Source organism: Equus caballus, chromosome 25 (genome assembly GCF_041296265.1).
Source record: "Equus caballus isolate H_3958 breed thoroughbred chromosome 25, TB-T2T, whole genome shotgun sequence".
Lineage (NCBI taxonomy): Eukaryota > Metazoa > Chordata > Mammalia > Perissodactyla > Equidae > Equus > Equus caballus.
This window is the reverse complement of record NC_091708.1, coordinates 19034778-19106866: the sequence shown is the minus strand read 5'-3', so window position 1 is coordinate 19106866 and position 72089 is coordinate 19034778. Positions and strand designations below refer to the sequence as shown.

General features: G+C 37.8%; 2 protein-coding genes across 3 annotated transcripts; one reads left to right on the top strand and one right to left on the bottom strand.

Annotated features, from left to right (window-relative positions):
- The first annotated feature begins 1025 nt into the window (after positions 1–1025).
- Positions 1026–1982, top strand: OR13C2H (olfactory receptor family 13 subfamily C member 2H). The gene is given in 1 exon segment (NM_001391125.1): positions 1026–1982. A coding segment is annotated over 1 exon segment (957 nt).
- A 30939-nt stretch (positions 1983–32921) lies between these two features.
- OR13C8 (olfactory receptor family 13 subfamily C member 8) lies at positions 32922–58355 on the bottom strand. 2 transcript variants are annotated; one of them, XM_023629806.2, is made up of 2 exons: positions 57966–58355; positions 32922–34612 (listed from the first exon to the last, which is right to left on the bottom strand). In XM_023629806.2, the coding sequence occupies exon 2, from the start codon at positions 34581–34583 to the stop codon at positions 33624–33626; it is 960 nt and encodes a 319-aa protein (XP_023485574.2). In that variant the 5' UTR covers positions 34584–34612; positions 57966–58355; the 3' UTR covers positions 32922–33623.
- Between the last annotated feature and the right edge of the window lie 13734 nt (positions 58356–72089).

The window sequence follows — 72089 nt, the reverse complement described above, 5'->3', positions numbered from 1 at the left end:
CCAAAGAAGCCAGACACCAATGGTTCATGTGATTCCGTTTATATAACATTCTGGAAAAGGTAAAACTATAGGGATAAAAATCATGTTATTCTTTGCCAGGATTTATGAGTGGGTGAAAGGGGTGGCTATAAAGGGATAGCATAAGGGAGTTTTTAGAGTGATAGAAGAGTTCTGTGTCCTGATTATGGTGATAGTTGCATGAATCTATACATGTTTTAAAATTCATAGAACTATGCACTAAAAGAGACAAAATCAATTTTACTGTATGTTTTACTGTATGATAACTTTTAAAATAACATTAAAATATTACTCTTATCTCCAACCAAAAAAAAATTTGCATTGTAACAAGAAGAGTTCAGATTATTGGGCTTTACATGAATTGCACCCAGTTTTGGGGCAATCAGGCATTCAATAAACACTTGTTGGGTTTATTGCTGACCATTTTCCCATCAGAGTGACACACTTCTTTAAGATGTTTTGATATGCAATGGGTTACTGCTGAGTCTTCCTGACCTGGGAGCTAGGCTGTCTTTATAATTTAACCAAATCTCTGATATAATGCATTCACTGTTGCTTTTATAGTTCATAAAAACATCTCAGATCATTATGGACCACAAGCAGGCTTGAGTTGGAACGTAGGCTTTGCTACATATTAATTGTATGACTTTAGGCTTGAACCCTCTTAGTTTAACTTAGATAAGTTTGCTATCTTTAAAATGATAATAATTGTGGGATTTAATTGAAGTAATATATGAAAAAACCTCACAAAGTTGCTGGCCCAAAAAGAGTGATCAATGCAAATCTTCTCCCTCATTCTTCTCTTCCTGTATTGTTTCCTTCTTCACTCCTTTACCTTTTCTTTTCTTCCCCTCCCCTATTTTCTTTTTCATTCTTCTTACTGGGTTCATGGCAAATTTTTATATGTGTGCATTCGTGAACTCAGACTTACCATGGTAAAGAAATTATTATTATTATTATTATTATTTAATTCTTTGAATTCTTACAGGTAGAAGACAGCAAGTAAAATGGAATGGGAAAACCAAACGATTCTGGTAGAATTCTTTTTAAAGGGGCTTGCTGATTACCCAAGGCTTGAGCTACTCTTTTTTGTGCTCGTCTTAATAATGTATGTGGTCATCCTTCTGGGCAATGGCACCCTTATTTTAATCAGCATCCTGGACCCCCACCTTCACACCCCTATGTACTTCTTCCTGGGGAACCTCTCGTTCTTGGACATCTGCTACACCACCACCTCCATTCCCTCCACACTGATGAGGTTCCTCTCCGAAAGAAAGACCATCTCCTTTACTGGCTGTGCAGTGCAAATGTTCTTCGGCTTGGCCATGGGGACAACAGAGTGTGTGCTCCTGAGCATGATGGCCTTTGACCGGTATGTGGCTATCTGCAAACCTCTGAGATATTCTGTCATCATGAGTAAGAATTCCTATGTGCCCATGGCAGCTGGCTCCTGGTTTGCAGGAGTTGTCAACTCTGCAGTACAAACTGCATTTGTGGTACAATTGACCTTCTGCAGGAATAATGTCATCAATAATTTTGCCTGTGAAATTCTGGCTGTCATGAAGATGGCCTGTGCTGACATCTCAGGCAATGAGTTCATCATGCTTGTGGCCACGACATTGTTCACATTGATGCCCCTGCTCTTGATTGTCATCTCTTACTCATTAATCATTTCCAGCATCCTCAAGATCCGTACTTCTGAGGGGAGAAGCAAAGCCTTCTCCACCTGCTCAGCCCACCTGACTGTGGTGATAATATTCTATGGAACCATTCTCTTCATGTACATGAAGCCCAAGTCTAAACAGACTCTTAATTCAGATGACATGGATGCCACTGACAAACTTATATCCATGTTCTATGGAGTGATGACTCCCATGATGAATCCTTTAATCTACAGTCTCAGAAACAAGGATGTGAAGGAGGCAGTAAAACATCTATTTAACAGAAGGTTCTTTACCAAGTGAATGGAAAAGGTATTGGATTGTGAACACATTACTGAAACTTGAGGATTACGCTGGAATCTTGATTATTTTTACCTTTTTACTTTCATATATTATTTAAAAATTTTTATAATGACATATAGCATTTCAAAATTATTGTATGTTCATTATGGAAAATTTACAAGATCTAGGAGAGTAGTATGAGGAAAAGAAAGAGATCACCTATTACTCTCATCCTAGGAGACTGTCACTTTGAACATTTTGAACAATATCTTTCATATTTTGTGTTTATTGCAGTATTGGAATTGGGTGTTATATGTCTTTTTATGTTCACGTTTTTTACATAAAATTATTTCATGGGAAACCCTTCATTAAATCTTTCAAAATTAATAAATCTGTCTGTTGTGAAAAAAGAAAAACAGAAAAACCCAAAAACACTGCACCCACATTTTCCAGTGGAAAACCTTGTGAGATAGTTTCACATTAATCTCTAAATCCTCCTAAGCCATTAAATACTGTTTTCTTGTTCAATATTTAGAAGATTTTTCCTGTGGAACTCTAAGAATACTAGGCATTTGGGACTGCTGAGAGAAAGTGTAAGTGAGGCTTAAGGGCAGGGCCTATGCAATCAATCAGGATATCTTTATTTTATCTCCTTCCTTTGTTTCAGCTTACTTGTTATCTTTAGCACAAAAAATTTTTTGCAAAATTAAAATTGAGTTCGAAAACCAGTCTACTGGTCTGAATAATAATGTGGACAAGTTTTGGGTTGGATGGGGGTCATATCATTGCTCATTTAGAAGCAGCCAGATTTCTTTGATATCCTGAGGCAATGCCAATACTTTTCCAAATCTCAGAAGAAGAATATCCAAGCTCTTGATCTGTAGTGAGTAGACTTGCATTCATGTTCTGTTTCTGTTACTATACTCCTTTGTGACCTTAGCCATCTGAGGAGCAGAGGATTGGGGGATGTTGGGCAGGCAGTGACATTATTTTGATTTTCCTTGGCTTTCTTTTCAAATTTTTACTCTATCTGAAGAACATTTATAGTTTACAGCCCAAGATGAATGAGGAAGTGTGTTCAGGAATGAGCCATATTGTAGGAAATCCATTTTGGTGGAGGAATTTTATACTGAGAGATCAGTGCATTCAGAGGATGTTGGGCATAAACATATTTTACATAGACAAATAAGAATTAAGTGTGGAATTTTGGGTACATTAATTTCATTTTCCAAGTTCACTTTTTGACCTATATTTAATTACCTCTAGCTTCCATCATAGTTATTCACAGATTAAGGCTGTAAGAACCTATGAGTTCCCATACACCAGCTCATAGGACTTTTCCTCCCTAAGAATTCCAGGTGGGTAGAACACCTCTGGAGTCAGGCTTAGTATGTTTGACCCACAGGCCATCTTGGATACTCAGACTCAAATTTTATATTTTTTTCACAGCTTAAGTCCAACTGTTTCCACAAACTCTCTGGGATGACTGATCTAGGTCCTAATCTTATATCAGATTTATAACATTTGAAAGAAAACTAATTAAAGCAAGTAGAAATTTTAATGTGCACATTTCTCACAGGAGAAGACCAGGAAGAGTTTTCCCCCTCGCAGGGCTGAAGAAAAGAATGACAAGTCACCTGGCTTGATGTCCCTGTGTGCTCAGAATTGCTGGGCAAATATGCTATTGTTATGATATATTATTTAATACTTGAGCCTCTACAAGTCTTTGCATTCAGAAAATATATTTTGAAGACTTTTTATGTTTCCCCAATTTCTCAGTTAATTTTTCTTAGGTTTTGTGATTTTGAAAATATAAACTTCCTGAGAACACTGGGAATTACTGCATGAAAACACTCCCACACTATCATTTAATAATAATAGTAAATGAAATAATTCCTTTCTGCTTAAACAATCCAGAATGTATTCTGTTATTCGTAACTCAGCCCTGATTGACACTTACAGCATCTGAGGCCCTCTTTGCTTTGGTCTGTTTAGTTTCATCTTCCACCAACCCCCACCTGCCTCTCTGTGTTCCTGTGATGCTGAGTTTATTTTGATTTTCCTGCCTTCATCATGATATTTCCTATAGTTCACCATTGGTGTTATTGTCTCCTCTTACTTAAATATCCTTTCCTATATGACTTGCCTCTCAAATTCTCATTCCCAAATTAAGAATCAGTTCAGGTATTACCTCTCCCAGAAATTATTTCTTGATTCTGAGTTACTTTGCCACTTATACTTCCATAGCACATTAAGCCATCATTTTTATTGCATCTTTACCATGTTTTATTGAAATCATCTGATTACATAGATATTTTTCTCACTACTTATGGGATTCGTGGAGGTAGAGACTGTGTCTTGGGCATTTTTATATTTACAGAGATTCTTACTGTGAGCTTCACTGAGTAGGTGTGCAATAAATTCCATGTAAACAGAAGAGATTAGAAAATATAAAACACCTAATAGAAATATGGTTAGAGGACATGAGTATAGAACACATTTAAATGGAAATATAGCTAAGACACAAAAAAGTTCAATATGCCTAGTAATTAAAAATGCCATTTAAAGCAAAAATGAGATATGGTTTTAAGCCCTTTAGATTAGAAAAATAATCTGAACTATTGACAATCCAATGAGACAAGAGCAAGAGAAAATCAGCAAAACCATCCTACTGGTGGGAGTATGTGAGTATTATCTTTTAGATTCATAAAAATCTTCATTCATTTTGACCTACCCATTTCACATCTAGAATTCTATCCCGACAAAATAATTTGAGCTTATTTTGTTAAAAATAAATTTAAAAAAATAAAGGAAAGTAAAAGAAAAAAACTTTCCAAAGTGTCTATCCTTAAGGTGCTTCAGTGGATACTCAGGAGAGAGAGGCAAATGATTTTAGCCCGAGTCTTTAGATTGTTTTACAATGAAGATCAGGCTCCTTTGACCTATGGTTTATCACTAGATTGATCAACTATAATTTATCTTCAGCTTTGTTCTTTATACCTCTGTATATTGCCTGAGGAAATGATTTCTTTCCTCGTCTTATTTTCTTTTCCCTTCTCTTTTCCTTTTCCTTCCTTCCTTTAAAAAGAAATTCTTTCCTCTTTTACGAGTATATTACTTTTAGAATATTTACAATATGTATTTATTCAAAAAGTCAAGATGTACTATAAGCTGAATCCATAAAGTGAACAGAAAATTTGTTTGTACAGTAAATAATCAATTATGCTTCAAAAATTGTGTGTGTGTGTAAGAGAGAGAGAGAAACATTGAGAGAATGAGAGATTGAGAGTGAATTCAGCTGGCGAAGTTTGATGACAATACACGAGCCCCCTTCTAATTTTGTGTACGAAATAGAGTAACAGGCCTGCTGTAATTGGGTCTTTAGGGCTTTATTTCTGAAGTCTCATTAGTTTTATACGTATTTCATCTCTGAAGCAATTTAAAGTTGTGCATAGAGGTTTATAGAGGTCCTTAAGAACATTTAAACTGTGTCCTAAAGCCTAATGCAGATTCTTTAGGTATTTATGCGTCTCTGCAGTGGAACAGTGTTTCAGCCTGGGCTTCAAGGAAAGTTGCCCTATTCCTAAAATTTATTGCTAAATATTAATTTTCTCCCTATGTTAAACTGGAAGAATATAGTGATACTTTGTCTGAACTAGAGGAATTTATCCTGGAAATCACACCCTTAACAATCCTATTTCTATAAATGTCAGCAAATCTATGAATTTCTATGACAAAATGATTACTCACCAGTAGCTTCCCCTTTGGAGGTTCAGCTCCTAGTCATGAAGATTGGCTGCAAGTAGAAAAGCAAGAGGAGAATATCTGTTTTTGCTGCAACCTAGAAAAACAGGCAACCTCTGGTTCAGAGATACATTACTGCAAAGACAAGAAACAAATTTTTATTGTCTATAAGCAAGAGTTGGACTGATGGGTTAAGGGTGTCAAGTGTGAAAATGGGATGTTTTTCTCACTGAGAAGAGATTGATGTTTGAAAATGGAATTTAAGGGTCTAATCACTGAGATATAGTAGGAACAACAAGAGCTATGAGACCAAAGGAGAAGTTCTGCATGCAAAGGCAATTGTGCAACAAACTGAAAGGCATTTGCCCTGCAGGTGTGAATTACTTTTTGTCAGTGTGTAACTTTTTAGTGCAGTACCAAGTATTTGGACGCTCTGTCATCTGCTTTAGCTAATTGAAGCTCATTACACAGTAGAGAGCTGCCTCTGTGTTCTGCAGTATAAAATTCATAACAAACAAGTCTTTCCTGGTCCCCAGCAACAACGCAGTTCCATTTGATTCGGTTGACTGAGAACCAGGTGAATTATGTGTCAGGTGCTGTGCTGCAGACTCTTTATGCAGAGGTAACACGTGAGTAGGATACTATGAGAAATTTGGTTTTGAAAAGAAAAGTGAACATAATCATTTCCTGAGATCTGAAAAGATAATTTACCAAAGCAATGAATAGCCAGAAAGAGACCTGGTTGACCATTATCCTAGTGTGCTTGCATGCAAAATTGGTGACTATTTTGAATATTTGCTTTTCTATTATTGGCTCATAATTATAAAAGTGAGTGGCTTTTCCTTTTCTTTTTTACTTTAAAAAGCTTGCTAAAAATGTTAAAATACCCTTGGTCAAAAAAATGCTAGCCATGTATTTTAAGACAAGGAAAATGCTGACACCTTTCTAAAACCCTATTTTATTTATGGAGTGAATTGAATTCTTTGGGTGATTTTTCCTTTTTGCCACCTAATTTGCTGGCATCCAAAGGTTTGGAGTGAGTGTGATAAAGTGTATTAGGATTTGTATGTAAGATGAAAATAATACCATTTATCAGAACACTGTGTGTGATCTGATTAAGCTTTTAAGCTACATATACCTGACCTCATGGATGACTGGTTCAGAGATGCCAAAAGACTCTTAACAGAAGGAGGAACCATAAAAGCGAGGCATAAAAGAAACAACTAACAATGGGAACTAATTGAATTACATGCACCATCTCCTTGAATCTTACCAACAAATATATGGTATAGGTACATCCTTATCTTCGTTCTATAGCTGGGGATGATTATGATCAGAAATATGGCCAGGCCACCTAGTTAATGAGGGGCAGAGACCATGTTTGAACTAAGCCTACCTACAAGGTCCGTGTTCTTGACAATATTATGGAATATGATTGATTAAATATCAGGTAGCATGGAGATAGCTCATGGAACAATGGTTTTTGCAGAGATGACCTTTACAGGTGTATGTATAATCTCTATTGTTCAATGACTGCCACATGTACCTAATGCCCTTTGGGATCTCAAGTGGTTTATATCCTTACCCAGAAAAACTGAATAATTCTAACTGCAAATTTTATATAAAGCTAGAAAATGGTAAGAGCTGGGGATAGGAAGAATTTTTGTTGTTGTTAGTGCCCTCCAGTCAATTCCAACTCCTAGCAACCCAGTGTACAGCAAAATGGAACCCTGCCTGGTCTTTTGTGCCATCCTCTTACCTTCTGGTGCTCCATCAGACAATGCTCACCTGCTATTCATAGGGTTTTCATGGTCAATGTTTTTGGAAGTGGGTGGCCCATTCCTTGTTTCTAGTCTGCCTTAGTCTGGAAGCTCTGCTGAAACCTGTCCACCATGGGTGACCCTGCTGGTATTTGAAATAGTGATGGCATAGTTTTCAGCATCACAGAAACACTTAGCCATCACAGTATGACAACTGAAAGATAGGTGGTGTCATTCCCTGACTGGGACGCAAACTCAAGCTGCAGGCTATGGAAGAGCCCAATCTTAACCACTGGACCACCCAGGAAGATTAGAATAGGGAAATTGTGATGGGTTTGGAGTGATCCTATTATGTCGCATAATTGAGAAGATGGTCCTGAGATTTAGAGCAAAGTACCTCATAAAGTTAGGTGGACAAGGGATTCTGAAGAGGGAAGGCTCTTGGGACTTGAGAATGGAACAAGAATAATAGCTAACATTTATTGAGCTGTAATTTTGTTCCAGGAATTTTACTAGCTCATAAAATCAGTAACATATTTACTGGAAAGGAAATGATATGGGTAGAAGCATAGACCCTTAACCAGGTCAAAGAATAGCTTAGAGCTTGATGGTGGGACAGAAGGTGGATATGGGCCTGGAAATCCTAAAGATAGCATGTAAAGTGTCTTGAGTATTGAGAATGTGACTATATTTAAAGTACCTTCTAGTCTTCAGCAATTTCCATTTAGTGTGTGATACTGAACAAGTGAGAACAATTTTCGAGCATATGTGGTTGTGTCCTATGGCAATGGATGGTCTCATGTGGTGTATCACTGGAAAAGTGAAAGGAGAAAGCTTGTGAATCTCACAGGCAACTATTTAGCTTAAATGTTATTTATTTTATGAATAGGTAATATATTTATAAGGTTCAAAATTTTAAAAAGGTGCTAAATGATATACTGTAAACAGCCTATCTTCCATTCCTGTTAATAAGTTATCCATTTCCTTCCCTAGAGATAACAAACTATTCTTGTTTATTTTTCTAGAGATATTCTGTGTGGATTCTGTGTGGGAGCAAAAAGGTATGTATATATATACATACACACATACATACATAATCTTTTTTACACAAATGTTAGTGTGCCGTATAATCTGTTCTGAACATTACTTTTCCACTTAATATTTCTTGAAGATCTTTCTATATCAATGCACAAAAAGCTCCTTATTCTTTTAATTGCAGAAGAGTATTCCATTATTTCTATGTCCCCTTCTTATGGAAATTTAAGTTGTTTTCACCTCTGCTATTACAAATAATACTTTAATGAACTGTGTGATAATTACCTAGAGGTAACCTGTGGTCAAAGGTTAACTGTATACATCTGTGATTTTGATAAATATTGCCAAATTGTCCCCCACAGAGGATGTACCAATTTGTGTGTCCACTGAGAATGTGCAGGAGTGCCTGTTTCCTCATCCTTAGGAGGCAAGGTCCTTAGAGATGAAACCATGCCTCGTCCCTATGAGCTATCAGTGCATAACCACCCAAAGAAGAGGTCACAGTGAGAGGGGTTAGGAAATTTCTCTGTTTGGAAATTCCCTGGGATTTTGGTCGCTGAGTTTTTCAAGCATCCTTTTCAGCTAATATGTGTACATGTATTTATGTTATGTAAACTTTAAAGGACCAAATGGAATAAATAATGTCAATTAATAACAATCATAATTCGTATATACATATGTATGTATAGAACTAATATATATTTTTGACTTTATAAGTTATGTATTATACATATATTTGTTATATATAATATGTAAATATACATTATATATTACTTATAATTATATATATTATTTCCCTACATATATTCTTAGATGTAGACTTGGTAGGTCAAAACTCATGCGCTTAAACAAATAAATAAAAAGGAAGATATTTGATGATCTATAAGAATTCAGGTAATATATTACTCACATTTTCATCTGAGGAAACTTCTGCAAATATACTCTAACCAAACCAAATATAAGTAAAATACAGTCCTCAAGAGAAGAAAAGAGAATGATAAGAGAGAGATACCAATGGTGATCAATGAGGTATGTATATTGATAAATAAATAAAGACTGAATGTCCAAGTTTGTATAATGTAAACGTTGAAGAAGAACTCTCAAAAAGACATATTATAAGGACATTATAAACACTTCTAAATAATCCCAGTAATGTGGGAATTTGGGGATGGGGATAACAATGGAGGCATAAAAGTTTCCTTGTAGTTCTATCTTCATTTAGTGTTTGAAGGATAATTTAGGAGATTAGATAGCACTCTAGTAGAAAACATAGTTAATTTTTGTGACCAAATGATTGAGTCCTGTAAGTCAAATTATGAGAGTAGAGAAAGAGAAGGTAACGACTTTTGGAATGGACAAAATGAGTAAAGCTAAATAAATGGTAGAGCCAAGACTTAAACCCAAGCCATATGTCTGCAGAGTAAAAGCTCTTAGTTGTTCATTTTGCAGAGAACATGGCTCACAGGCTACAATACCTTGTCATCTAATTGACAGTACTAACACAGCAATTTGAGAGCAGTTGGTTTTGATACTTTATATTTTGCTAGGATATTATTCATAGAATGACATAGAATGATAGCAAATGTGTTATCAAGGGGTTGCAGTTAATCTTTATAATTCTGTGGTCTCCCTTATATGAGAATTTCTATCTCTTTTTTCATTACTATTCTTAACCAATTTTTTTTCTTTATTAGTGTCACAAGGAGTTTTCCTATATTATAGGTCTTCTCCAAAAAGCAGCTTTTGGATAGCTTATCCTTTGCGCATTTTTTACAGTTTCTTTTAAGAGAGTATTCAGTCTGCTCACCTTAAAATATAATTATTAATGTACTTCCTTTTTTCTTCCATATACTTATGTTTATTACTTACTTGTTTTGTATTACTGCATTCTCTTTTTTCCCACTTCCTTATTTTTGCTGATTAAGTTCTCATTTACTCATTTTGTCCATTTCCTGAGATTGTGATGCACAACTTCTGAGGCAGGGAAGAACTATTTGCATCTTTAACAAGCGTCTGTTATTTCCAATTTAATTAACACAGAGACCCCACTTTGAATATCATTATTTTGGCAAGAGTGTGCTTAATCTCTTTTTAAAAATCTATTTGAAGTTATACCATACCAGTCGTTAAGAATACCATTGGTTCAGGGTTTTTTTTAATTTACAAATATATTCACACATATTATAATCTCTATAATTCTCTGAGGAAAATGAGTTTCATAGGTATAAAATATATATAAACACATTTATTGAGCGAGCTAATATTCAAATGTGCATTTTCTAACTTTAAATCCCTTTTTTTTAAACTATACCCTATAGCTCTCCCAAAATTATGGATGTTGCCTAAAGAATGGAAATCAGGCATCTTTTTAAAATTAATGCACTCCAGGCAATTCTAATGTGCAACTGAAGGAGAGAACCACCTATCTCATACAGTGCTTCCAAATTTTAGTATACAGATGAATCACATGGGGAAATCTTTGTTAAAGATTCTGAATCTGTGGGTCTGAAGTGGGTTATAAGATCTGCATTTGTTACCATGTATCCAGATGCTGCTGCTGCAGTTTGTCTGCAGAACACACGTAAGTAGCAAGGCCTTTTAGACCACCTCTCTCCAATACCACTGGAGTGCTTCAGTTGTGTGTGAGATTGTGATTGAATAGTAGACAATGCAAAACTAAACATTCTGGTGAGACTTGGAGGTGAGATTTCTGTCTAAATGTATTACAATCAGTTTTGTGTTCTTTAGATGTTTAGATATACAAGCAACCAAACTGCATACAAGAGTCTGCCTTTTATTATGTCCATACAAGAGTCATTCCTTTTCTAATTGTTGAATTTGCATTAGGATCCATATTTTATGAAAAGGAAATTTGAGGTCAACTCAGGCATCTGAGTTGTGCAGCAAAGAGCATGGAGGAAATGACTTTGTTTTGAAAAAAATTTAAAGAGTAAATATTAGTAGATGATCTTCTATATAATAACTAAATCAAAGAATATAATTTTGAAAGCACCTTTTCACCCGCAAGGCATTCTACATAGCTTTAAAAATATTCCTAGAGGAAAACATAACTGATACAACGAATGAGTTACTACTTAGTGTTTTTTTTTTTTGAGGAAGATTAGCCCTGAGCTAACTGCTGCCAAGCCTCCTCTTTTCACTGAGGAAGACAGGCCCTGAGCTAACATCCATGCCCATCTTCCTCTACTTTATATGTGGGATGCCTACCACAGCATGGCATGCCAAGTTGTGCCATGTCCACACCTGGGATCTGAACCGGTGAACCCTGGGCTGCCAAAGCGGAACATGTGCACTTAACTGCTGTACCACTGTGCCGGCCCCCTACTTAGTGTCTTCAAACAATGGCTGTGCTGTAGGTGTGACATCAGGATCAGGGCAGAGTGAGCTGTTGCCTTAGCCTCTCCCCACTAAGATACAACCAAAGGACATTCATCAGCCAACAGAGGACACCCACATAGCCCAATAGGATGTCTGAGAGATCTACACAGCCATATGTCTGAAGGTGGGGTGCTGGATCCCCAGGAAGCAGCAGAAGGAGGTGAGTGGATCTCTTTGCGCTCCACAGCAGCTCCAATCTGAGGCTCAGGACCTCATTCAGTGGCCAGTGCATGACTCTTGGAGGAGGCAGGGTAGCAGACAGTTCTCTGTGGGGATGATTTTGCTTTTGGAGTTACATCCCAGCCTGTGGGAATGCTCCACACCAGAGTAGCTTGGCCACCACATGGGCACTCCTATAAAGCCCAGCAGCCCAGGCAGGTCACCTGTGATTACTAAACAGGCTGAGAAAAAGCCCCTACCCTACCCTCCCACCTGGGGCACCAGTTCAGCCAGTCAGGCAGGGCAGCAGAACCACACCAGAGTGTCTGTGCCTGTGTATGGGACCTGCCAAGCAGTGGTGGCTAGCAAATGCAGATGAGCCCTATGGACACAACTTCCAGCAGACATGGTGGGTTCAGAAAGTACAGCTCTTGCCCCACCCCAGTGGTGGGAGGTAGAATCTGTGATCTGATACCACCACTATGCACTGGCAAAGGTCTACTTCATCAAACACTATGAAGAAATACGTTAACATTCCAGATCAAAAGGAAAATGACAAGATAAAAACCAATCCTGAAGATAAAAATTTCACAATCTAAATGACAGAGAATTCAAAATAGTTATCATAAAGAAACTCAGTAAGTCACAAGAAAACTCAGAAGGATTGTTCAATGATCTCAGAAGTAAAATTAGTGAGCAGAAAAAATATTTCACCAAAGAGATTGAAACTCTAAAGAAAAAGCCAAACAGAAATTCTGGAGGTGAAGAACACAATGAATGAGATATAAAACAATCTAGAAACCTTAAAAAACAGAGCTGATGTTATGGAGAACAGAATTAGTAGTTTAGAGGACAGAAATACAGAAATGGTTCAGGTGGAGGAGGAGAGAACTAAGACTAAAAAGAAATGAAGAAATTCTCTGAAAAATCTTTGACTCAATTAAGAAATGCAACAAAGAATTATAGGTAGTCCACAGGGACAGTGTGGCAAAAAGGAGCAGAGAGCTTGTTCAAAGAAATAATAGCTGAGAACTTCCCAAACCTGGGGAAAGAACTGGAATTACAAATAAAGGAAGTAAATAGAACCCCTAATTACATCAATGCAAAAAGACCTTCTCCAAGGCGTATATTAGCAAAACTGGCAAAAGTAAATGACAAAGAAAACATATTAAGGGCAGCAAGGCAGAAGAGAATAATCTACAAAGGAACCCCTATCAGGCTTTCAGCAGACTTCTCAGCAGAAACCGTACAGACCAGGAGAGAGTGGAATGATATATTCAAAATACTGAAAGACAAAATCTTTCATCCAAGAATACTCTATCCACTGAAACTATACTTCAGATACGATGGAGAAATTAAAAGTTTCTCGAATAGGCAACAATCTGATGGAGTTTGTTGCTCCAAAACCCTTCCACAAGAGATTATCAAGAATGGCCTCAATGGACTACTACTCAGCCATAAGAAATGATGAAATCAGGCCATTTGTGACAACATGGGTGGACCTTGAGGATATTATGCTGAGTGAAATAAGTCAGAGGGAGAAAGTCAAATACCATATGATCTCATTCATAAGTAGAAGATAAAAATGACAAAAAAAACCCCCACATAGCATTGGAGATTGGACTGGTGGTTACCTTTTGGGGAAGGGGGGAGGGGAGAGGGCAAAAGGGGTGATTAGGGTCACATGTGAGGTGATGGACTATAATTAGTGTTTGGGTGGTGAACATGATGTAATGTATACAGAATTCGAAATATGATGTACATCTGAAAAAAATAAAAATTAACAAACAAACAAACAGAAAAGAATGCCCTCATACCTGAAGCAAAAAGGAAAAGTTTTACAAAACCTGGAGCAAGGTAATAGACAAAATTAGAATTTTGCAGCTTTCTATCAGAATAGGTTAGCAAACAACAATAACATTAAAGATAAAGGGAAGAATAGCATCAAAAATAGTGATAAATGCTTCATTTTCTTGACAAAGCCTCAGCACAAAATGGAATAATTTGTGACGATAACTTAGGGAAGAGGAAAGAGATGGAAACTGATTAGGCTAATGGTGATAAGAGGCTATCAGAAAATGGACTATCTCATCTATATGAACTTTTATATGATACTCATGGTAACCACTAAACAAAGAATCAAAACAGAGACACAAATGATAAATAAAGAGAAAACTGAGAAAACCACCACAGAAAATCACCAAACTGAAATGTCAGTGAGAAATACATGAAAGAGAAACAAGGGAAATATAGCACAACCAGAAAACAAGAGATCAAATGGCAGTGTTAAGCCTTCATATATCAATAATCACTCTAAATGTAAATGGATTGAATTCTCCAATCAAAAGACACAGAATGGCAGGATGGATTAGAAAACAAGACCCAAAAGTATGCCTCCTTCAGGAAACACATCTCAGCTCTAAAGGCAAACACAGGCTCAGAGTAAAGGGATGGAAGACGATATTCCAAGTAAATGGCAGACAAGAGAAAGCAGGTGTCGCCGTACTTATATCAGACAAAGTAGACTTTAACATGAAAAAGAAAATGAGAGACAAAGAGGGGCATTATATAATGATAACAGGGACATTCCACCAAGAGGACATAACACTTATGAATATACATGCACCTAACACATGAGCACCGAAGTACATAAAGCAATATTAACAGACCTAAAGGGAGAAATTAACAGCAACACAATAATAGTAGGGGACTTCAACATCCCACTTACATCAATGGCTAGATCATCCAGATAGAAAGTAAAGAAGAAAATAATTGAATGAAATGAAAAACTAGACCAGATGGACTTAATAGATATATATAGAACATTCCATCCCCAAAAAACAGCAGAATACACATTCTTCTCAAGTGCACATGGAACATTCTCAAAGATAGACCATCTGTTGGGAAACAAGGCAAGCCTCAGTAAATTGAAGAAGACTGAAATCATATCAAGCATCTTTTCCGAACATAATGCTGTGAAACTAGAAATCAACTACAAGAAAAAACCTGGGAAAGACACAAATATATGGAGACTAAACAACATGCTGCTGAACAACCATCAAATCAATGAATAAATCAAAGGAGAAATCAAGAAATATCTGGAGACAAATGAAAATGAAAATGCATCATACCAACTCTTTTGGAATACGGGGAAAGTGGTTCCAAGAGGGAAATTCATAACAATACAGGCACACCTCAACAAAAAAGAAAAATCTCAAATAAGTAATCTTAAACTGCACGTAACGGAACTAGAAAAAGAAGAACAAATGAAGCCCAAGGTCAGCAGAAAGAGGAAAATAATAAAAATTAATGTGGAAATAAATGAAATTGAAACAAAAAGAACAGTAGAAATAATCAATGAAACTAAGAGCTGGTTCTTTGGGAAGATAAACAAAATTAACAAACCCATAGCCAGAGTGGCTAAGAAAAAAAGAGAGAAGTCTCAAATAAATAAGGTTAGAAATGAAAGAGGAGAAATTACAACAGATACCACAGAAATACAAAGGATAATAAGAGAATGCTATGAAAAACTATCTGCCAACAAATTGAATAACCTAGAAGAAATGGATAAATTCTTAAGCTCATACAACCTCCAAAAACTGAATCAAGAAGAAATAGAGAATCTGAATAGACAAATCACAAGTAAAGAGATTGAAACTGTAATCAAAAACCTCCCCGAAACAAAAGTCAAGGACCAGATGGCTTCTCTGGAGAATCCTACCAAACACTCAAAGATTTAATACCTATCCACAAACTATTATGAAAAATTGAAGAAGATGGAATGCTTCCTAACTTATTCTGTGAGGCTAGCATCACCCTGATCCAAAAACCAGACAAGGACAACACAAAGAAGGAAAATTACAGGCCAAGGTCACTGATGAACATATATGGCAATAAAAATATTGACAAACCAAATACAGCAATATATTAAAAGGATCGTACACCATGATAAAGTGGGATTTATACCAGGGATGCAGGGATGGTTCAATATCTGCAGATACACCACATTAATACATTGAGGAATAAAAATCACATGATCATCTCAATAGATGCAGAGAAAGCATTTGACAAGATCCACTATCCATTTATGATAAAAACTCTTAATCAAAAGGGTATAGAAGGAAAGTACCTAACGTAATAATGGCCTTACATGACAAACCCACAGTCAACATCATACTTAATGGAGAAAAACTGAGAGCCATCTCTCTGAGAACAGGAACAAGATGATGGTGCCCACTCTCACCACTCTTATTTAACGTAGGACTGGAGGTTTTGGCCAGAGCAATTAGACAAGAAAAAGAAAGAAAAGGTATCCAAATTGGAAAGGAAGAAGTGAAACTCTCACCATTTACAGATGACATGATTCTGTATGTAGAAAATCCTAAAGAATACATTGGAAAACTATTAGAAATAATCAACAACTACAGCAAAGTTGCAGGGTGCAAATTCAACTTACTAAAGTCAGCTGCATTTCTATACTCTAATAATGAACTAGCAGAAAGAGGACTCAAGAAAACAATCCCATTCAGAATTGCAACAAAAAGAATAAAATATCTAGGAATAAATTTAACCAAGGAGGTGAAAGACATATACACTGAAAACAATAAGATATTATTGAGATAAATAAAAAAATGATGTAAGCAAATGAAAAGATATTCCATGCATACGGATTGGAAGAATAAACATAGTTAAAATGCCCATATTACCTAAAGCAATCTACAGATTCAATGCAATCCCAATCAGAATCCCAATGACATCCTTCATGGAAATAGAACAAAGAATCCTAAAATTCATAGGGAACAGGAAGAGACCCGAAATAGCCAAAGGAATCCTGAGAAAAAAGAACAAAACTGGAGGCATCACAATCCCTGACTTCAAAATATAGTACATAGCTATAGTAAGCAGAGAAGCATGGTCCTGGCACAGAAACAGACATACAGATCAATCAAACATAAATGAAATCTCAGAAATAAAACCACACATCTACGGGCAGCTCATCTTCAACAAAGGAGCCAAGAACATACAATGGAGAAAGGACAGTCTCTTCAATGAATGATTTTGGGAAAACTGGACTGCCACATGCAAAAGAATGAAAGTAGACCATTATCTTACACCATACACAAAAATTAACTCAAAATGGATTAAAAACTTGAATGTAAGACTTGAAACCACACAACTCCTAGAAGAAAATATAGGGAGTACACTCATTAACATTGGTCTTACCAGCATCTTTTTGAATATCGTGTCTACTCAGGCATGGGAAACAAAAGAAAAAATAAACAAGTGGGGCTACATCAGACTAAAGAGCTTCTTCAAAGAAAACCATGAACAAAACCAAAAGACAACCCACCAACTGGGAGAAAATATTTGCAAATCATATATCTGACAAGAGGTTAATCTCCAGAATATATAAAGAACTCATACAACTCAACAACAAAAACACAAACAACCTGATACAAAAATTGGCAGAGGATATGAACAGACATTTTTCCAAAGACGACACACAGATGGTTGGGGCCAGCCTTGTGTCATATGGTTAAGGTCGCACATTTTGCCTCAGCAGGCCTGGGGTTCACATGTTCGGATCCTGGGCACAGACCTAGCAACATTCATCAAGCCACACTGAGGCAGCATCCCACATAAAATAGAGGAATATTGGCACAGGTGTTAGCTCAGCAACAATCTTCCTCAAGCAAAAAGAGGAAGATTGGCAACAGATGTTAGCCCAGGGCCAATCATCCTCACGCGCCGCGCACACACAGACACACACACACACAAGATTCACAGATGGCCAACGGGTATGTGAAAAGAAAAGATGTTCAATATCACTAATTATTAGGGAAATACAAATCAAAACTACAATGAGGTATCAACTTACACCTGTCAGAATGGCTATAATCACCAAGACAAAAAATAACAAATGTTGGAGAGGATGTGGAGAAAAGGGACCCCTCATACACTGCTAGTGGGAATGCAAACTGCTGCAGCCACTATGGAAAACAGTATGGAGGTTTCTCAAAAATTAAAAATAGAAACACCATATGCTCCAGTTATCTCACTACTGGGTGTTTATCCAAAGATCTTGAAATCAACAATTCAAAGAGACTTACTCACCCGTATGTTCATTGCAGCATTATTCACAATAACCAAGACATGGAAGCAACCCAAGTGCCCACTGATTGACTAATGGATAAAGAAGATGTGGTATATATATACAATGGAATACAACTCAGCCATAAAAAAACCCAAAATTGTCTCATTTGCAAACACACGGATGGACCTTGAAGTATTACATTAAGCAAAATAAGCCAGACAGAGAAAGTCAAACACTGCATGATTTCACTCATGTGTGGAAGATAAAGAAACACATGGACAAAGAGAAGAGATTAGTATTTACCAGAGAGAAGTGGGGGTGGATGCTGGGCAAAAGGAGTAAGGGGAAACATATGTATGGTAACGGACAAAAATTATATTATTGGTGGTGAGCACCATGCAGTCTATATAGAATACTGATTAATAATAATGTCACCTGAAATTTCACAATGTTATAAACCATCATGACCTCAATAAAAAAAATGGCTGTGTTTCTGGTATAGGATTTACCATTTCTGTCTGTGATATTCATTCGCCAACAGGTTATGCTGCTTTCTATGAAAACTCCAATTTACAATGGTGAGACAATTTAATCAGCATAATAGAATGCTTATATATATATTGGCTATGGAGAGGAGGATTCTCATCTATTTTAAGCTGCTTTGTAGCTTAAAATATGCTACAAATATAAGCTACTTTTTAGGCACACATTCCAAAGAGGGTAGGAAGGGTTGGGTAGGCCTGATATACTTCTGTTTGGTATTAAGATTGGAATTTGATTGACTGTAGGGGCACATATCACCCTACTCTGTCTGGGAATAAGATTCTGATAGAGGCTTTGAAGCAGCATCTAGGGTCCATACCAAAGTTTTTGCAGGGATGATGTGAACCATGCCTGTCTTTTCCTTTCTAGCAATCTCCTAAAAGTTGGTTCCCATTTGGAAATGCCTTGCAGAAAATAATTATGCTGTGCGTTTGGTACCCTAACAGCCCCTAGATAGTTGCTGCAAAAAAAATTTCACTTGTAAACATTTACAAGAGAAACCACCAATCCCCTTTAACACTTTCTACTGGGAGGAAAAAAGAATAAAGGACAGTATAGAGGAAATTATTTTCATTCCTCTTGCAATGCTAGTGTAACTTTTAAGAAGCAATCAACATACACTCTGTTAAACAGTGTTGAACTTGGAATTTTTTCTCCATTTGTTTACTTCCCTAAAATGGATTCTAAATATCTGGGAACAAGGGAATGAAGATTTTTGAGACTTATGATAGTTTCTAGTAAATCACTTTCCATCTGTGATTTGGATCTGTCTATTGGATAATCCCTTTTTTACTAGATCTTTGCCATTATTGGCTATTATATTTTAAAATAGTTTTTCATTCTTGGCTAATGCTAGGGAAATTGTTAAATAATCACAGCACACTCATTTGATGGGCCATTTTGCACCTATTAATATGGCATTTTTGAGAAGTGTATATTAACACAAAAGTGATGTTTAAAATTTGTTGAAATGATTAAGTGAAAACAGAAAGAAAACAACAGTTACAGCACTTTTTTTCAAAACCAAAACAAGAAAACCTAGACAGAATAGAAAGAATGGATAGAAATATTCAAAACATTAATGATTATCTTAGAGAACTTTTTTCGACTTTTCTGAATCACTCAAATTCCTAAAATAAAAATACGTAAATGAGAAATATAATAAAAAAGGAGAAAACCACTGAAGCAGGTGTCCAATTATGTTAGGAAGATTAACTCAGAGTAAAAAATGTGAAAACAATTTAAATAGTAGAGTGATTGTCTTAGGTGTCTAGAACTACACACTGAGGCTGAGTTGTACTGGTGTGCCCTGTCAGTTATCCATAGGAACCCACTACTGCTGGTGGACCTAGAACACTCATAATCCCTGTTCTCAAAATCTTCCAGGTCACAGTGTTTATGGAGGTAGATCAAGATAAAGAACTTGAGTTCTTGACTTAGTCATATGATCTCCAAAGAAGTCACAGACCATTGATGGCTAGAACAGAATTGTCACTAGAAGATGAAATTCTTTCTTTCTTTTTTTTTTTTGAGGAAGATCAGCCCTGAGCTAACTGCTGCCAATCCTCCTCTTTTTGCTGAGGAAGACTGGCCCTGAGCTAACACCTATGCCCATCTTCCTCTACTTTATACGTGGGATGCCTACCAAAGCATGGCTTTTGCCAAGCGGTGCCATGTCCGCACCCGGGATCCGGGCCTGCAAACCCTGGGCCGCTGAGAAGCAGAATGTGCGAACTTAACTGCTGCGCCACCGGGCTGGCCCCCAGAAGATGAAATTCTTATTTGTAAAGGCTCTGAACTGGCCTGGATCCTGGCCATCCTCTAATTACTGTCTTCCAACCCATGGTCTTTTGTAAGAAATAAGCACTCTGTGGTTCAATGCGCTGGGACTTCATCCGGGCATTGGGACTTCATCTGGGCATTGTTTTAATATTTCCTTAGGTCTGTACCTAAGGAAAGTTTGTGATTTTTTATCCATGCCATAAGTCAAGCTCTCTAACTTCCTATAAGCTTTTTGTTTTGTTTTGGTTTATTAACTTAGCTACTTGAAGATCTAATATTTAAAGCAACAAGATTTTTCAATGAAAAACACACACCATCATATTCTAAATTCTCACTAGAGAAAATAATCTTGTTATCCTCTACAGCTCTTCTAAAAGATCAATTAACACAACTGATATTGCACAAAGATTAATGGACTTGCCAACTCTCGACTTATTCATTTTATGAATTCTAATCTTCAATTAATATACCATAAGGAAAGATGTATTATTTTAGCTCACTCTAAGAAGAGTAATTGACAACGTGTGGTCCTAGTATCCTAGTATGTATTAGGAACGTCATATAATTTTTATCATTTAATCTTCAAAATAGCCTAAATATTATGAAAATTTTACCTATAAGGAAATTAATTTGAGATTTTGAAGGTTACATACAATTTTCAATATCTTATAGTTGGTAAATACCAGAACTATGATTTAAAATCTTATGTTTATGATCTGCAAGTCCCCATTTTTACCACTATATTACAATGTTTACTTATTTATAAATTGTTTTTAATAAAGCCACAATTTAATATGATGCACTTAATTTTCACCAAGGATCCATATGATAAGTATACATATAAAAATATGTTTACTTCTTTTGAAAAAATGGAAGACATTGATTGTCTTCCATTTATGACAACATTATCCACAATAATGAGTTCAAATGACAAATATGCCCCAAATTCCTTTTGGGTGTAGTGTGGAGAATTATGGTCCAGGGTAGTGTTACTTGATTTATCATATAAACAAGAATATTTTTTCCTTTGGCCTGGCTACCTGGGCCTCAAACTAACACTCAGGTAGTTACTTCTGCCTGCAGTTACATATTTTTTGTTTCTAATTCAATTTTTATCATAAACACCTTTAATTACTTGTTTCCTCAAACCTTCATTGGGCACAGTTTGTATGTGAATAATGTGTAAGTCACCATGAGCTCTTTCTCTAGGTAATTTGTACCTAAAAGTTTAGTAAACCAGATACTTAAATACAGTAGCCATTAGCCTATTATTTACAACGGTCTGTTGCACTGCAAACAACTCTGTCTTCCTTACTAGTCTTTTTCATGGACTATTATAGAATTAGAAAGAAGAATTAAAGAATATCTTTGTCTTGGAGATGATACCTGGGTTTTTTGTATTTTTAAATGTATATTTATATATATTTTTCAAAATCCCATGAGCAATGATCACCTCAACTAAAAAAATCTTTGTATTGATTGATAGGATGTTTTCCTTTTGAAATGGTTTTAATAAAAACTTCTCTCTTTCTCTTACCTCTTGACTGAGTTTTAAAATCATCCACACCATTCCATTCTATTAAATAATAGAAAAATTCCTAGGAATTTGAATTTCATTTACATTTTTCAGATTAGACCAAAAGATTCTCAATTTGAAAGATGGTTGCTCCTTCTTCCTAAAAAGAAATAGAAGAAAGAACAGCCACAATCAGAGAATTTGTCTGTAGATGAATCTTCTTAAGAGTGTGTCAAGTCAATAAAATGTATTAAAAGTAATGATCAATGATGCAACTCTAGTTTCCCATGATTTGTCATAAAGTTGACAGTTACTCCAGAGAGACCCAGCTTTTTTTGGAAGCCAAGTTTACACTTACTTTTACAAACTTCTTCAGTCCTTAAGGTTGTGAGTCAGAGACAGGATTCTCCAGAGACAAAGTCCCTGACTTCTGCACATTCCAAAGACCCAATTATCTTGACTTGAGGAAAATTTTCTCCACCCATACATGTCTCAGAGTACTCATTGAATTCGTCTGTGTTAGATGGCCTCAACCTAAGTTGGGGCTGGAATCAGAGTATGTCCTAAAGTTCTCAGAAATTTTAAATGTTCCCCAAGAATTTGTTTTTCTTTGTATTCCACAGTTAACACTAGACCAATCCAAACAGAATCCTAAATGAGTCATTCCACCTGTTTAAGCTTTTTCATTTTTCATATTTCTGTTAACTCTACACCACACACAACTTTTCTTTATTCTAGTATAATTGTAGTATAGATAAATTTTAATTAGTATTTGCCACTTTATAGCAATAATTTTCGGTGATTTTTCATAGTTTTTGTAAGGCTGTTTTAATAAGTGGAATTACTATAATCTAGCCTACAATTTTAATATTATTGGATATTGTAATTTGTTTCTAATTTTTTGTGATTTTGACATAATGACCATAATGCTGTTCTTTCTACTGGAAATAACTAAGGTAAACCTCTAGAGATAGGACAATAGAATGAAAGGATGTGAATGGAGAATTCTCATACACATGCAAAATAATTTTTCCCAAAATGAATGCTTTACACTGCAAATGAAGTATTTGCACAGACCATTTTTCATATATTTTCTAGAAATTGAGAAGGTGTTTATTCTTTTATATTTGCATAGAACATTACTTTGTTTTAGTTTTTCGTTTCTGTGATTGCTAGTTAGATTGAACATTTCCTCAATGTTTGTTTATTACTTTTACTTTCCCTTTTGTTGTCCATCCACATCCTTTACTTAACTGTCTCCTGGTATTTTGATAGTTTTCCTCTTAATTTGCATGAACTCTTAATAGATTGACACTTTGCTCTTCACATTTTCTGCAAATACTTTTCTACCTTGTGGTTTTCCTTGTCATTTTTGACATGATTTTAAAATTTTCATTGAGAAAAGATTTTCACATGATTCCTGAAAAAAATATGAATTTTTTGCTATGATGAATTTTTTATTGTTTCATCAGTATATGTGGTTATATATCTAAGACATAGAACAGACCGATATTTTAAAAATATTAAATAAATTTTCCAAAATACTTTATTAAAAATGTGTCACACCTTTTTCCCTATTATTCATTCACCAAGTATTTATTGAGCACTTGTTATGGGCCAGGCATTATGGTCAAGATTGAGATGAACTTGGACACAGTAGATGGAAAAGTATAGGTCCCAAAATTTTAAAGATAAACATGAGAAGCATTATATTATAGGTGATAAAATTTTTACCTTTATCTGTAATTTGTATCCTCTTACACTTAACACTATAGCATAAGTAGTTTTTCACGTATCATCAAATACTCAGAGGAAGACATTTGTAACGGCTACATAGTAGTCTATTATATGCATGTTTCAAGATTTATTTAATATATTCTCAAATAATGGGCATTTACCTGCTTTCAGTTTTTCTTACTATTATAAACAATGCTACAATAATAATTATAATGTATTCTTTAAGAGAAATGGTTATATATTATTTATTTTTGGGATAATCTCAATCACTTTCATAACGAATTATGAAAGTGGATGTGAAGATAATTAAATCAGACTCTTATACAATTATACCAGTGAAATAGTCAAACTCTGAACTATTGGATCTACAAGCTAGAAATTATCTTAAAATTAATCAAGTTCTAACCCTTTTGAGATAGCAGAAACGTATGTACAATATGGTTGGTGTTTCTCTTGCTTCTGTCCCCAAACCCAGTGATGGTTAGAATGCTTTTTGAGGCTACATAGGTTACTTTTGGACAATTCTCATTATTAGAAAGTTCTTTACATTTAACTCTATATATAACTCTGTATGCAACTCTCATCTTTCCATGTAGAGCAACAAAAACTAAGTATATACTCCTTTTTTTGTGACAGCATTTCAAGTTTCATTTACAGATGATTGCTGTTTCTGAGTCCTTCTTGTACCAGGCTACAATTCTTTGTTCCTTCAGCCATTCCCCATGTGTTTTGCTAAAATAATTAAGAACATGTATTGCTGAAGAGAATTAGTGTTGTGAGATTCTCTGTTGTAAATAACGATCACTCTTTTGCATTATGTTTCTGGTTACTGACTTTGCCTGAGTCTACGGGAGCAAAGCATTCTTTGTCATTTAGGAGGCAGAAGAATGAGATGGTTGAGAACATTGGATTCCGGAATTAGACAGCCCAGCTTTGTCAAAGACTACCTCTATGACCTCAGCGAAGTCACTACACCTCTCTAAATCTCAGGTTCCATGTCTGTAAAATGAAGAAATTAGAAATTTAAACCTGAAATTGTTAGTCTGAGAAGTAATGAGGCAATGCATATGAAGAATTTAATATAGTTATGGATGCATAGTAGGTACTCAATAAAAGTGCTTGCTACTATAATTATATTGATGATTTCAAATAAGCACCTTGCTATTATGGAAAAAGAATGGCTTTGGACTTGGATACATATGTGTTAGGACTCCAGTTTCCTGACTTGTTGCTTACTGACCTTGACTAAGCTATTGAAGCTGTAAAATCAGTATTATCACTACCTTGTAGGGCTGTTATGTGATAAAGAGTACTTATCATGGTTCTTGGTATTTAATAGGCAGTCTATAAAAGACAGTAGTATTATATTTGATTGCAAATCGGTGAATATGAGTCAGTTTGCCTCCTGTTGATGCTACAAATGATCACTTCCAGTTGGTTTTGATAAATAAAACAGGTGTAATCATTCTGCTTCAATATGAAGGTATAAAAGTCAATAGAAAGAGTATCAAAGTGAATCGCTGTCACCAAAGAGTGGAATCTATTCCTTGATGAGTTGGGGGACAATATGAATTGTTTGTGAGAGGCAAAATTGTATAATGTATGGAATTTGATTACACAAAGTCTTGACAAGTCATTTAAGATAATTCCATCTAAATTAGAGAAGGCTCTTTTCCTTAATAAGTATATTCAAGTCAATTGAACTCAACTGCACATTGGCAGACCAAAAAGCCGTGGGACACAGAGATGAGTAAAAGCACAGCTCTGACAAGTCATGAGAGATCGCATTTCTGCATTAGCTTCCTAACTGGTCTCTCAGCTTCTCTCTCGCCTCCTTCAGTATGTTCTCCAGACAGCAGCATTGGGGATCTTCTTAAAATGTGATGTGGATCAAACCACTGCTCTGCTTAGAGCCTAATATGTAATTCCAGCTGGATTTCTGTTCTGATTTGTTCACGCCTATGCTTTATTTGTTAATTATTTTTTTGAATATCATCCCTCGTCAGGGCCAGTTTCACATTCATACTAACAGTAAAATGGCCACAACTTGAGATCTTGTGGGGATTATCTTCTGGATACTAAAGTTTGTCTTAAGATGAGAGAAGATGCTGCAGTCTGACTACATGTTCTCTACTTTCACCTGCAGCACAGGTTCATAAAAATCCAAGTGGAAAATATTTGCAAGAAGCAGAGCTCCTACTTTTAAGGGTCAGGGCTGTCATTCCCATGCTCATCTTTGAGTGTTTAATTTGCAGCCAGGACTAAGATGGCGCGTTTTACTTTTCCTGGAGCTTTGTGTGAAGTGGAGGTGGGTGAAGAGCAGGGTATGACAGGAACACAGCAGTTGGCAGGTCAGCATGGCTTGATTCCCTTCTCACTGCAGATGCGTGTGTCCAATGCTACCAGATACTGATAAATTTTTAGTTGTGATGAGTGATAGATAATGTGAAAAATGACGTAGTTATTTGAGACTTTCAAATATGAGTTCTCTAAAATTACATTGCACATTTGAGCAATCGTGAAAAATCCCCAAGAAAAGATCAGGTGGTTTGATCAACCCTAGTGTCCTTACACGTGTTTGTGTTATATTCAGTACAAATATACTCTCAATGGATCATCTTATGGATATATGATCCTACAACCACTGTTAGAAAACTTGGGCATTCACATATTAAAATTTCTGTAATAGATGCTCACATATCTAGATGCAGATGAACAAATAGCTTGTTCATCTGTATCCCCCAAAAGAACCCTAATAAAACAGGCTGATATTTGGGAATGGTCATGACTATTCCATAGTGATTCTGAATCAACGTGATGAACAGTCTTTTTACAAAAGTGTGCTGATTAGTTTGATTATTTATTTACCATTCTTTGTTTACTTGCCATTTATTATCTTACTGGCCCTCAGTTGAGTATTTGTGCCGTATATAAACATGATTGTAGGTAACGTAAATTCAGAGTTATAAAAAAATTCTTAATACTTTCTGAATCCTACTCTAGGCGAGAGAAGCCTCCTCAGGATTCTCCTTTATAGTGTCCTGACCCATGGTTGTCCTACATTTATATGATTATTGGATAAAAAAGAACTCTCCATTTCAAAAGTTAGATCATTCTATTTCTAAACAACTTTAATGATTTTTTAAAAATCACAGCATTAATTATTTGAGCCCTCAATTAATTTCCTGGGATGAAAATGGATTTTCTGCATGATTTCATATCTTCTGGGAGTCACAAACTCAAATGTCTTCAGTGCTATGCAATGAATGTACTTGAGTAAAACAAGCTGGGTCTAAAGCAATGTGGAGGGGTGAGGACTGTGACAAATCTCTTTAATTCTATGAGACCAAACACAATGCCTGTGCTAGCATATTCCCTTTCCTACTAGTTTGTCACATCTGACTCTCTACATGATGTTTTCATCAGAATATGTCTTCTTTGCCCTGTCTGATTGCATTTTATGAACAACAGAGGGATGGCAGTGCATAGAGGAGTGCTTTCTCTCCACAGAATCAAATGACTCCACTCTTAGAATTTTCCACATGATGATCTCATATATTCTTTTCTTTCCAGTTTAGTTTTAACTAAGGAGGAGAAATGACTGCCCTAGGAACAGCACCAGATTCCCTCTAGATAACTTGTGATGGGAAGAGTGTTGTTAAAAAGTTCCAAGTTTAGTTTAACAAGCCTGACTGTAGCCTGTTGCAAGCACATGGGATCCCATCCCTATGTAACCTATTTGTACCTTAATATGACAGAAGTAGGTCAGTCAACTTTTAATGATGTTATCTGAGATGTGGCTCCCTACTCACTGTAAATATCAGACTGTGTTTTATATTCTTGTGAGAGGAGATTGCCAGGCTATGAGATAGCAGTAGAAAAGAAATGATGTCTTCCTAGGTTGGCTGGCCTCTTCGGAACCATCATGTTTTACATGACTAGAGGTCATATAGAGTTGAAAATTGTCCTTTGTCTATTTGCTAAAGAGATGGATAGGAATGTCTTTTAGCAGTCAAAAAAGTTGAGATGTAAGATGAGGTGATGGGAAGTATATGAATTTTGGAGTCTGTTTAGAGCTCCAATCCCCTGTGTGCCACTTCCTAGCTGTGTGATCTAGGGCAAATTGTATAACTTTTATAGACTAGATGTTCCTTATTGTATAAAATCGTGTATATCTTCAGGATTTTATGAGGATTGAATGTGTCTGCAACATGTGATGTTTAGTGTGTTCCCTTCCCTGAGCTACAGAAGACATTAGTTATTGAAGTGGTGGCTTCATTTTTAATTAAACTGCAACAGGCAAGAGGGCTCTTCCTTTTTTTTCCCATTTCTCTGGAAACCTTATGGGTATTGTTCAGAGATAGTCATAAGAATTTCCCTGTAAATTTGTTGCTCTTTTATCTTTATTTAGGGTTCTACTGATCCTATGACAACTTTAGATTTACCACTGGTGACTCTCCAGCCTGCCCTTCAGGAGCCATTCCTGAACTAACTGGGCTGTAGTCTCTCTTCGTATTAATGTCTCTGTTATTGCCAATGTCCATATCTCCAATTTCTTTTCTTGGGGTTAAGATTTTCCCTTTCAGGCTTCTTGAGGCTCTCCCTTTGTGTTCTTGGTGACTCTACATAGCCATGCCTCTCTTTGTACCTCTTGGGTGCCTACTTGCCTCTCCCTTTAGTTTTTCTGCTTCTTTCTTCCCTAAAAAGTGGAGTGTGGTTAGTAATGGTTGCTCTGCTTTTCTCTTATACTGCAAAGTGATTACCACTAATATTTGCCTCAAAAATCACACCAGCTACAGCATCAAATGGAATGTCCATCATTAGTGTTTAAATATGCATCTTTATATACTGGCTAGATGCCATCAACCTGGTAATCCACTATTACTACAAGCAACCCAAGTTATAGTTGAATTCTCCGTTTTCCTCCAACTCTTTGGTATTTCAAACTAAGGCCCTTTCTATAGAATGAGAGAAGTCCTGTAAAATGTGGATGAATGAACTGGTATGTTTAATCCTCACAACAGATGAGAAACTGAGGTTCAGAGAAGTTATATTACTTGTGTAGGCTACAGTAGTCTAAAGTAATGTGGATGTGGAGGTGTGATTCCTATATAAACAGTTTGACTTTACATTCAGGCTCCTAACCTGTAGTATTTTCTGCTTCCCTTGATAAACTGAAAATTCTTGCACACTAAAAATTCATCTTCCCTAAAGTGTATCACACTGAAAACCCATGACCCTAGGTTTATTTAGCAATTTTATGGTTGGTTAAAACACTTGGTTCCTGGTGATTACTGTCTGTTACTTGTCAGTAGGGGATATCAATGAGTTTCTCAGGACAATGGTGCAATGCTGGGCTCAAGACCAAGTCAAAGTATTATCTACTCTTATACATGGTCTTTGCCACAATCACCGAGGACTTGATCATCATAGTCCCCTGAATTCATCTTTATATCCAGTTAAGTGGAGAAATTCTGAGGTTAAATTGAGTTAGGATATCTTAGCTTTCTTGCCCTCTAATGTTTTTGGATTCATTTTCCTGATTCAGATGCAAATGGACTTCAGGATATTTCCCTCCTCAAGAGTAGGCAGTAAAGGAAATAATGTCTTTAGACTCAAGACAATGGTTTGAAAACCAGCTTTCTCACTTAAAATCTGTATGATCTTAACTTCTATGAGTCTTAGTCTCTTCCTCTATAAATTAAGAGTAAATAGATATACATTTCAAGATTATTGTGAAAATTTAGTAAGAAATAACTATATGTGAATATGTAGCACAATGCCTTGCATATTGAGTGTGCATTCAAATTTTCTAAATAGTTCCTTATCCTTATCTTCCTTTTCTTTGTGTGTCTTTCCTTCTCTCTTCCTTATGAAGCCAAGCTTCCCATAGAATTGAAGTATGAACATTTCCCTCAAAAAACTGTTTTTTGGGGGGCTGGCCCCATGTTTGAGGGCTTAAGTTTGAGCACTCTGCTTTGGCGCCCCAGGGTTCGCTGGCTCGGATCCTGGGCACAGACCTAGTACTACTCATCAGGCCGTGCTGAGGTGGTGTCCCATATAGCACAACCAGAAGGACCTACAACTAGAATATACAACTATGTACTCGGGGGCTTTGGGGAGAAGAAGAAAGAAAAAACAAAAGATTGGCAACAGATGTTAGCTCAGGGCCAATCTTTAAAAAGAAAAGAAAAGAAAAAACCCTGGGGCCGGCTCCGTGGCCAAGTGGTTAAGTTCGTGCGCTCCGCTGCAGCGGCCCGGGGTTTGGATCCTGGGCGTGGACATGGCACCACTCGTCAGGCCACATTGAGGCGGTGTCCCACATCCCACAACTAGAAGAACGTGCAACTAAGATATACAACTATGTAGGGGGGAGGAGATGCAGTTTGGGAAATAAGAAAAAGATTGGCAACAGTTAGCCCAGGTGCTAATCCTTAAAAAAAAAAAAAGGAAGATTGGCAACAGTTGTTAGCCTAGGAGCCAATCTTAAAAAAAAAAAAAAAAAAAGGAAAAACCCTGTTTTTTCTGTATCCAGTAAATTTTAATTTTCGGTATTCAATTATGTTTCATTTCTTAGCAGGGTTGTTATTGAAAATATTTTACAAAGACTATGGCGCAGCTACCAATCAGTCAGAATGGACACTAACTGTGAATTGTTATATGTATTGGTATAGTACAGCTATACCAATGAGTACAAGCTCAGGTCTGGTTTTAATTTTTTGGTTGTAATTTTTTCTTCGAACTGTAAGCAAAGCTGGAACTTAGCTGGCATATATTACTATGGCCACATTGCTAGTTTATGGCAGGCATTCATTCTCTTACTAGGGCACTTGCCATAGAAGTTAAATATTTTGAATATGACTGCTATACATTAGTCATTTAGAAGTAGTTTTAATTATCTCAGGTTATGGAGAATTTTAATTACTCACTTTTAATTTAATTAAGAGAATATCGACTGTTTAATATAGTTTCTTTGAAATTTGCTGATTCTTGCTTTCAGCCTAACAAAATACCAATTTTTGTACATGTTCTATATGTGTTTTAGAAGAATGTGTATTTCATAATAGTTGAGTTGTTAAGTTTGTTAATTGTTTTATTCAAATCAAAGACTTCCCACATCCTGGTTGTGACTTCAGATATTTCTGCATTTCTGGAACTAGATTTTCTCTTCTGTAATGTTGGGGAAATATTAGCTCCTTGAAGACTTATGAGGATCCAATAATATGATCTTGATAAATTATTTTGGAAACCTTTATGTACCCTCCTGAAGATTTTTTTCATTCCTTATATTTACATACTTATGCATTAATTCAGCAAATTTATATAAATAGTATACTGTGTGCCAAGCAGAGAGCTTAGGTGGGTACTAGGTATGCACTGTTGAAAGAAAAGAGTTTTACTTATGTTTCTTTTTCTCAAGGTCCTAAGTTTATCCCTTCATACGTGTATTTCAGGGTTTGGTGAACTAAATGTTTTCATTTTAAGTGATCATATAATTATTGTTATGTCATTTTAGAGTATACTAAAGAGATTTTCATAATCTACATTTTAGACACAAGAAGGCAAATGCGGAAGAAATACAAATGTCTTGCCCAGGACCTTCTGTTATTTAGTTGTGTATGAAAATGATAGTCTGGCCAAAAGTATTGCTTATGCTCTATCTGATTCACTACATTTCTCAAGCAGAGAATTGCATATTTCATTGCTTTTAAAGATACCTCAAGACAGACTACAGTCTTGACAAGGCTATTCATTTGCCAGAAGTAAAAGCTGAGCAACAGATTCAACCTCTGAGGAGGTGGCACTCATAGGCTACTGGTTCTAGGTTACAGGAAGAAGAAATAAAAACTGAAACCAGTACTGGAAGTACCTGGGGAGCTATCATTGTCATGGTGAAGACTCAAAGCTGGGGTGACCATGATAGGAACAAGAAGCAAATAGGGAGGCTCAAGTCCCTTATCTTCATTCCACCAGCCATGATCTCTCTAGCAACTCTTTTGGATGAATTTAAGAGAAGCCTGCTAACAAAAGCAAAATGTGGCTTTCAGTATCCCAATCATAACTCATAAACCAGAACAAAGAAAGGTGGATTTGAAGCTGAGAGACAATGGTTTAACAGCATCAAAATTACTCCATAAAACATAAGGATGAGGGGCCAGCCCAGTGGCTTAGCAGCTAAGTTCACACATTCTGCTTTGGCAGCCTGGGGTTCACCGGTTCGGATCCCGGGCCCAGACCGACACACTGCTTGTGAAGCCATGCTGTGGCAGGTGTCCCACATATAAAGTAGAGGAAGATGGGCACAGATGTTAGCTCAGGGCCAGTCTTCCTCAGCAAAAAAGAGGAGGATTGGCAGCAGATGTTAGCTCAGGGCTGATCTTCCTCAAAAAAACAAAACAAAACAAAACAAAAAACATAAGGATGAAAATCTTGGGCCTACTCCAAGTATCATGACCTATTAAAGTACACCTAATGTTAATAATAAAAAAACAACCAATGTTTATTGGACATTTAGGATGTCCTCGGCACTATTTAGTGCTATGGATGAGTTAACTTTTTTAATCTTATGAAGAAACCATAATTACCTGTTAACAAGAAAGGAAGATATTATGGGCTTACTTTTACAATTTGGAAGCAGCTGTGTTGTTTTACTTTAGATTTGTGTTCTATATTTCAACTCTCGTAGACTCCTCAAAGGGCTGGAAAAAAGGAATGCTTCCCTCTATTCACATATCTAACTAAGTTCCTTCAATGGAAATGGGGCTTCTATTCCTCATGTTGACGCTGCTCCACATGGCTACACTCTTCACACAATAGAGATCATCTCAGTTTTGTGCCATCTTTGTCTTGTCCCCCAGGGCTCCAAACCCTGAAGCTCCTCAGTTCACTGAACAACTTGACTCTTTCTCTTTTGCCACTTCTTATCCTCTGATTGCAACTTTTCTCAGTTACCAATTCTGTTTAGTTCTCCTACTGATTAGGAGATGTATGGTCCAAATCAGGAAAGATGTCCTCATTCCAACCTGATCTCAAAGTTCTAGAGGAGTTCTCTGTTACCATGCCACCACCATTTTATTAGGTTAAAACTTAGGGTGCATGACTAGGGCACTTTTCAGCTACCGTAGTCACATTATGTACGAAATCCAGGAAAATTGTGGCAGCTGTTCCTCTACAATATAACACACATCACATAAAAAAAGAAAAGATAAGTACTTTATTAGGGGAGCTCATATCACAAAATGCTTATGTAGTTTACTTAGAAAATATTACATTGAATCAAATTTCTTTTTGAATAATCTTTGTTACCTCAGATATGATAGACATACATTTCTATTTTTATAGATACTGAAGTTCATTTATTTGTTCAAAATATATTTATTCAGCATCTACTATGTGTCATCTTCTATTCTAGAACTTTGGGACGTTGTAAGGTAATAAATACACAAGTCTGCTCCCACAGCGCTTATGCGTGTGGTGAACACAAACAGTAAATAAAAGAACAAGTTAAAAATGAATATACAGTATGTCATATGCAGATAAATAATAGCTTTGAATGATTTATTAATAATGTACTTATTTTAGGTGACAAAGTGCTTTTTGGAACACCATTTGCCTTTATTATTTTCTAAAGGTTTAAGCGTGCTTATGCTTTGCTGTGACTTCCTAAGAAATTTTCAATTTTTTACATTTCCATAATAGTATTTTTTTAAATCATGAGCATGTTTTATTTCTGCAATTAGAACAAAACTAATAGTAACAACCACCACCAAAATATTTCTGTATATAGTTTTGAGTGACACATGGTGAATTTGTTTTTGTATGGTGATTTTCTCTATTTGAATTTCATGTCTGCAGAAACTTTTTATACTGAGTCACCTAGTGTAAATCAGTATTCATACTCCATCTGAGTTTTTCCTACCCAGCATGGTCTTCACAGCAGTCTTCACATCCTTGTTCCTCAGACTATAGATGAGAGGATTGAGCATGGGGGTCATCACTCCATACAAGAGGGAGATGAGGGCCTCAACAACGTCTTGATTAACTGGACCAACAGAGCTTTTAGACTTGGGCTTTGCGTACATGAAGAAGATGGTTCCATAGAAAATAATCACCACTGTCGAGTGGGCTGAGCAGGTGGAGAATGCTTTACGTTTTCCTTCAGTGGAAGGGATCCTAAGAATAGTAGCAATAATAAAAATGTAAGAGATGGAAATTACCAGCAATGGAATAACCAGAACAACCAGATTTGACACTGCCATGCTGATCACATTGATTGCAATATCAGCACAGGCCAGTTTTAGGATAGCCAGAATTTCACAGACAAAGTGGTTAATGACATTGTTAGCACAGAATGGTAATTGCATTGCGAGAGATGTCTGTACCACTGAATCCACAAGCCCAGAAACCCAGGATCCAGCTGCCATGGGCACGTAGGCACCTTTCCTCATGATGGCAGGGTATCTCAGTGGGTAGCAGATGGCCACATAGCGGTCAAGTGCCATCATGCCTAGAAGCACGCACTCTGTGGCCCCCATGGCAAAGGAGAGAAACATTTGCATCATGCACCCAGAAAAGGAAACTCTTTTCCTTACTGTCAGGAAGCTGTCAAGAATTAGTGGGACAGAGGAACTTGTGTAGCAAATGTCCAGGAAGGAAAGATTACAGAGGAAGAAATACATGGGGGTGTGCAAGTGAGAATCATAGATGATTACTGAGATGAGGATTCCATTTCCCAGCAGGATCATCAGGTACATCCACAAAACTAGTGCGAAGAAAACTGTCTGGAGCTTTGGGTGGGCAGAAAGCCCAACCAGGAGAAATTCTGTCAACATGGAGTCATTGGTCCTCCCCATATTGCATACGTCCTTTCTCCAACAGCACTCTGCAGATGATAGAACAGAAATTTGTTAATATGGTGTCTCAAGATCTCATTTTTAAGAATTATCTTCTGTGTTACTGTAGTTCTCTATTTGGATGCAACAATACAACTCTGAGACAAATTTTTTACTGTGAATCCAGGCCAGAAGAGCAGGAATCCTAACCTGATTTTCTCAGGGTTAAGAGAGAAGATATTTGATTATAGGACATTTGGATCCTAAACCAGTTTATTACCATTCCTACTAGTTCTGCCTCTTAACACATTGACTGCAAATCAGTGCCCCAGAGCCTGGAGGCAGCAGAAAGATGGGCTTTGTTTGGCAGTGACTCCTGCACCATATTTTAAATTTGAATTAGAGGTCAACATTTCAGAAACAGGAGAAATGGGATAAAAATCTATACTTTCACCTTGTCTTCAAATAAATTACAATATTTGAAAACATTGGACCCATGTCCATCATGGAGCTCAGTTACCAGTGACCCATTGAATTTGAAGCATGTTCTCCATTCTACCAGAGTGCCCTCCTCTCTCTCTTATCTGCTTGTCACTGGGCATGAATATTAGTTGCCAGTTAACATGTTTTTCTCAGTTACTTTGCATCATTTATATTACCTGACAGAATTGTGTATGTATGTGAATTCTTCATCCCTGGCTGTAGGGCTGACATCCACTAGTCCCAGTAAGCCTACTATACTGTTAGGAGCCTATGAAAATGTTTTTATTTCTTTTAAAATACAATTAAAACAATGAATTTTTAAGTTTTGATACATAATATTAACATATATGTCTTTATACCAATGCAGATGTAAAATATAACTTTTAACATTATTTATTGGAAGAAAGGGCCCATGAAGGCAAAAATGTCTAGCACCCAACAAGTCATAAGACAGTCTGTGTGGTTGAGTCTCTTTTTGGAGCTCAGTGTGGTCTGCTGGTGGTATATGCAGTCATTACCTATTTGCATATAGCCTCATTGAGGACAGTAGCCTCACTGCCGGGACATATCTTTATATTACTCCAGCATCTACCTCAATATTGTCGACAAAAATAATCCATAATGAATCTATAAATCAAAATTGGGATGAGTTTATTATGAGACAGATCTGTGGACTAACCTAGCCTTGGGCCTTCCTTCCCCAAGGAAAGAAGGGCACCAAAGAAGTGGGGGTGTACAGAGGGGTTATATACTGTCAAAGGGCATGTATCACATATGATTCAAATGTCCCTTTTACAATAGTCACGAGATTGCCCTGTTGGCACAGTGATTGATGGACATAGCAGGTAGTAGATCTGCTGTCTCAGTGGACACAACAGGTAGCCCATCTGTTGTCTCAAGCTGGGTGGTCACAGGACGGGCTCAGCAATCATTTCCTAGCCTAGGGAGAGATGCTTATTCTTAAAGAAAAGCCAGTGTGGGGGACGTTGCATCTTTATCTTAAGGCCATTTGTTCTTGTCTTTGGGACATAGTAAATGCTTCAAGAAGATATACAATGCATAATCTATATCAATGCAAATATACAATGCACGTTAGACCCTTTTGGAAAAACAAGGTCAGGCCGAATTAGGTTTACACCAAATGGCTTCCTTGTATACTCCAGTATATCCTATTGCTTGCCATTTGTTTATCAATACAATGAGGCAGTAGGTATTTAATAAATGTGCTTTTTTAACAGAAATGACTTGAAAGTATTTACAAAGCTATTTTTATCATGAATAGAGAGATGTAATGTTGTGTATTGTAGGATACACCTAATTTGTTTATTTTCACCTCATGCAAGAATTATCATTTAGGGGCCAACTGTAATAACAGTGCTTTTATTCAAAATGTATGCATTTAACTAAACCAGTGATATTCAACCACTGTTTTTTAGCCAATAAAATTTACACAGAAGCATAATATATAAAACAAACAAAAAGACAGTTTCTCTGGTTGAAGTTACCCGGGTTTGCAGGGAAGGAAAAAGCATTTCCCTTTAGCACCTTATTCACTCTTCCTCCCTCAATTCAGTTGTTAGAGGATTCCAAGTGATACAGTTTGAAAACCACCAATACAATAAGTAAGAAATAATATTAATAATATGCATTTTTAATAATTTTATTAGCAACCATAATAATAGCAATATATGTATTGATTACTGTATGCCGGGTATATTTTAAATGCTTTTATTCATAACAATCCAAGGACGTAATAGCTATTATTGTATAACATATGGATTATCCTTCTGTAAACATTTGGTAAACATCACCAGTAAAGCAAGAAAATAAAAATTAATTATTTTAAGAGATGTAGGAAATAAATTTGGTGAAGGTCAATTCATAATTTTAATATAACCTATTTGATGTCCACAAAGTGAAGATAACTTCCTAATCTTGAAAGGAAACTATATACCAAAAACCTATAGCAAATTACTATTCACTAATAATTAATAGAGAAAGTATATACATTCTCATTAAGATCTAGACTAAGATAAGGATGCCCACTCTTACAGCTACGGTTTGACATTGACTTGGTAGTCCTGGTCAAAAGCATAACACAAGAAAATGGCAGAAGTAGCAATAGAAAGAGACTGAAAAATTTATAAGACCTGATGAGAAAAATTAGTAAGACTTTTGGATGTAAGATCAAGGGAAAATCAATAGTTCTCTTTATATTAGCAATAAATGATTAGCAAACGTAATAGAAATAAATATAACAAAAATAAAATGTCTCTGAGTTTTATCCTAACAAAGCATGCATGAGACCTTTACAGAAATCATTTAAAAATTAAAATAAGCAGCTTAACAGAATATCAGTGATTTAAAAGGTACAACATACAAATAGATGGGATAAAAATATAAGGCTGCCATTTTTCCCCTAAATAACTCAATAATTCAACTAAATAAATTAAAATTTTTATTTGGATTTTTTAAATGAATATGAGTACTCATCTAAAGTTTATATGGAAGAATGAAAGTACGCAACTTGCATGGTTAATTTTATAAAACTAAAATAAGAGAAGCATCCATATTTGAAACAGCCACAAAATGACAGTAATAAAATTATTATGATAATGGTTCAGGGAAGTTTAAATAGTCCAATGGAAAAGAAAAGAGATCTCAGATATAGACACATGTTTATATGGTAATTTGATATATCGTAAAATTATATCACCCCAGAGCAATGTGGAAATGACAGCTTAGTAGAGCATGTTAGGAAAGTGTCTTTATACATGAAAAAAAAGATAATATTAGATCCTTAGATTACCATACATAAAGGGATAAACAAAATGGATTAACAATTTACATGTGAAAAAAGGAAATTATATAATTAATAAAAGACAATATAGAAAACCTTGTCAACTTGGAGGAAAAAAAATTTTAAGACATGACGATTTAAAACAATAGAAAGTGGGTCAGAGGATATGAATCAGTGATTCATAGTAGGGTTTTCCTAAATGGCTGACAAGTATATGGAGAGATTCTCACACTTAAAAAATCTGAAAAATGCTCATTAAATGTTCAAAATAAAAAAAATACTCATTAAAATAGCCACGAGATATCATCATCTTCATTAGAAAAGTAGATGATACCAAATGTTGGTAAGCATGTAGGGAGGTAGAATTCTGGTTGGAGTGTGCACTGGTATACTGGAAAACTCCTTGGCTGTATTAAAATTGGGTAGAACCCAGTGATTCCAGTTCTGGGAGTATGTCCTAGATAAGTTCTTGCTCAGGACTATAAGGGGACAAGCATGAGGATGGTTATCATTGCATTGTTTGTGGCAAATGGAGGTTGGAGGCAACCTGGATATCCATCATCAGGAGAATGGTTCTACCACATGTGAACGTGCATTACAAAAAAATTGCAGAAGCGAGAAGCAAATGAACTAGATGTCCATACAGCAACCTAAATAGATCTCTGAAAAACTGTGGAAAAAGTAAACAATATTGTGATTTATAGCACAATAAAATTTATATACAAAATTAAAATACATATTTTACAAGGGTTCATGTATTTTTAAGGACAAATCAAACACACAATTATGGGTTGGGGAGGGAAATTTAGTGGAATCAGTGATTATGACAGACTACAGGTGGCTTTTCAGGGAATGATGAAAATAAAGCACAGAGGAATATAAAATAAAATGCAGAGGAGCATGATTAATTAAAGTCTAAGATTAAAAGGAAACAGACAAATAAAAACATGGAAATGGCCAGATTTCATCATTTCTTGTCACAAATGGCTGGATTTCGTTTCTTATCACTACAGGGATGGACCTTGAGGGTATTATGCTAAGTGAAATAAGTCAGAGGGAGAAAGTCAAATGCCATATGATCTCACTCATAAGTAGAAGATAAAAACAAAGACAAACAAGCAGATAGAAACAGAGACTGGATTGGTGGTTACTAGAGAGGAAGGAGAGCAAAAGGTTGTGTGGCACATGTGTGTGGTGATGGGTTGTAATTAGTCTGTAGGTGGTGAACACGACGTAATCTACACCAGAATCAAAATATACTGATGTACACCTGAAATTTACATGATGTTATAAACCAATGTTGCCACAATAAAAAAAAATATGAAAATCATAGAGAGCAATATAAGGCATATTCCAATGAAGGAGCTCTAATCAGAAATGTAGCTTAATAGAAAGGACTATCATAAATGTAAAAAAGAGGAAAATTGGCTCCTGACACAATAAAAACAACACATAATGGTTTGGAGGAAAAAAATTAAGGCACTTAAACGAAAAAAATGGGTTAAACCTTAGTTAGACCAGACATTTTAAAAAATATAGTCTTAAATCTATTTAAAGAAAAAAAATGTCAGTCACAAAGTGGTTGGTCAGCAATGGAGAATGAAAGGAAATTCCTGGGGTCAATGAGAGGCAGTGCTCATCCAAGAGATTTCAAGCCTTGTGGTCCCATTGGAAAGGTTATCCTTAATGTAGGGACAGATGAATCTGGCGTTCCTATTATCCCGATTCCACTAAATATGCTCTTCATATAAGTAAGCCCTTTGATTTGACCCAGTTTTCCCCTTCTGATGAGAAGCCAGCATGCAGGTCACTTGCATAGAAAGAAGCAATGGACTGAGCAGAGGAATTAAGTGGCTGCTTCCCAATGCCCTTTCTGTTTCTCACTGGAAAGCATGGCAGTCTGCTTCATAGTAGTATCAATCCCTGTGAATGAGATCCAGGCTCTTGTTGTTTTAACAAATCAATTTTGAGTCTCTGAGGCTAAGGAACAGAATGCAGACCTTGGTAAAAAAGAAAACAACACAATATTGCTGTGTGACAAGGTCTGTTGGCAGGAAACCAGCCAGCTTCCCTTGGGGTAAGCCTTTGAATCACTACACACGTTTTTTCAAACTCCAGGAGTAAGTACAAACAGACTTCAAAGAAGGGGAGATGATCTGAGAGAGGGCTAGGACAAGATGTCTTAGCGTCGATTGAACCTGGCCATAATGAGCTGAAGGCGAATAGTCTTAAGTAATGGGCTGGGGCGAAAATGCATCAGTGGGGCTTCTGGACGAGAAAACAATGTATAGAGGTGCAATAGTCAGAAAAAGAAAAAAAAAGAGGAACAAATATTTGCCAGTTTGTGTGGTATATTAAATGTAGTATTAAGGAATTACAATTTCTTCTATTCTATCTGTAGGCAGTTGGGAACCTTTGGAGTTGTGACCAGAGGATATTAAGGATGAAGACACAGAAAAAAGATTAATGTAGGGGATCTTCAGGATCATGTACTTTTCTCACTAGCATTGAACTGTGACTCGTGCGTGGTGGGTCTGTAATCATTGTTCTTCAGGGCAATTATTGGCTCCTCCGCTAGCTTGTAGAGAACCTGACTCAGAATTTATCTTCTCTTAGAATTAGACACACAAATCTTCATTTTAGGTCAAATTGGTATCAAAAAGTTTTATTTCCCTTGACAAAAACACAATCCTCCCATTTCCTCTGGATTCTCAGCTCAGTCCTGTAATAGCCTGTGAAAACTCCAATGTATCTGCCTTCAGTTTGAAGTGAAGATCAAAGTTCTGCTGGGTCTTTCACAGCAAGGTCTTAACTGATTGCTTCAGTTATTAACTAACAAAGGTAATATTACCTGCTTCATTTTGCCTGGGTTTCCAGTTTCTTTCACTTCTAAATGTGAAGGATCCTTCTACAGATACCCAGAAGAAAAGAAAAACCTCCCAGTTAATAAGTTAAACCATCAATGCTCTGGGGGTCATAGGAACCTAACCTTTTTGCTATTCATGCCTTTTTTCTTTCTTTTTTTGCTGAAGAAGTTTCGCCCTGCTAACATCTGTGCCCATCTTCCTCTATTTTGTCTGGGGGTCGCCCCGACAGCATGGCTGTTGTTGAGTGATGTAGGTTTCTGCCAGAGAGCTGGAACCAGGCAGCTAAAGCAGAGCACTCTGAACTTAACCACTAGGCCATGTGGCCAGCCCCACATGCTCAGATTATTTTTTCTGGAACGTTTCTGTTAGCCAAAATTAATCCAGGTCGGTAGTAACCAAAATAAGATAGACATAAAGGGCCTGTGGTGTACTTTTGAAGAGGTAGGTGTAGCAGAAGAGCACAGCATTTTCTTTTACAGTACTTAGCTTTAAACTCAAAGATTTGGAGCCTCCTTTTTTCCTCTTCTTTAAATGAGGCCAATTCCTACCTAAGAGCTTTGTTGTGAAGATTACCCAGCAATGGTCTAAAAATATCATGTAAACCTTTATGAACTAAATGATGAAAACTTGACAGATGAGAAAATTAGATATATGCAGTTAAAACATATAAAATTGGTTTCTTACCCATAATTTGAAAAACAATATTTACAAGAGAAGATGGAATATGACGTCATTTACGTACCTCTGAGCCTGAGGAATGATTTTCTGTACTTGATTTGAGACCACTCTTCTTCCTTAACAACTGCTTTGCTTTACAGCCTGAAGAAATGCTCTCTATTTTATGAAATAATTTGCAGGATACAGTGAGGGGATATCAGTGAGATTCAGATAGCAAGTGTGGTGCTGTAATTACTTTTTTCAAGTTTCGACTTACCAATAGTTTCTTCCTCAGGTGAAATTGATAGATGAGTCTATTTAAAATATTCTGACTCAGTGGCCCAAAGTTTCTAGCTCAATCTCAGAAAAAAATAGGTAAGGAGACCCATAGATTCTTGGGGGCTTTGCATTACCTAAGGGTTTCTCTAATATCGAGTTCCAGAAACATCCTCCAAAAGACCAGCCATTAGCAGAGCAAGGTGATTTAAATTCTTCTTGGGGCGAGTCAGGGTGGGTCCAATATTTGCAGTAAATTAGAGTTAGGATGTAAACACGGAGGATTAAAAACTTTCCAAACTCCAGGGAGAATGTAGTTAGATCCAATTATATCTTGTAATTGGTATATTCTTGTTGTAACGCAACTCAAATAACAAACATTTATCACCATCTGCATTACCACAGTATTTGAAAATTAGACTCAAATAAACAGAAAAAAGTCTTTAATAAGTATTGTGTTTTTCCTATAACTGTCTGAAAACTCTCCATGATTAGTGGTATAAATTGCCTTCATTTTCATAGTATTCTCAAATATCTAATTTGGTTCTCCAAATTCTACCATGAGCGAGTACAGTTATTCCTATTATTTAGATGTACAGCTTGAGATTCTGAAAGTTGACTATTTTGCTAAAAGTTGTCCAGCCAGCATGCGAGAGGGTAAAAGAGATCTCAGATCCAGCTTTTGTGACTCCAGCTCCTGCCATCTATTTGCAGCACTGCCCCGTCTCTCACTGATAAGAACCTGTGATGAGCTTTTAGAGCACTGCAGCTGCACTCCACAATGAGTGCAGGAAAGTTCGGTTAGAAGTATGTAAACAATTCAAACGGACAATTAAATGTCAATAAAAAATTAAAACGAGCTTTGTTTTCCCTGTAGATCCAAGTCGGGGTTGAAGCCTGTGGAATAGAATGTAACCTTTATCAAAACAATTCCTCTTTGACATTAATAACAAAGGTCTGCATCCAAGCTCAACTTTTGTCCCAGAAATGAATCTTCTTTTCTCAGTAGTTTTCTGTTAAATCTTTTTCAGACAAGCTTGATGTCTCAAATTGGTAGTTTCTCCTTAACATTCTACATATTTCTTCTTTAGTTTACTCTAAATGCTATAAGTTATGCTGTTCAGGCATCTGACACTTACTGCCAAATAATAAAATGTAATATCAGTTGAGGAGGGGGAAGGGGTATTTTTCTATGCACTTTATATGTATTTAATTTATCTAATCCTTATTACAATCTTTTGAGATATATGCTATTATTATCTTCATTTTAAATACTGAGTGACTGAGAAACAAAAGATATTATTCATTGCTTGTGATATGTATACACAACAAGTTTCCTTTAAGGGACTGAAAACTTAATGGCGGAAAACTTTCTAGTTTACTTTTCTGTGTCACAGCATCATCTCAAGATGTGCCTTGAGCGTGGAAGACACTCAGCATATATACTTATGGGCAGATGGATAGTTTTACCATATACATCCAGTTCCTCAAAGGCTGCTCTATATTTTGTACATTCTGAAAGTATATGTTGCTTTAATATTTATAGTTATTATTTGTAGTGTTACTTTTCACTGAAGGACCACTGAAGAAATAAAGGATCCTGAAAGGAGGAAGAGCTTGAGTCCTTTTCCCTAACCTTTTTCTCTGTCCCTTCAATTTGAAAAACTTGTAACCCATATATTTTATGTGCCATTCCACATTTTTTATTGACGTATAACTGACATATAACATTGTGTAAGCTTACGGTGTACACTGAGTAGATTTGATACACTTGTATGTTACAATATGAATACCACCATAGCATTAGTTAACACCTCCATCACATCACATAATTATCATTTCTTTTGTGTGGTGAGAACATTTAAGATCTAGCTTCCTAGCAACTTTCAAGTATATAATACAGTATTGTTAACTGTAATCACAATGCTGTGCATTAGTTCCCCAGAATTTATTCGTCATCTAACTGCAAGTGTGTACCCTTAGACCAACCCCACAGGCCCTGGTAAGCACCATTCCACTCCTTTTCTATGAGTTTGAATTTTTTAGATTCCACATATGAGTGATATCATACAGGATTTGTCTTTCTATGTCTGACATATCTCACCATTATGCCCTCAAAGTCCATCCATGTTATCCTGAATGGCAGGATTTCCTTCTTGCTCATGGATGAATAATAGTCCATTGTATATGTGTACCACATATCCTTTATCTATTCACCCATTGATGGATGCTGAGGTGGTTTCCATATCTTGGCTATTGTGAATAATGCTGTAATGAACATGAGAGTGCAGATATCATTTCGATATCCTGTTTTCATTTCTTTTGAGTATATACCCAGAAGTGGGATTGCTGGATCAAATGTTAGTTCTGTACTTTTTAGAATTTAATAAATTAATAGACCTATATTTATTGAGGAGCATAGGAGTGCTCATTTTTGAATGTTTGGACAAGTTAGAAAGGATGTCGGCGTATCATTAATAATACTGACTTGTTAGCGTAGATCAGAGCAGTTTCTCATCTTCTCTGGAAATAAAGAGTTTTATCCTCAAGTGCACTTTTTTCACTTTAAGTTTTTAAACAAACTGTATGATATGTGAGGGCCCATTAACCTGACCCCAGGCAGAAAGTAACTTGGGACATAAAATCTTCAGGACAATTGACCTTGGCCTGTGGTAAAATACGTCAAGCTTTCTACTGAGGTCTTGGGTCTCCATCACCTTGACACAAGTAATTCTGTCTCAGAATTGCTCACAGTGCAGATCTATTGGCCAGATCAGATCTAGAGATACTTTATGTATGATGTTTTCCACAATTTACTTTGAAATTTGTAATTTCCTTTACATTTATTAGACATCAGAGAGTGACCAGGTGTTTTTTACTTATTTTTATTTTCTCTGCTGTGTCTCACTAAAATAATTAGAGGGGCCAGCCTGGTGGTGGAGTGGTTAAGTTTGCATGCTCTGCTTTGGCAGCCCAGTGTTCGCGGGTTTGGATCCCAGGCATAGACCTACACACTGCTCATCAGGCCATGCTGTGGCAGCATCCCACATACAAAAAATAGAGGAAGACTGGCACAGATGTTAGCTCAGCGACAATATTCCTCAAGCAAAAAGAGTAAGACCGGCAACAGATGTCAGCTCAGGGCCAATCTTCCTAATCAAAAAAATAAAAAATAGTTAGAAATATGTTTTATGGGATTCCTGGGAGCTCATTTATACCTAGTACTAAGAAAATGGACTTTACATTTGCTATAATATTTTGGAGCTAGAAACATTTTATGTTTTCTGCAATCTGTTTGTTTGTGTTAAAAGGGGAATCTTGATTTTCAAGGAATTCAAAACCTAGTTTTAGAGAGTCCGTAGCCATTTTCAGGCAAAAGTAATTTTTTCAAATAAAATTCACTCATTTTTCCATATTTTTCTCAGATCCTGAATACTCTACTGTAATAGTAAATATTGATGAGCTCTGCAACAACTATACTCAGGGTTAAAAATATCTTCCTAATCTAGAATGTCTATTGTAAGCAGAATAGGGTAGCACAAGGAGGTAAACACTTGTATACTCTAGAGTAGTAGATATTTGCAGAGCAGTAAGATGGAAGCAATCTTTCTTTTACAATAGATCATGTATTGGGTCCACAAAGATATTCAATTCAACTCAAGTATATTTTCTGGTGCCTAATATTTTCTTGACACTCTTCCAGGCACACATGACACATTGGTGAACACAAAAGACAGACATTCTTGCCCTCATAGGGCTTATGCTCTAGGCAGGGAGATAGATAAAAAATGTAGAAAAAAAAGAGTTAATATTGAATATCTGAGTGGAGTAGCTAATGGTCCCACTAAGAAAACTAGAAAAGCTGGATAGTATAATTTCTTAAAAAATGAATTATACTGTTTCTAGGGAAGTCAGGATATGAGAAACTAAGATTTTGGAGAGAAGGGAAGCTCCTTTAAGTGAGCCAAACATTATGTTTGCTTCTTTTTTTCTCTTGTGGCATTTACTGATTCTTCATTGTGCCTGTTAGCAGGCTAGAAACTGAGCAGAGGGATGCTGCTAAGAGGCAGAAAATTGAGAATAGGTTTTTGCAATCGCACAGGTCAGGGAAGAAAAATCTTGAATTCTGGACCTGTGAAGACATTGCATTCTGAACTGAAGGGAGGTCAAGGTCCTGAACTGAAGGGAGGTACAGACAAGTGATCCCAACAGTTGTCATTGGTTCTCCACATGAGGCATTTGCTGATTCTTATGCCGTTCAGAGTATGAGGCCTGGAAATTGAGCAAAAAGAGACTAGACATGGTAGATGAGATCAGCAGTCCCAAGGGCTTATGAGATAAAAATTGCAGTCTTATACCCATTAACGAGAAAGCTCCCTCATATAAACTCTGAGGTCTCATGTCAGACCCTAGAGGGATAAATCTAAAAAAGGAGATGAACCAGATTTTGGCTAAGCCTTACAAAATCTGAAATCCAAGTCTCAATTTTCTCCATCCCTCTTTAATGTAAGGCAATCTCCCCTACTCCAGGTTTCTTTCAGAAGATAAAGTGAATTTTCTATGTATAAATAAGACATCATCCAGAGATTCTGCATTTTTTCATATACAATATCTGGCATTTAATAAAAAATTTACCAAGCTTACTAAGATAGAGAATCAAGAGATAAAAATAGACAATTTAAAGACCCTTGGTTGATCCAAATACAGGAGTTATCATACAGAAATTTTAAAATAAATGATGTTAACATGTCCTTCAACATAGATAATAAGAGGAATTCACTGGAAAATTGGAAATTATATTTAAAAAATCAAGTAAAAATTATAGAGCTTAAAAATACAACTGGAATTAGGAACTAAATAGATGAATTTGACCATTGAAGAAAGATTAGATACCATTGAAGAAAGGCTTAGCCAACTGGAATATAGATCAGTAGAAAACATCCAGACAGATACATGGAGTGGAAAACAGAAGGAAAATACAGAAAATACCCTAAAAGCAATATTGGACATGATGGAAAAGTCTAACATATGTATTACTGAACATCCCAAGGGAGATGATAAAGAGGAAATGAGGTAGAAGAGTACATGGCTAATATTGAAGGATTTTCTCAAACTTTATGAAAGACGTCAAACCACAAACTCAAGGAGATGTACAATGTCAAGAAGGGTGAGTGAAAAGAGAGCCACATTTAAGAACCTCATTATAAAATTTCAGAAACCAACAACAAAGATAAATATCAAAAGCAGCCAAAGGAAAAAACAAAGAAGCAGCAACAAGCCTAGAGGTGACTTCTTAGCAGAAACAACTGATACTAGAATATAAAGAACAGCTTTTTAAAGCATTGAAAGAAAATAATTGCTAACATAATTCTATACTCTGTGAAAATATCCTTCAAAAATGAAAACGAAAATGAAAACATTTCCAGACCCCTTCTTCCAAAGCTCGCTCTACACACACACACACCATTCATCTGGAGCAGACTTGCCTTGAAAGAAATCCTACAGGGAGAACTACTCAGGTAGAAAGAAAATGAGCTCAGATAGAAACAAATAGTAAGGAATAATAAGCATAGGGATGGATACTCAAGTATATGGGTCAATCTAAATGAATATTAAGTATAACAAACAAGAATCACAATGTTTTCAGCTTCTAAGTTATATGTTGAATTAAAACTTATCCTAACAATAACACAACTAATAGGAGTGGTTAAGTGGAGTCAAAGGTTTAGCATTTTCTAGGAAATGATAAAAGTATCTATATGTTATAAACTTATAAGTCAGGGATATATAGTTTTGTCTCTAAGGTTAGCATCCCCCCAAAAAAGTAAAGAAATAAAAATGAAGAGGAAATGACAAATTGCTCCAAAGACAGCAAGAAAGGAGACACAAACGATTACATAGAACATTTGGGGAAAATAAGAAACAAAAAGTGAAGTGTTAGATAAAAACTCATATATATCAGTATTTATAATAAATGAAGAAAAGATGACAAGAATGCATGCTGTCTTCGCTTATATTCACTTATATTATACTGGAATTCATAATCCATACTATAATTAATGACAAATGATATAAGAGAGAAAGAAAAAATCTGTCATTATTTATAAATGACACTATGTGTACCTAGAAAATCCAAATGGTCTACAAACTATTGGAATTAATAAATGAATTTAGCAAGATTGCTGAATACAAATTTAGCATAGAAAAATCATTACATACCACTAACAAAAAAGTAGAAAAGGAAATTTAAAGCACAAACAATTTGTAATAGCACCGAGAACATAAAAATATATGAATTAATCTAATATAATATGTGCAAGACTTTTATACAAGGAAAACCAATACAACATTATTGAGAGAAATTAAAGACCTAAGTAAATGGAAGCCTATATCTTCCCTATGGATTATAAGATTCAGTAATATAATTATGTCAGTTCTCTCTAAATGGGTATGCAGAGTCAGGCAATCCCAGTCAAAATTCTAGCAGGTATAATGTGAAAATTGATAAGCAGATGCTAACATATATGAATGCCAACACCAGCCAAACCTTCCATAAAGAAGAAAAAATGTACAGGATCAGAAATCAAGACTTAGAGAGCTATAGCTAATAAGTCAATGTAGTATCGGTGTGAGGATAGAAACATAGACCAGTGGAACAGAACAGTGGGCCAAAAACAGATCCACACATACACGGTCAATTCATTTATCTCAAAAGTGACTCTGCAGTGCAGAGGGGAAGGGATCTTTTCAATAAATCATGTTGAGTCAAATAGTAGCCACATGGTAAAAAATAAATCTTGACCCTTGCCTCATCTTTTACATGAAAACTAATTCCAGATGGATTATATTAATTCCATATCTCACTATGAAAGATAAAAAATGTAAGGCTTCTAGAAAACAAGGTAGGAAGCTTGGACTGCTCAGGATATTGTTCTATGGATAAAAATGGGATAGACAAATGAATAAAACTGTGATTCTTTTAAGAATGATAAATGCCCAGGTGAGTCAATGTTGGATAGGTAATGAAAGCATCTATTGCTACCTCACAATTACCTGGCTACAATGATGCAGCCTAATATACAACCATAAAATATCACTAGGATACCAAAATAAACATTTATTAAAGTCTACATGATACAGCTTATCTGGGCTGAAGACAGGTGATCTCAACCAGATTATACTTGCATCTCAAATCGGCTGTGAGTTGGCTTATTGATTTCTTCTGGGGTCACTCATTTGTCGGGGATTGACTGACTGCTGGCTCACCTAGGATGGCCTTGGCTGTGGCACTGGAATGACTCAGTCCTACTTATCATGCATTTCATCCTCTAGTTGCCTGCCTTGGACATATTCTCATGAAAATAGCAGAGATGGAAAAGAGAGGGCTAACCTAATTGTGTAAGTGAGTTACAAGTCTCTGCTTGCATTATGTTTGCTAATGCTCAGTGACCAAATCAAGTCACATGCTGAGGGCCAAAATCAGAGTAGGTGGGCCTGGACATGAGTGAAGAATTTAGGTCATTAATGCAATTAATATACCACAACTATATAAGTGCTCTTGGCTAATCAATAGTTGAACTGAGGTTTGACCCACAACTCTTTTACTTTACGTCCAGCACTCATTCTAATGCATTACTCCCTTAGATGTTATTATATAATCCTTATAAAAACATAAATATTGTGCTGAGTTTATTCTATTCAAGGGACATTTGAAAGTCATAAATTATCTGATTGATCAAGGCTCTCTCTTCACTTTGCAGCCATTTAAAAGCTCACTAAGGATGTTTTGTCTTTTATTATTCAGATAAGAGATAATTGGAGAAATTTCTAAAAATAGTCGCTTTGCAAGCTCTGAGGCCACAGTTCTGTTAATTGAAATGTTTGCAATTCAAGGGCGATCTGTGTAATTTAAGGGAAATCTACGGAAGGAATGGAACAGGCAAATCATCTCCTCCGGTTCTGCTTGTACAAATGCTGCTCAAGAATCAGGCCTTTTACTGGGCTAAATGACTTGAAATAATTTAAAACTTTTTACTTATTTTTTTTGTGTGTTTTGAATTAGTGAGTGTAACTTGGAGAATCACACTCTTGAGAACTGGAAAGTTTCTTAACTTCTTTATGTTTCAGAATCACAACATTAAATTGTTTAGGGAGTTGCAAGGTCCCTAACAGCAACAGGAGACTTTAGTAGTTTGAGTTCCAGGGATAACCCTTTGGAAGATTTTTGGAGCAGATCATAGCTGGTGATGTGGCAGAACAAATCTTCATGTCATAATTTCTCTTAAGACATTATTTTTAAAATTTTAATTAATAGGAGCAATGTGTGTTGAAACTTTGTGAATCAGGCAAGATTTGGGTTGATTTTTGCAAACCAAGAACGCTCACATCCTTTTTCATTGAAGTCTTCTGGATAAAAATACCTCTGCATAACTGACTTTAATATACTTTTCATAGAATATCATTATAATACAAAATTCAACATCTTTTGCTATTTTGAGCGCTGCACCAGATTCACAAGAAAGACTGTGCTGAAGATTTGAAGTATACATTAAGTTACCTGTGAGAAAGCAGAGATGTTTGCACTCTGCTCCCCGTATCCCAGCTCCAATCAAGGTACATGGAGTACCACATCGCTAGAAGGCAGCAGCTCTCAATCTCTTCTTCCCAACAGGAACTACGTGACTCACAGCATTAACACTCTCCAAACAGTCCCCTGGGGGTGCCTGAACTACAATAAAATCCAAAAAATGTTTTGGGGACAGCAAAGAGTTATAATAATCCTTAATTCCACAGCTACCATTGGCCATTAGTAAAAGTTGCTCCTCTCTGGTTATGGCACAGATGTGATGGGCTGTGACTTTGTGGGTTTGGATTTCTAGGCCGTCAGTAGCAGCCATGACAGCATGGAGGGTTGGAGGCTGTATCAGGCAGGAGGCCTTCAAGCGCACAAAAGAGAAAATTCTATTCAACCTGGTTCAAGAATAATGTGGATTTATTCACAAGTAGGGCCACCCTCGGGTGTGGTTATCCAGGCTCCAGCTCCTTTGCTCAGAGATTCTCTTTACTCTTGACTCATCTATGTGTCAGCTTTGTTCTCAGGCTGACTCTTCTCATGGTCACAAGATGGCTGCTGCCAGCCCTGGGCCTGCAGGTTCCCCATTCACTGTGGGATAGAAACCACTGGTTCCCACAACCAGAGAACAAGTGTCCTGAGGTTTGTTCTAACTCGACAGATGTAAACTGCTGACCAATCCTAGTGGCAGGTAGGATTACATTATGCAGATTGACTTAGACCAGCAGGGGGCTCCTCTGAAACAGAAGATGGGGGGTCAGCCTCACCTAGCGACTCAGGTGCGGCTGCTACATAAAGGAAAATCTGGACTCGTTCAGAAAGGAGTAGAGAGGCAATGGATCCTGGGAAGGCAACCAACAAATGTCCATCATTTTCTGGGCCTTGGGTGAGGCTTCCTGACTCTTGGAAATCCCCAGGAGGGTAGAATGCCTCTTATTGGTTGAGACAGAATATTCCCATCAGCCTGGCCAGATGGGGGCTCAGTGTCAGACATACTTGCAGGCATTTCTCTTCTACACTTGCGTCATGCTGAGTGCAGGGGAAATTTATGAGGTGGATTGCTTCCCTGAGCTCCATGGAGGGTGAGGCTCAGATCCCCTCTTATTTCATATTCTAAAGCCTTTCTGGGATTTTGTGTCCCACCCCACTGCATCCCCAACAAGTGACCACTTCACCTCCTCCTCCATCAGAGTGAGTCAAATTGGGGACTGATGGGGGTAGGAAGGACTATATCTGACTGATCACAGTGTTCTTCCACACATATTGTTCACACAAATATTTTATGCTTCTGCCTTTCAGTCTAGGTTCTCATATCTCAAAAGCTTTTGCTCTTAAAGCTACTATCTCTGCTTGGAAGTTAAAATGTCTATTTATAAAACCTGTTGACATAAAGAATCCATAATCAATCTATAAACCAAAATTTGGGGTGAGTTTGTTATGTGCCAGGTCTGAGGACTATAGCCTGAGGCCTTCCATCTCCAAAGAAGGAAGGGCACAGAAGTGGGGTGTACAGAGTGGTTATATACCATCTTAGAACAAAGAACGTTTATCACATGTGATTGGAATGTCCCTTTTACAATAGTCAAGAGATTGCTTTGCTGTTACAGAAGATCACTGGTAACAAGGTGAGCACAGCAGGTTGGTAATTAATCCTTAGTTTCTAGGAAGAGAAGTTTATCCTTTAAAATAATGGGGATATAGGGGAAGATATATCCCTATCTTTAAGGGCATTATTCTTGTCTTTGGGGCATTGTAAATGTTGAAAACAGAAGTATAATGAATTCTCAATAGGCCACGTCAGGTCTTTATGGGAAAACAAGGTCAGGCTGAATTATTTTTAAACCACATGACTTCCTCAAATACTGCAATATATCCTGTTGCTTTTCATTTATTCACCAAACCAAAAAGCTTGGAATTGTCCTTTTTGTCCGCTTTTCTACTCTAATGATCATCCCTGAAGAAATGAAGGCCTTACCCTCATGTTTTAGTTCTAGTGAAGGAATTACTGAGAATAAAAAATATATAAATTAATATTTCAAAAAATTGGCCATTATATACATATGAAACCAGACACCATAAAGTCCTGGTTAAAGAACTCAAAATCAACCTATTCTTTATCAAGATAGGTCAATTCATCGTGATGAAATGCATTCAGGCTAAACAAAGCCAGAAAAATTATTTCTATTAAAGATTAACAAGATTAACTTCAGAAATTTACTATGCATAAATTCAAAGGAACAATGTAGGGAGTCCTAGTTAGTTAAAATCAACAAAACCTGTCATGTTCTTAATCAAAAAGTTTCTCTTCCTCAGAGAGATTCAGATTCTGTTTCAGGAATCAATCAAGAAACGAAGATAGTCTTAGAGAAAAATCTCTGTCCTCATGTAGAAGGGAGACAGAAAATGAACATCAAGAAAGTAATCTATGTATATAAGAGGTTGGAAGGTGATAGCGGTTTTTGAAAGATTAAAGTGTGAAAGAGGGTGTGCAGGGGTTGGGTTGGGTTCTAATTTTAAGTAGGGAAATGGGGGAAGGCCATTTGTGTTAAGACCTGAAAAAGAAGAGGGAGAATTGTACAACTGTCTGGAAGAAGAGAATTCCAGGCAGAAGCGATGACAAGGGCAAGGGTCCTGAGGTAGGAGGTACAAGGAGTAATTAAGGAAAGACACAGAGCAAGAGAGGCTGGAGTCACTGAATGAGACAGAGATAGTAGGAAATGAGATCAGAGAAATAAGAGGAGGAGGCAAGGATGAAAGACCTTGAGAACAGCTATAATACATTTAACTTTTTCACTGAGTAAGATGGGAAGACTTTGGGGGCGTGCTGAAGAGATGAATGACATAAACTGAGTTACATTTTAAAAGGATCACAGTAATTGCATTGTTGAAAATAGATTGTAGGGAGTAAAGGGTGAAAGAAAGGAGTTTTCTTTGTATTTATCCTGCTTGGAGTACACTAAGCTTTTTGGATCTGGATGTTGATATTTTCCACGAAATTTGGGAAATTTCAGCCATATTCTTTCAATTTTTTTCTGTCTCATTCTTTCTCCTTTCCTTCTGTGACTCCAATTATACATGCATAAGGCCTCTTGATATGTGCCCACACATCACAGAAGATCTGTTCTGTTTCTTTCAATCTTCTTCTCCCTGTTGTTTAGATTGGACAATTTTTGTTGATCTAGCTTCAAGTTCAATGATTCTTTCTTCTGCCATTTCTAGTGTGTTGAATTTTTTATCCACGTATTGCACTTTACTTATAGGCCTAGAATTTCCATTTGGTTCTATTTTTATAGTTTCCATTTTTCTGCTGAAGTGACAGTGATGCCTTAGGAGTGGGGACCATGCCCTTATGTAAGGAGCATGTTCTAGGTCCAGGAAAAAATGGAACTTTACTAGACATGTGAAAAAAGTGGAAAATCTAACCAATTATCTAAATTAAAAAGTCAATAGAAATCATTGCCAAGATTACCCAGATGTTGGCAATAGCAGACAAGGACTTTACAGCACTTGTTATACATATATTAAAGTACTTAAAGGAAAATATGGTCATATTGAATAAACAAATGGATGATCTTAGCAGATCCACAGGTAACTTAACCATATGCAAGAACAAAGTGTAACATTCTTGAAAGGAATACACACCCACAAAAAATGCTGGCACTCAAAACATAAAATTCACAAGTATGGCACGCAATCAAAATTTGCCCAGCATAGAAAGAAGCAGGAGAATATGACTCATAATCAGGAGAAAAATCAGTCAATAGAAACACATAGAAATGACAGAGATGACAGAATTAGACAAGGACATTAAATTAGCTATTATAATATGAGCAAGGATATAAAGGAAAACATGACTATAATGAGGAGGTTAATGATGATATAAAAAGACACAAAAGGAATTTCTATAGATGAAAAATATACCTGAAATGAAAATACACTGGAAAGGATTAAGAGCAGATGAGATACTGCAGAGGAAAGAAGAGTGAACCTGAATATGTAGCAACAGAATCTATCCAAAATGAAGCACAGAGAGGAAGAAAGACACACACACAAAAAAAAAAAAAAAAAAAAATTAACCAGTCTAACCAAAAAGTGACCAATCTAACTACACTTAATTAGAATCACAAAAATAGAGGTCAGAGGAGGCAGAAAAAACTTTGAGGAATTAGTGGCCAAAATTTTTCCAAATCTGATGAAAGGGAAACACAACCCCACAGGTCCCAGAGGCTCAACAGACCCCAAACAGGAAGAATGCCAAAAGAACCACACCAAAACACATTGTAATCAAATTGCTGAAAACTAGTGGTTTAAAAACAAAACCTAAAAAAATCTCTAAAGTAGACAAAGAGGAAAAGACATGTAACCCAGAGAAATGCAGATGAGAATTATAGAAGACTCTGTCATAAATTATGCAAGCCAGAAGACAATTGAACGACATCTTTAAAGTGTTGAAAAGGAAAAAATTATGTCAACCTAGAGCTCTATATCTGGTGAAAGTATGTTTCAAAAGTGAAGACAAAATAAAACTGTTTTTAGACAAACAAAAGTTAGGAGCATTTATTGCCAGTAGATTGGCATTATAAGATAAGTTAAATAAAGGAAGGACTTCAGGCAGTAGAAAAACGATGCCAGAGAGAAATCTGGAACCACGTAAAGGAATGAAGAGCATCAGAAATGCTTAACATGTGGGTAAATGTAAAAGACATTTTACAATTACTTTTTATATTCTTTTAAAAAATAATTCACTATTTAAAGCAAAATACTAACTGCACAGAAGCAAATGTATGGCAACTTTAGCACAAAAGATGGGAGAGGAAAGTGGAAAGTTACTGTTGCCATGTTCTTACATTTTACATGAGGTGACAAGTATTATTTGAAGGTGGACTGTAATGATGTATGTATGCTGTGAACCCTAGAGCACCTACTGAAAAGTAAAACACAGAGGTAGAGCTAACAAGCCAATAGAGAAGAGAAAACGAAATCATAAAAATAGCACTCAGTTACTGAAAAGAAGGTAGAAAAAGAGGAAAAGTGGAAAATGGGAAAAAGAACAAATAGAACAAATAGAAAACAAATAGCAAGAGAGTAGATTTAAATTCAACCATGTCAATAATTATATTAAATCTAAGCGATCTAACCACTCCAATTAAAAGACAGATATTCTCCAATTAGATTAAAAAGAAACAAAGTGACCAACTATATGATTTCTCCAAGAAACTTACTATACACAGCAGAGGAAATCATCAACAAAATAAGACAACCTACCAGTTGGGAGAAGATATTTGCAAATCATATATCCAATAAGGGGTTAATATCCAAAATACACAAAGAATTCATACAACTCAAGAACAAAAAAACAAACAACCCCATTAAAAATATGCGCAGAGGATCTGAAAAGACATTTTTCCAAAGAAGATATACAGATGGCCAACAAGCACATGAAAAGATGTTCAATATCACTAATTACTAGGGAAATCCAAATCAAAACTACAGTGTGATATCACGTTACACCCATCAGAATGGCTGTTATTAAAAAGACAAGAAATAACAAGTGTTGAGAGAATGTGGAGAAAAGGGAACACACATACAGTTCTCATGGTTATGTAAACTGGTGCACCCACTATGGAAACCAGTATGGAAATTCCGCAAAAAATTAAGAATAGAACTACCATGTGATCCAGCTATTCCACTGTTGGGTATTTATCCAAAGAACATGAAACACTAATTCAAAGAGATATATGCATCCCTATGTTCATTGCAGCATTATTCACAATAGCCAAGACTTGGAAACGACCTACATGCCCTTCAATGGATGAGTGGATAAAGAAGATGTGGTGTATATATATACACACATATATATGTACAATTTTGTCTTTTTTCATGGCTGAGTATTAGTACTAGTGTGCCATTTGCGACACTTTGGATGGACCTTGAGGTCGCTATGTTAAGCAAAGTAAGTCAGATGGATAAAGTCAAATACTGTACAATTTCACTCATGTGTGGAAGATAAAACAACAACAACAAACACAGAGATATAGAGCTTAGATTGGTGGATACCAGAGGGGAAGTGTAGGAAGGTGAAAGGGGTAAAAGGGCACATGTGTATGGTGACAGATGGCAACTAGACTTTTGGTGGTGAGCATGACATAGTCTATGCAGAAGTTGAAATATAATGATGTACATGTGAATTTATATAATGTTATAAACCAATGTGACCTCAATTAAAAAATTTTTTAAAAGAGAAACCTACTTTAAATATTAAGAAACATGTTAAAAGTAAAATGATGGAGAAATGATATCACATAAACATGAATCAAAAGATTTGATGGTTTTGTAAATCTAAAATACAGAAAGATTCTCTTGCACTCAGGACAAAATTATTGGTGAGAAGCATTTTAAAAGTGCTATACTGATCTCTAAGCATTAACCTTTGTCTAGAATAAAAGATAATCACACCAGTATGTAGGTAGAAATATAATGGGAGCCCCAAAGTGAACCAAATACATAAGTTTAGGTTTTCTAATAGCCACATTTAGAAAAGTAAGAAGAATACTGGTGGATACATGTCATCATACATTTGTCAAAACCCACAGCATGTATAAAACCAAGACTGCAATCAGTTCATCTACTGCATTACCTTGGAAGTGGTATCTATTACCCCTATGACTCCATTTTTCCACATGGAAGCCCCCTACAGCCTTCCCTCATGACATTTCCTGAGGTGCACAGAGCTCAGGAGACCAACTGTTCCATTTTGCCTGGTACAAATGAAGTTCCTGGGACCCGGGACTTTCAGTTTTAAGACCAGGACAGTCCCAGGTAAAGCAAGATGTGTTGATCTTACACAGAGCCCATTTCCTGCTCAGTGCTTCCAGGGCACAGCTGGGCCCAGAGCAACCATCCTTTCCCTCAGCTGAGCAGTTACCACAGGAATTGGGGAATTCTGGGCAGAGGAGACACATGTTGTGACAGAGGGGTGAAATCAACTAAAAGTTCTGGAAGAAGGTAAAATGATCTGAAAGGATGGTGGCAGGGACGCAGGGAGGGTGTGGAGAGGAAGCTGGAAAACGTGGTCGGGTCCAATTGCTAAATACCTCTGACATCTTGTTAAATAATTGTACTTCATTCTATCCTCCAAGAAAAGAGATGGCCTCTCAAAGAGTTTGAAGCCAGAGAGCTGTCTTCAGGACAGATGTTTTAGAAAGATTATCATAATTTATTCATGTTTCCACTCGTAAATTTAAAAGACAGAGAATGGATAGAAAGAGACCTAAAAGACATACAAACCAACTCCAATATATGGATTTTGGTTGGAACTTGAAAAACTGTAAAAGGAAATTATGGGACAATAAGGAAAATGTAAACACTTATTGGATATTTAATGATATTAAGGAATTTAAAAACTTTACGGTTATGCTTTTGTAAAAAGGGAGGGGAGAGAAAAATGGTATTCAAGAACAGAGAGAGAGAAGTGGAGGTGGAGGCAGAGAGAGAGAGAGCTCCGACAGCCAATGGACCCTCTCAAATATTCCCCACCATAGCTGCGGGGGTAAGGGGGTAGAATGGGCCCCCCCCCTCCAAACTGTCTCTTACACAAAGTCTAAACTCAACCTGACATTCAAGGCTCTCCCTATATAGATACACAGGCAGTCCTCCCCCAGCTTTTTCCAATAGGAATAGGTACTCAACAGGACATGAAAGACACATTGAGGCTAGAGGTGCCAAAGAACATTGAGGCGAATCCATACCTCGGGCCCTTGTCCGGGGACCGTGTCTGACGCAGAGCCCCTCAGATTTTAGGGGAGGCCCAGCTGTCCCCGGCTACACCCCTTCTTTGGTGTGAGGCAGCGTCTGGGCAGAAATGTTATTAAGCGGATCACAATGGGTATGTGAAAGGGAGAAGTCCCTTTGATTCAGCCTTGGGCTACGCCCTAGTTCTCAGACGAGCTTGCAGTGTGATCTTGGCCAGGTCAGTCCCCTTTCTGAGAGTCGCCTTTTGCTGAGTGCCAGCTGGCGGACCCGACTGCAGAAGCCCCACTCCGGATTAACAATAGGCCAGAGTCCAGGCACCGTCCGGTCTCCAGCGGGTTTCGGAAGCTCCGCGCGGCCGAGGGGCGGGGCCCGGGCGCGCGGCAGCCAATCATCGCAGGCCTCGGGGCCAGGGGCGGGGCTAGCAGGCAGCTGCAGCGGCGGTTGTCGGCCGGGTGCCCCCAACTCGCGGCTCGGCGCTCGGGGCTCGTTACCCCGGGCTCGGGAGTCCGGCCCGGACATGGGGGCCGTGCGGGGCCGTGCGCGCTGCTGCTGCCCCTGGCCGTGGCGGGGGTCGCGGACGGGGTAGGGTGCCTGGCCCAGGGCAGTGCGGATGAGTGATGGCCGGAGCGGCTTTTCGCGGCGTCCAGGGCGGCCGCCTCAGCGCTCCCAGGGGACGGGGGTGCGCGCGACACCCAGGGCGGGCCACGCAGGGTGACACTGGGGCCCAAGGTCCCAGCGGGCGGGGCGTGCTGGGCGGGCTGAGCGAGGACCCGCTTCGCCCTCGCTGCCCCGCAGATTTGCTGAAGTGTGAGTGGCGCCCGGGTCCGGGGTCTCGCGCTGTCGCCTCCGGACAGGGGCCCCCAGGCGGCCCTCGCCCTCCCCGCTGGGGTCTCTATCTGAAGCGGGTGACGCGCCTTCGCCCCAGATGGTCGCGAGGGCGTGTGGAATTGCAGAGGCGGGGCAGCCGCCCCGGCCGTTCCTGGGACTTGACCGTCCCAGGGTGGGAGAGGCCGGCGGCGGGCGCCCGGAGGGAGCGGCGGCCTTCCGAGTCCAGCGCCGCAGCCGCCGCCAGGCGCGCTGGGTCCCCGACGCCGCCGGGCTCTGGCAGGAGGTGGTGCAAGTCGATGACCCTGCTCTTGGTCGCGGAGTGGAGGAGGGTTTTGTTCTTGCTCCTGAGCTGTGAACCGGAGGTGGATGGGGAATGACGCAGTGCTGGTGGTGAGTCTCCCGCGTGCTGGGCTCTCGGAGCGGCGCGGACTGCTGCTTTCCAGGAGCTCTGCACCTGGGAGGGGGACACAGCAGGACTCAAGCAGCTCGAGTTCAAGGCACAAGTGACCAGAAGAGGTGAAAGGCTGTGGGTGCACAGAGGGAGAGACGACGTCCCCCTAGGGTGGGAAGAAAATTGAGTGATCCCCCAAGATACTTCTGGCGTTCCCTTTGGAGGGTGGGGTGGGACCTTATGCTGTAGTCTCAGGATCCGTGTGTCATGGCACCTGATAGTAGCTCTGTTTCTATTCAAGATGTTTTGGAGTGGTACAAAAGAGGGGAAGATGTAACATCAAGGGCTAGGTTTCAGTAAGCTGACATTTGAGGAATTATGTCGTAGTCAGCCTAGAATCCGGAAAAGAAATGTAATGAATTTTAAGTTAGAAAAGCAAGCCCCTTCTGGAGGAAAGTAATAAGAAGCAGATTCTCTTCCCAAAGAAGTCTCTTAGCCCACACTGTAGATAGCACTAGGATTGGTGATAGACCAGATCTGTCAGTTTATTCTCGTGAGCTGCTAAAATTTCCTGTCTTATATCCATAGACTTAAGCAATCTTTCATTAGTCGTACTTTTCACCGTGTGCCACTTCTAGAAGAAGTGAGAGGAAGCCAAGGAGGTGATTTTTATATATTATAAATGTGGTTTTTAAAAGAGCAAAACAAATATTACAGGGGTTTGTTTATTCAAAAACTATTTATTGAGTGCTTATTCTATGTCAGGCACTGTTCTAGTTGGGGGGTTGCTGCTTTCAAGGAGCTTGCCTTCTGGTGGAGGAGAGATGGACAATCAACAGATAAATAAAATGATTTCTGATAGAATAGGTATGCTATGATGGAAACCAGATAACAGTGAGAATTGTGTGAGTAGAAGGAGAGGGGTTCTTTACATAGTGATGACAAGAGGGGACTCTGAGAAGATAAAGTTCAGAACTGTGATCTGAAGACTTGTGAAGGTGCTGTCCTTAGGAAAGACAGGGCTGGGGACCAGGAGGTGCACAGGAGCTAAGGCAAGAAGGAGCAGAAGGTCGTCCTGGTTGTAGCATAGTGCATAAGAGGGTGGGTTAGGGCTGAATGGTGCTGAGCCTTGCAAAAAGTCACATGAGGATTGTAGATTTTATTCCACGTACAGATAAAAACCAATAGACTTTTAAGGAAGAGATGTGTACTTTGACTTATATTTAGATGGCTCTGGCTGCTGAATGAAAAAAAGAAGTGGTTGTAGGCAGGTGGGAATAAAAGCAGGGTCACTAGAAGCCCATAGCAGGAGTCAAAGCAAGAGATAATGGTGACTTTCTCTGCATTTATGGAGATGATCATGTGATTTTTATTCTTCATTTTGTTAATGTGGTGTATCACATTTATTGATTTGTGGGTGTTGAATCATCCTTGCATCCATGGAATAAATCCCATTTGATCATGATGTATGATCTTTTTAATCTCCTGTTGTATTTGATTCGCTAGTGTTTTGCTGAGGACTTTTGCTTCTGTGTTCATCAGTGATATTGGCCTGTAATTTTCTTTTTTTGTGTGTTTCCCTTGTCTGGTTTTGGTATCAGGGTTATGTTAGCCTTGTAGAATGAGTTAGGAAGCACCCTCTCTTCTTCAATGTTTTGGAAGAGTTTGAGAAGGACAGGTATTAAATCTTCTTTGAATGTTTGGTAGAATTCACCAGGGAAGCCATCTGGTCCTGGACTTTTGTTTTTTGGGAGGTTTTTGATTACTGTTTCAATGTCTTTACTAGTGATTGGTCTATTCAAATTCTCTTTCTTCTTGATTCAGTTTTGGAAGGTTGTGTGATTCTAAGAATTTATCCATTTCTTCTACATTATCCAATTTGTTGGCCTATAGCTTTTTGTAGTATTCTCTTAATCCTTTGTTATCCATTGTAATTTCTCCTCTTTTGTTTCTTATTTATTTGAGCCTTCTCTTTTTTTTTTGCTTAGTGAATATAGCTAAAGGTTTGTCGGTTTTCTTTATCTGTTCCAAGAACCAGCTGTTAGTTTCATTGCTTTTTTCATCTCTATTTCATTTATTTTCACTGTGATTTTTATTATTTCGTTCCTTCTACTGATTTTGGACTGTGTTTGTTCCTCTTTCCCTAGTTCTTTTTCTTGTTGTGTTAATTGTTTATATGAGATTTTTTTGTTTGTTTTTTGAGGTAGGCCTGTATTACTATAAACTTCTCTCTTAGTACTGCTTTTGCTGCATCCATAAATTTTTGTATGTTTCTTTTCACTTTCATTTGTCTCCAGGTATTTTTTGATGTCTCCTTTGATTTCTTCTTTGATCCAATAGTTCTTCAGTAGCATGTTCAGTCTTCTTAAATTTATTGAGACTTGTTTTCTCTCCCAACTTGTGGTCTGTTCTTGAGAAAGTTCCATGTGCACTTGAGAAGAATGTTTATTCTGCTCATTTTGGTTGGAATGTTGTCTATATATCTATTAATTCCATCTGGTCTAATGTTTCATTTAAGGCAGTTTCCTTGTTGACTTTCTGTCCAAATGGTCTATCTATCAATGTAAGTGGGATATTAAATTCCACTGCTATTATTGTGTTGCTATCAGTTTCTCCCTTTAGGTCTGTTAATAATCGGTTTATATATTTTGGTGCTTCTAGGTTAGGTGCATCTATATTAATAAATGTTAAATCTTTTTGATGGATTATCCCCTTTATCATTTTATAATGTCTCTCTTTGTTATTTCTTATTATTGTTTTTGGCTTGAAGTCTAATTTATCTAAGTATTACTAAACCCCATTTCTTTTGTTTGCTGTTTGCTTGGAGTATCATTTTCCATCCCTTCACTTTGAGCCTTTGTTTGTTTTTAAAGCTGAGATGAATCTCCTGGAGGCAGCATATAGTTGCATCTTGTTTTTTAATCCATCCAGCCACTCTGTGTCTTTTGATTGATGAATTCAAGGCATTTACATTTAGGATGGTTATTGATACATGAGTAATAAGTACTGCCAGTTTACCTTTTGTTTTGTGGTTGCTCTCTATCTCTGTTGTTTCTTTTTCTGTGTTTCTGTTTGCCATTTCCATTTGGTATTTTTCTGTGATGTTTTTCTCAGTTTCCTGTTTTTTTATGCTTCTTGCCTCTGTTCTGAATTTTAGTTTTGTGGTTTCCCTGTGGTCTGTATATAAATCTTCTAGATAAGATAGTCTTTTTCTGCTGATAGCATCTTCATTTTTTCTATTCAGTTTCCTTCCTTTTACCTCTTGGCTTTCTGTGTTTTTCATTCTTGCAAATTATCCTGTTTTGTGTTGTGAATTCATTATCAAATTGGAGTGGTTATAGTTATTTTTAATGCTTTCTTTCCCTTTAAACTTTATGTTATAATTAGGTGTTTATCAACCTGTTCTGTTATTGAGTTGCAATTTTCTGATTCTGTCTGTCAATTTACCACCTTGCTCAAAGTTTCATGTACATTTGCCTTTTTGTTTCAGGTAGAAGAGCTCCTTTCAACATTTCTTGTAAGGCAGGGGTAGAGGCAATGAACTCCTTCAGCTTTCATTAGTTTGGGACAGCCTGTATTTCTCTTTCATACCTAAAGGATAGCTCTGCTAGGTAGAGTATTCTTGGCTGACGGTGTTTACATTTGAATGTTTTGAATGTATCATTCCACTCTCTCCTGGCCTGTAGAGTTTCTGCTGAGAAATGTGCTGATAGCCTGTTGGGGGTTTCTTTACAGGTTATTGGTTACCCCCTCCTGGCTGTCTTTAATATTCTTTCTTGTTATTAACTTTTGACAGTTTTATTGTGTGTCTTGGAGAAGGTTTTATTGCATTGAGATAACTGGGTGTTTTAGTAGATTCATGAATTTGTCTATCCAGTTCCTTCTCCAGGTATGACTCTAAGCTATGATTTCTTTAAATAATCTCTTACTCCCTTCTCTCTCGTATCTCTTTCTGAGATACCATTATTCTTATGTTGCCCATTCTAATGGAGTTGAATAGTTCTTATAGAATTTCTTTGTTCTTTTTAAATGTTAGTTCTCCCCTCTTTAACCTGAATCATTTCTAGGTTTCTATCTTCAAGCTCACTAATTCTTTCTTCCATATGGTCTGCTCTATTTCCAGTGCTGTCTAATGCATTCTTCAGCTTGTTTATTGAGTTTTCAGCTCTGGAATTCTGCTTGATTCTTTTTTAGAGTTCCATTCTTTTTGGTAAAGTATTTCTTCTATTCATTGATTTTATTTGTGAGCTCATTGAACTTTTTCTGAGTTTTCTTGTAGCTCATTGAGTTTGTTCATGATAGCTATTTCAAATTCTTTATCAATTAGATTGTAATCTTCCATCACTTCTAGTTTGATTTCTGGAGAATCGTTATTTTCATTTTGTGATGCCTTGTTAATGTGTTTTTTTTGCAGTGCTTGATGAGTTATTTCTCTGTTGGTGCATTTTCTGTAGAAATTTAATTAATAATACTTAATTGTTATTTAAGTATAGCTTTGTTTGCTTCGTTTAACTGTTCAATTGGTGTGTAATTTGAGGCCTGTCTTTTGTTTTTAAGAAGGTGGTGCTGTAACACCATTTTTTTGTTTTTCTCTCCTGAGCTTCCTCTGGCTCTATTTGAGGATTGGCACATTCCCCCTGCACTGCCTCTACTAGGATGTCACCAGTGCCCTTGTTGTTGCCACCTGCACCTCTAGGGGTCACTCATGCCTTGCTGTTGCCATCATTGCTGCGATTGCTGGTTTTGCTATGGGGCAGAGGGATTTTGGGCTCCTCCACCGTATCTGGTGTCTGGGGATTGCAAGCATCACTGCAATGGTGAGGGGAGGGGGAGGATGGGAAAGGGGTCATGTTTGTAGGGCACTGTCTCCACTGTTGCCAGATTCCTTGTGGCCACAGGTACCACTGAGGTCAGGAGTCTGGAGTCACGTGCACCACCTCCACTTCTGCTACTGGGTTCTGAGCCACAACCAGGGGATCGGGATTGCAGGGCACTGGTTTTGCTGTTTCTTCGTTCCCTGTGGCCAGAGGTGATGCTGTGGTTGGGAGGTCAGGGTCGTGTATGTGCCTCCACTGCTGCTACTGGGTTCTGAGCCACAGCTAGGTGGTCAGGATTGTGGGGCTCCACTTCTGCTACCCTGTTCCCTGTGGCTGCAGGCACTGCTGTGGTTGGGAGGTTGGAGTTGTGTATGTGCCTCTGCTGCTGTTACTGGGCTCTGAGCTATGGTCAGGGGTGGAGATTGTGGGGCTCTGCCTCTGTTGTTGTCCTCTACCCTGTGGCTGAAGGTGCTTCTGTGGTGAGGAGGCTGGAGTCATGTGCACGCCAGGTTCTCTGGGGTTGCAGACAGCTGGCTTGGGGCCAGGATCGTGGGCACCAGCTCCACTCTTCCTCTGGTTCACTTCCTCTCTGTTCTCCAATCCACCCACTTGTGTCTGTACTGATGTGTAGATCTCTCTGGTGTCCTGGTGTGTTGGGCAAAGGAGCCTTTCTTGAGTTATGAAGGTTTTACTCATTGGAGATTGAAGGGGAGAGACCAAGGGACCGTCTCATGCCATATGATGCTGACGTCATTTTGTCGAGTCCTGACTAGTTGTCTAAACTGCACTATAATTGTTAGTAATTCCATGGAAATTGACTTTATCTTCCTTTATAGTAGAAGTGATGGTGAGGAGGAAATAAGAATAGGTACAGTATTTACTTTTGACATTCAGTATAAAGATACTGTCCATGCCTTTGGATGTTTACAATTATTAAATATATATGTTAAACCGTGCATATAGTTTGGTTCCTAAAAACCGAAAGAATAACATGTGGAATAGAATTCAAGCCACAGGTAGGTGTTCTCAATATCTGTAAAGCAGTTGTACTGATCTTTTAAAATATCTATGCAGTTAGTAAATCTCACAGCTAACCTCCATGCCCAGTGTCTTCCTTTGATACGTTCCCTTTGCTTTGAAGGTCAGAAAATGTTGTGTGATGACTTTGAAATTCTTTCCTCAGAAAATAGTTTTTTTAAAGGGGAAGGTAATAGGAAGCACACGTTTAATGGAGCACAGATTGCTGATGGTAGTTACTTAATTTCAGTATCTTGTGCTGATCTACTTGAGGCAACTAGCATCTGCCACCCAGGCAAATGATCTGCAGCCGGGGCCTCAGGCGCTCCTAACTCAGAGGCCCATCTCAGCATGGTGGTGGGGCTGGGCCAGCAGAACCCTTGAGCCAAAGTTACTCACTCAGGACACACAGGGAGAGACATCACTGACTATGACCCAAGAGGCAAGGACAGAGTTCTGGGGAGGACACTGAAGAAATGATGGACAAAATAATGATTGGAACAGATCGGCATTTCTCTAAAGAAGTGTTAACAGCGGTTCTTGAGGATGAATCTTTGAAGACCTTAGATTGCTATAATGGTAACAATAATTGGAAACCAAAGTGCAATGTGAAATAATAATGAATAGGATGAAGAAATTCTCTATTCACTGCGTAGATTGCAAGAGTATATCAAAAACCCCTTGAGAAGCTGGGAACTTTGTAGGGTGAACTAGGAAAAACACCAATGAAAATTTCTGAACCTTGAAACTCTAAAAGAGGACAAAATAGAAAAAAAAACCATAGAAGGATTCTGAACAGGTGCCTGTCTTGGCTGTGGTGCCAGGTGAGAATAATGTGGCAGGAGCGCCCCATCTCCTGGGGCTGGCCCTGCATTCACATTGCCTGTGTGGCTGATAGTGATCCTAGAGCCTGTAGAAAGAACAATGTGGCCAGAAACAGAGCCACACATGCATGGAATTGACCTTAGGAATGAGCTGGCCACGTGACAAGGGGAGAAAACCTGTGCTGGGACCCTGAGGTATTGAAGAAAAAGTTACTCATGACACTTATAAGGCTGACTTTATTCAGGGGAGCTACTACAATAGGGTTTTGTACTGGGGGATAGAGATCACCTCTACTTTGGGTACAGTAAGGAAAAGTGGGATTTATAGGCAAGGAGCATGGTAGGGGTCAATGAATGGAAAATTACTAAGATGAGACATCAGGGATAAGAGAGATTCTGGGTAGAGTGACCTCACAGGGTTCTTAATGAAGGCAGGCTGGGGTGATCAGACATCACCTGGGGCATGGTGGAGGATGAGGAATCTGATCAGATACCCAGGGTGATCAGATATTGAGGATGGGGGATTCTGGCTATACTGACTTGGCAGGATTTGTGCTAGAATTGGACTCTACAAGGAAGACCATGGGAGCCCAAGGCTGGGCCTGGTAAAAAAGGTTGCTCAAGAAAGGCTGACCAAAGTTTAATCAAGGAGAGAATTTTTGTCAGTGGGTCTGCTGTCCCATTTTCTGACCCCAGGTGGAACAAGTGCCAGGGAATGCAGGAAGAATTCTGGGCATGACCCTGCCTGGACCTTTGGGACCCTGGCCCAAGGGGCATCAAGACCATGTGTTCTCAGGGATGTGTCTAAGGCTTCAGGGAAGAGGCTGACCCAACTGGGATGAGCTAGCTTCTGCCAGACCCTGGATCTTCCCAGGTCTCCCCACCCCCCCATTCCTGTCCCACTGACCGTGATCCCACATCCCACCCATGTCTCAGGTGCCTGGCTTGCCAGCTGCTTCATGTGGCACATGGGCAGTCACCAGCGAGCCAGACATTCCCCTGTCCAGAGGCCAAGGCCCCTGGAAGCTCTGGGCTCTGCCCTAGGTTTCCTGGACACAGGCAATCGACAGATGGTCGCAGCAACCTCCAGGGACCCAGACGTGGGGAAGAGGCAATGAAGACAGGGAGGGTCTGTGGGTTGTTGGGTGTCACACTGGAGCAGCTGGGCTGCACGAGGAAGGACACACTGTGGACACGTAAATACTGTATGTAATATTGTGTCAGGCAGGAATGCATGCTTGTAAGGACAACAGACATGGGAAGCTGTTTTGGATGGGTACTCAGGAGACCCCACTGAGGTGGGCATTGGAAGCATGTGCCGTGGGTGGGAAGAAGATTCCAAGTGTGGTGTTTCAGGGCAAGGGGAGTATCCAGGGTGTTTGAGTTAGAGAACAGAGCCCGGCATGGCTACATGCAGTGAAGGGTGGAAGGTGAGAGTGAGGCCACAATAGTCCTGGGGCCAGACCATGCAGGACTCCAAGGCACAGGCAAGAACTCTGGGTTTATTATAATCAGATGGATTGTCACTGGATGATATAAGTAGGAGTAGCACAGTCAGGCATACAGCTGAGGACAGCACTTTGGTGGTACAATGAACAGACCAGGGGAACAAGAGTGGACACAGGGTGATTGAATATGAGGTTATTGAAGCTTCCAGAGAGAGAGAGAGAGATGCTAAGCCGAGGTTCTGGATGGGCTCTCCCCCTCACTTTGTTCTTTTATGTGTGTGTGTGAGTAAGATTCGCCCTGAGCTAATATCTGTTGCCAGTCTTCCTCTTTTTTCTTGAGGAAGATTGTTGCTGAGCTAATATCTGTGCCAGACTTCCTCTGTTTTATGTGAGATGCCACTACAGTGTGGCTTGATGAGCAGTGCTAGGTCGGTGCCCAGGATCTGAACCTGTGAACCCTGGGCTGCCAAAGTGGAGCGCATGAACTTAACGACCATCCCACCAGGCTGGCCCCCTCACTTTTGTTCTTGACCTTCCAAACTGTACAACTTCAGACCTGGGGGACTGAGAAATTTCCTCCATCTCCACAACAGACTAGGATCAATCCAGGCTTTTATCTGTAACACTTTTTTTTTTTTTGTTTTGCTGAGGAAGATTAGCCCTAAGCTAACATCTGTCACCAATCTTTGTCTTTTGTGTTTGAGGAAGATTAGCCCTGAACTAACATCTGTGCCAATCTTCCTCTGTTGTTTTTGTATTTGGGACACTGCCACAGCATGGCTGGTAAGCGGAGTAGGTCTGCACCTGGGATCCAGACCTGCGAATCTGGGCTGCCATGGTGGAGTGTGTGGAGCTTAAACCACTCGGCCATGGGGCCGGGCCCCCAAACACACTTTTCTGAGGATTGAGAAAGAACAAGTTTATGTTTCAGCACAAAAGAACCTGAAATAGCTTTGCATAACCCCATGGTTATGGTCGTTAGTGGTAGTTGCAATTTTATGGCTGTGGAGTTATTTGTTCTGTGTCTGCTTTTTACCCTGGACTATATGCTTCAAGGAACTAGAAAATTGTTTGTTTTAAATCACTGCTGTGTCCCCAGTTTTGCCGTGGTGCCTGACACACAGCAGTTCCTCAGATTGTGGTGTGTTCATGTGTGTGTATTAGTGAGAGAGAGAAAACACTGCAGAGAGAAAGATTGGAGGCTTATTCTGTTAGTGGAAACTTTTTTCTGTGTTCCTCCCTACTTTCTCACTTTAGACTTTTAACTCTGTAGCTTCTCCTCCTTTATCTTCCTTGTAATGATTCTTCCTTGAAACCTTAAAGAATGAGAATTCTTTTCAGGAAAAATATAAATGTTTTACTATCAATTCTAGTACTACATTTAATAAGTCTTTTTCCTATTCTTTCTATATTTTGGAAACACATCAGACCTTATTACTTATGCAAGGTAGACAATAAATAAAAATCAGTACTTTGAAACTTTGGGACTATAAATTATAAGGGCAGGAGCCACTTTTCATGGTTCTCTCTCTCAAGCATTCAGCCCAATAGCATTGTGGTGATGGAGTGATGATGACAATGGGGACGTGTCACTGGTGACACAGGAACACAGCTTCTCTTCAAGTTAAGCTGTTTAACTGAATTCACAGAAAGTGAGAATTTCTCTGAAGGAATTTCAGTACTTTTAAAATTTTAATTTATTACCAAAGTTAATTGTTTCCCTGTATACCAGCAGTGAACAAGTAGAATTTGACATTAAAACCCAATACTATTTATGTCAGCACCAAAAAAAAATATACATAGGTATAAATCTTACAAAGTATGTATAAGATCTATATGAGGAAAACTACAAAACTCTGATGAATGAAATCAAACAAGTGGAGAAATATTCCATGTTCATGGATAGGAAGACTCAGTATTGTCAATACCAGTTCTTCCCAACTTTATCTCTAGATTCAACCCAATTCCAACCAAAATCCCAAGTTATTTTGTGCATATCAACAAACTGATTCTAAAGTTTAGATGGAGGGACAAAAGACCCAGAATAGTCGACACAGTATTGAAGGAGGAGAACAAAGTCGGAGGACTGACATTACCTTACTTCAAGATTTACTATAAAGCTATGGTAATCTAGACAGTGTGATGTTGGTAAAAGAACAAATAGATCCATGGAACAGAATAGAGAATTCAGAAATAGACACAGATAAATGTAGTCAAGTGATCTTTGACAAAGGAGCAAAAACTACAATGAACATAGATTGTCTTTTCAATGAATGGTGCTGGAACAACTGGAGATACACATGCAAAAAAAAAAGTGAATGTGGCCACAGATCTTATCCCATCACAAAAATTAACTCAAAATGGATCGTAGACTTAAATGTAAAATGCAAACTATAAAACTTCTGGAAGATAACAAAGGAGAAAACTTAAATGACCCAGGGCATTGTAATGACTTTTTAGGTATAACACCAAAGGCACAATCCAAAAAAGAAATAACTGATAAGCTGGAGTTTATTAAAACTAAAAACTTATGCTCTACAAAAGAAATTGTGAAGAGAATGAGAAGATAAGCCACAGACTCTTGTAAAATATTTGCAAAAGACACATCTGATAAAGGACTGTTAACTAAAATATAAAAGGAACTCAACAATAAGAAAACAAGCAGCTGAATTTTAAAATGAGCAAATTTTTGCTCTGAACAGACACTGGCCCAGTGAAGGTATATAAATGGCAAATAAGCATAACAAAATATTCTCACCATTGTATGTTGTTAGAGGATTACAGATTAAAACAACAAGGGGATACCACTACACACTTATTAGAATGGCCCAAATCCAGAACACTGACAACATCAAATGCTGGTGATGGTGGAGCAACAGGAACTCTCATTCATTGCTGGTGGAAATGCAAAATGGCACATTGACTTTGGCAAACCATTTGGCAGTTTCTTACAAAACTAAACATGCTCTTACCTTACAATCCAGCAATCTCTCCTTAGTATTAACACAAAGGAGTTGAAAACTTACATCTACACCAAGACCTGCACATGGGTGTTTATATTAGCTTTATTCATAATTGCCAAAAATTGAAAGGAAACAAGATATCCTTTAGTAGGTGAATGGTAAATAAACTGTGGATACATGCAGATAATGGAGTATTATTTATTCCTAAGAAGAAATGAGCTATCAAGCCATGAAAAGACATGCAAGAATCTTAAATGTTCTAAGTGAAAGAAGCCAATCTGAAAGGCTACATACTATATGATTCCAACTATATGACATTCTGGAAAAGGCAAAACTTTGGAGAAAGTAAAGAGATCACTGGTTGCTAGGGTTGGCAGAGAGAGGGAGATAAATAGATGGGGCACAGGATTTTTAGGGCAGTGAAAGTACTCTGTACGATACCATAATGAGGGATACATGTCATTATACATTTGTCCAAACCCATAGAATGTACAACACCCAGAGTGAACTGAAACTTGAACTGTAGACTTTGGGTGACGATGTGTCGTGGTAGGTTCATCAGTTGTAACAAACATACCAGTCTGGTGGGGGCTGTTGATGGTGGGCAAGGCTGTGTGTGTGAGAGAGTATACAGATACTGTCTCCTCAATTTTTCTGTGAATCTTAAACTTCTCTAAAAATAATAAAGAAAAGATAATTTTTAATCATGATTTATTCCCAAGAACATACTAGATACTTTCTCCTTCACCAAAAACTTGTGGCTGGTACTAGGGCAGGGAAAGGATTTTTTTCTGAGTTTCCCCAAATACAGATCGATCATTTACGTCTTGTTACTAAGGAGAAAAGCATTTTATACTCATTAAAGTGTAAATTTACTTGGGTCGAATTCGTCATCAAAAAACACTGGAAAGTCTTTCCATTTAATTTTGACTTAAACTTCATTCAGTTTAGTGTATATAGTTAATATTTGTTGTTTTCGTTAGAGACTTTCAAACCTTTCTTATACAGTGACTTCAAAGTTCCTGGAAGTTTTCCATGAAAAACCAAAGGCAGACAAATTTTGAAACTTAAATAGATTTGGGAAGTATTTGGACTGTATATCCTTCTTGCAGCATAGTAAAGTTTATGAGAATTTGCTCAGATACACACACACACAAACACACACACACACAGCCACATACACACAAATGACAGAATGACCACAAACTTTTTGCTTTGTTCAACCCAAACTTCCAACTTCTTTGGCCACAGATCCTTTTTTTTGAAACCATATTCTTTATTATCCACTTTGAGAGGTATTGCTCTACAACGCACGGCACAGCATTGCTGAATTAGTGTGGCCAGCTCACTAGAAGGTAGTCATAAAATGGAAGATTCAGAGCAAAGATGATGAGTGAAAATATTAGAATGTTTGTTTTTTGCGTTAGAGACAGTTTTCAAGTTATATTAGAGCTGAATAAGTGTATTCAACTCTCTGCTTTCAAAAAACGCTGGTACTTTTGGGTCATTTTTGGATGGGTCGTTTGTCAGCAGGAGGGTGTCGTTACAGGGCATTGGTGATGTTAGTGCATTACTGCCAACTCTCCATGCTCAGCTCACTCTCCTTTCAGGGCTCCCTCAGGCTGGACGAGATGACGGTAAATTCTGTGAGTCTGCGAGATGGCTAGAATCTTTGAGGAGCCCCCTCTGCACCTTACCAAGCTTATGGGCTTTGGTCCTTATTGTGAAACATTAGTGACCAGCAGTCATTGCTTCACCCTTGGGCCCCTGTGACCTCTGATCAGACTCAGTTGGCTGTAAATCTAAGACCACTTTTACAGGAAAAAAAAATT

Bases quoted from the DNA above. Each gene is read 5' to 3' on its own strand.
- OR13C8 (XM_023629806.2), bottom strand. From the start codon at position 34,583: ATGGGGAGGACCAATGACTCCATGTTGACAGAATTTCTCCTGGTTGGG.